We start from the raw sequence: 72,089 nt of genomic DNA, 5'->3' as shown, positions 1-72,089 counted from the left end.
ATATATATATTATATATAGAAACTTACATAATTATATATATATATATATATATATATATATTATATATAGAAACTTACATAATTATATATATATATATATATATATATATATATATATATATATATATATATATATATATATATATATAACTTAATATTCTAATATAGTTCATTTATCAATAGTACAGTAATATCAAGATATTGTACTAGCAATAGCTAACAGTTACATATATCTTTCATATTTCCTTACCATACAATTTTCATACCTCAGTATTTCCACTAGTCAGTGATAGACTTTATATATATCATTACATCAACATGTAATTCATATGAAAATAGTAAGACCGGAGAATTTACATAAGTGAGTACACAGATCAGGACACACATATCCTTCATAATACAATTGCAAAGGAAATCCAGCGAAAAAATGGCCAAGACAAATGAAGCCACCAATAGAGCACTACCTACTACACATAATCACTGCACTCATTTGGTACTAATTTGCCATAAGGACAAAAACATCACAAAATTTTCAGGTACTGACAGAGATGGAGTCAATATCCAACAGTGCAAACACCATCAATGTCTACCTTACCTGCTTATAACCACTATGCTATACACAGCCACACACATCAGCACTTCCAACCATTACCTATGATAATTATGAGTACACACATTAAGTTGGCTTCACCATCTGAAACCATGCAAACAATACAACCTTGGGATGAACATGATATGTGTGGTACAAACGAAACCAACTGAGTAAATACTGCAGGCATTGTAAATACTGTATATATATCTTATACAAAATAACAAAATATGGGGTTACATTTAATTTAGTACTACTTTGATCATACATGTATTCATTTTCTAGTATGTAATTATGCCTCATATAATTAGATAGCAAGTACATCACATAAGGAAATTTTTTGATATGAGCGCCTACTGTTGGCTTCCCAATTTACTGCTGTTATATTATTCTTGTATATAGATATATATCCATTATATTACTACATGTTACAATTATATTACTACAGTGTTACTACAATCATTTTACAATTATATTACTACAATGTTACCACAATTATTTTACAATTATATTACCACAATTAAATTACCACAATGTTACTACAATTATGTCACAATTATATTATTACAATTATATTACAACGATGGTATTACAATTATGTTACAGTTATATTACTACAACGTTACAGCAATTATGTTTCTTTAATTAGTATCACATACAAGTAGTTAAGTAGCAATGCAACATCTTTATATGTACTGTAGATTGTAATAGCAATTAGGTCGTAGGTATGAAAGTTTGGCATGGCTGAGCGATATACTGTATAGGCATTAATATGTCATATGTAATATTTATAGATATGTAACAATTATAGGCACTATTATATATCTAATATTACAATATGCAGTATGTAGGGTCTGCTGGAGACATATAACTTCTCACTAGGAATTCAATCCTCATGATGTATATCAACAATCCTGTTGCCCCAGACCATCAAGAATGTCATGACACAATGTATCTCAAACAATCTCATTTTAGTTCAGACGACACAAGAATTTCATGACAAGAGAAGTTCAACCAACTTGAGCCAGTTATCTGACGTCATGGAAACTACCCTTGGAAACCTACCAGACACTACATCTCCTCCGAGCCATATATATTCTCTGATTTCAGAGGGCATAGTCAGAGAGCCCAAGAGAATGATCGAAGACAGATGCTACGAGATAGAGTGGCTAGGAGGTTTGCCATCACTCTACGTTACGCTGTCTGTCAGATCTCGATATAACTGTACAATGAACACCGTAAACCAGGATTGCCCATAACGCTCCTCACCAACGTTACGAGATAGAGCGGCCAGTGAGACAGAGCAGCACCTGCCCAGCGACGAGCTTTCCAAGGCCTCACGTTTGTATCAATAGCTGTCCAGGGTAATCTTCGATGAGCCATAGCAGAGAACCTTAATGGGACTGCAAGACATGATTGCTGATGACATCATGCTTTTCCTAGCAAAGAATGGCATTAACTTGTCTGGTTGTTTTTTTGCCAGCCATGCCTGAACCTGCTCCCTTGCTTATGAATCATCGACTTCATGTGGCCAAGTGGTCTGTCAATCAGCAAATCGCCCCAGTTCATTCCACTGCTGTGTTTGCCTTAGATGACGTTCTTCCCACGGCTGCCACGGTTCCTGTTGTGCCAGATTCCCCTCATTATGCCCCCATTGGTGCCTGTCAGTGATTTCCTGCATCAAGCACAGTCACTTCTAACCAGACCCCTCTTGCTACTCAGTTTGTCACTTGTGCAATGTGTTCATGTGCTACTGAGCGCTAGACTCACACACTAACTAAACCATCATGACAATCTCGCAAGCACAGACATTCCACCTGCCGAGCACATCTCCTGGTTCGCGTCATTGCTCACATATGTAGTTCAACTGTAGATGCTGCAGACGGCTCTCCATCTGACATTTTCCAACAACTGCAGGCACCCTCATCCACACTCATTTCGGAAGGCACCTTGCAATTGCACACTGTCCTGACCAGTTACATTACACTCCCTCCACATTCATTTGCAAATATGCACATATGCTTTGTCAGTGTCTAGGACACCAACTCTGGGTGCCTTCCTCAAACCATGTGTGTAAAAGGTATATCATCACTCTCTGCATGGTGTTCTGCAGGCATGAAGGGCTACAGCTCCCTGCTTGTCGTGAATGAGACTAATGCCCCACTTCCATTCTCAGCTAGCACTAACTTGTGTGACTTCCTTGTCTACCCCAACCATGTCAAAGTTTTTGATCAGGATTGTCTGCCACAAGTACCCGTGCATGCTACGCCAGTGTAACCGTCTACCACCAAGGCCCTGTTTCCTCTCATTCAACCTATTGTTTTCACAGAGGCTCAGAAGCATTTCACTGCACTTTGCTCTGAGTACAGGGACGTCTTGGCTCTTCCTGGCGAGCCATTAAGAATGACCAACACTGCGGAACACTCCCTCCCACTCAGGGCAGATGCTCGCCTGTGTTACATCCCTGCCTACAGGATGACCCACAGCAAGCATGAAATTGTAGAGTATCTCTTTGCTGACTTGCTCGACCAGGACATTATTACCCCCTCCTCTTCTCCTTTGAACGTCCCTCTTTTCATGATTCCCAATTCAGATGGCAAATTCCATCCTGTCGTAAACTTCCACGAACTCAAAAAGCTCAATATGCAGGACTGCCACCCAACACAGTCCTTCAGGATCTCCTCCACTCAGTCAGAAAGAATAATGTAATCTTCTCTACCTTTGACCGCATGTCAGGCTTCTTTCAGATTCCCCTTGGTGAAACCTCTAAGCCCCTAACTGCCTTCAGGACACCCATTGGAGATTTCCATTTCCAACGTCTCTCGATGGGTCTTGCTGCCAGTAGCGCAGTCTTCACACGCTTAATGAACAAGGTTTTCACTGGTCTTACTGCCAAAGATGTTTTTCTCTAGCTGGATGACGTGATCATTGCATCTAAGTCAGTTTCAGACCACTTACAGACTCTCCAATAGATCTTTTCATGACTGGAGCAAGCAGGACTTGAAGTCAAGTTCTCAAAATGTTGCCTCCTTCAGTAAGAGATTATATTCTTGGGCTATGTTTTAAGCTCAGGGTATTCTCACTTCTGATGACAGTGTTAGTGCTATTGCTTTTGCTTACTTCCCACACCCGCAGGCACTTTAAAATGTGTGAAGTTTCTTAAGTTTCTTGGGATTCTACAGAAGGCACATCAAGGGTTATATTTCCATTGCTCACTCCCTTTCCCAGTTACTTAAGAAAGACACCCCATGGTGTTGGGAAGATGAGCAAGAGCCAAGTTTCAGTTCCCTCAAGTCAGCTCTGATATCTTGCCCTGTCCTTGCGTACAATAATTACAGTAATCCTTCCATCATGTGTATAGATGTCTCTTTCATTGGTTTGGGAGCCATTCTCTCACAAGATGATGACAGTCACTTGCCCCCAATAGGTTATGCTAGTTGCCTTCTCAACAAAGCCGAAAAGAATTACTCCTTCACGGAAATCGAGGCCCTTGCGATTGTGTGGGCCCTCACCCACTCCAAGGATATAATTTTAGTTTATGAGATTCATATTCAAACTGACCATCAACCTGTCCTGTACCTCTTTAACCCCCTAGGGTACGCAATTCTCCAGCCTCAACTTCCCCCTAGGATGCAAAAACAGGCCTATTTTTCGATTATGTCAAAGGTTAAAAGCTTTATGCCCGATTTATAGAGCTTGAATTTACACACCTGAAAATGCAAACTCCACCCTCTTAGACCCAATAGGTACCGAGCTATGGCCCGTCAAAGTTTTATAATAGTTACCTGTCATGGCCCCCGTGAGAAAGAAAATACGCCGCTCGCACCTGTTTTCGTCGCAAAAATATGTACAAAAATCACCAAAATCATTTTTTTTTTTTTTTGGTGTGTACAGATGTTATAAACCATTGTAATGTGCTTAGAAAGAAATAAAATGGTGGCAAACCCCCCCCAAATAAATATGATAAATAGTAAAAATTATCCTTCCCTCCTCTTCTCTCCCCATACCTCCAATCCCCTTCCTCCCCTTCCCTTCCCTTCTCTCCCCTCCTCTCCCCTCACCTAACCTCCCCTCCCCTTTCCCCTCCCCCCTCCACTCCCCGCCGAGCTGTCAAATTTAGCTAGAGAAAATGGTCATGAACCCCCCAACAGAAATATGATAAACAGTGAAAATTATCCTCCCCTCCTCTCCCCTCCCCATACGTCCAGTCCCCTCCCTCCCCTTCCCTTCTCTCCCCTCCTCTCTCCTCCCCTTCCCTCCCCTCCCCTTACCCAACCTTCCCTCCCCTCCGAGCCGTCAAATCCAGCTAGTTTTCGTTTCGTTTCGTTTCGTTTCGTTTTTGAAGGCTCCAACATGCTTGCATGCATCGGCATAAAATAAATTTTTTTTCGAGTGGGTTTCGAATAAAGGCAGCTAAAATAATTGTGGTGTGTATGTCTGTATGCAAAGACACGAATAAATTACAGGTAATGACTCAAAAACACGCGCCGTAAAGCGTAAAAAAATAGGCAAAATATTCGAGGCCAGGGGGGTGAAGATACAGCTAGGGGGTGAAAGTGGAGCTGCGGGGAGGTCGTGGGAGGTGGTAAGGCCAGGAGGGGGTGAATGGGGATAGAGGGATGGGAGGAGATCACCATAAGACGAAAAGGAAGGGTCCCAGTGGGAAATACTCTCCCCCAAGATGACTGGGAGGGGACATGGGGGGATCCTCATGGGAGGGGGGGATGCATGAGGAGGGGGTGGGAGGGGTGGTGGTGGTGGTGGTAAGAACGGTGGAAGGTAGGGTAGTAACAAGGTAGTGGGGTAGAGGGACGTGGAGAGAGAGAGATGCCACTGCCTTGTTACGGGCCTGGGTCCCCCCTCCGGTTTATTCTGCTTGGTTAGAAGCCATCTACGTCACAGCTGGGGTGGAGCCAGCTACCGCCATTTTTTTGTGGATGTTGCATGATCGGTGTTGCTCGTCCTTTTAAGAAATTGCGCAAAAAGCTCGATCGATGAGCTTAGTACTTTAGGGGTTAAGGGCAAAAACCTCTTACAGAGACGAGCTTGTTGGTTCCTCACCATTCAGGACTACATGACTACTCTCTTGTACATCCAGTGTCATTGGAATATAGTTGCTGATGCCCTGAGCAGGAATGTCAATGCCATCAGTGCCACCACGTCCCCCCTTCTGAATCTTGAAAGCAATAATGTTAAGCAAAAGGATCCTCTCTCGAAATGAGTCATTATCTAGAGTCCGGTCTGCCTGTCCTCCATTTCAACATTGACAGCTATGTTCTTGATCAAGGCATTTTCTTCCTCAACACCAAGCTGGAATGCAAACACGAGCCCAGGCGAGAAGTCATTCATGTGATCGTCCCCACTGTAATGATCCTTGATCTCTTAATTCTTCTTCGTGACTCCCCCATTGCTGCACACCCTGATAACAACAGATGTTTGAGCCAAGCTCATCTCCAGTACATCTTGTTAACCAAACACTAGAACATTCAGGACCATACCAGTACTTGTCAAACGTGTGCCTCTCGCAAAGGAAATGCCAGGGGTACTGTTACCATGTTGTCCTACCCTGTACCCTCCCAACCATTTGACACGAATGCAAATGATCCTTTAAAGTTGCCTCTGAACTTCAATAGGAATCATTACCTCTTTGTCTGCAGGAGCCAGTTTTCTCTATTCTCCATCTTTGTCCCCTTGCAATTTCCCATGTTGTTGCCCAAGTTTCTGTCAATTACATAACTTGTCCCTTAACCACCCCATGGGCCCTTATTTCAGACACTGGCAGAGAATCTAACAACGAGCTTCTCTCGGGGATATGCAGTGCCTTTAACCCTTCGTACACCATGTGGGGTCAGATACCCCAACACACTTCTAAAATGCCATTCAGCCACTTACTGTTTTAGGGACCTGGCAAACCGTATCTTTGTTTGTCTTTGGCCAGTGTATAAACACACAACATTTGAGTGGAAAAATTCTTATAGTTCAGGAGTTGGGAGTGCACAAACTTCACTGGGGGGTGGTGTGGTACCCAATATAGCATTCATTGAAACTTTTTGTTTTCTTATTCTAGAAATTATTGACCATGTCACTGAATGTTGAGATGTTGTACAGTCAGCAAGGGAGAATCGTAGAGGATCCTTCCATTTCTGATGCTGATAATGATACCTGCAGTGATTTATTTGATGTTAACCCCAATCCATTGCACTGCCCTGGCCAACCTAATCCATCCCAGGAAGGGCAAATTTGTCCTTATCTGCAATTCTGTGGTTTCAGTTGAATGAACACATGTAAAGTACTTCTATAATCCCAATTTTTTTCTTAATCTAATAGCAGTGGTCCCTGACACCGCCCAGAAGTACATGGTGGTCGAGGTGGTCAGGTTCAACAACATCCCCAGGCAGGAAGTCATATATGAGATGCACAGTAGACATCATCGCCATCGAAAAATTCCAGATTTTCCTTGGGTTGGTGAACTATTTTAGCAAAATTTAAGATTTTTCCTGTATTTTATGGGTTCCTTAAGTTTAGTTCAGTCCCAGCTATATAAATACAAAGTGCAGAAATAATTATGTTTCTCTACATACATTTGGAGCTCGGTGTATGCAGGGCCCCAACCCATCATCATTGATCATAGGGCACAACCAGTTCACAGCATCCCCACGCTGATACACCCGAGCGAGGCGCAATTTTGCCCGATCCCTCCTTTAATTCTCTGGTTTCAATTGAAAGAATGCATGGAAAGTAATTCTATAATCCTAATTTTCTTTTGGATTCAATCATTTCTCTAGAAGACCATACCTTTACTCTTCCTTACATTCACCTTAAGATTCCGTTTCTTAAAGTCTCTGCCAGACTCATTCATCAAGCCTTGCAGCTCCCCTTCATCTTCACCTAACAATACATTATCATCTGCAAACAACAGTATGGGGAGTTTCTACACACTGCCTCCTCTCATTAGGGCCGCTCCAACATCCACTGTCCTACCTTTTATCTCCTTTATAACCCCATCCATATACAGATTGAACAACCATGGAGACATGACACATCTCTTTTTCAATCCCGGAACCTCAAAATAGAAAAATTCACTCAGTTCACTGTCCACAAGCACTGCAACCTTAGCACCCTCATACATACTCTTCACGGCGTTCAGCAACTTCCCATTTACTCCATATATTCCTAATATTTTCCACAATCCTTGTCTATCCACCTTGTCATATGATTTCTCCAAATTCACGAAGGCCACATACATCTTCTTTCCTTTCTCTAGAAACTTTTCTACTAAAGACCTAAGAATGAATATGTATCTATACGGGGGTCCCGTGGTCCGCACTGTTTAACCCCTTAACCGCGGGGCGTCACTTTCGTGACGCTTGGGAGCAAGGGATCATACCGCGGGGCGTCGCTTTTGTGATTCTGTGTTATTTTGAATTCACCCGGACTTCCAAGTGGGGGCTTGTATCATCTATCAGTACTGCCAATGTCCAACACTAGTCAGCACTCCTAATCTCATCTGTACTCCCATCCATTGTTGACAATTTAGCCATTTCTCCCCGTTCTTGACTCCCCTCCCAACCCCCCCTCCATTACACTATCCTCTCACCTGCCCGGCCGTGCTACGCTAAGTAAATCTTCCCTGGAATTTCTCACTGATTTCATCCATTGAAATAAGCCCTATGCCCTATTCTTATACCAAATAATATATACAAGAAAGAAATAAGGTAAGTGAGAGTGCCATATACCTGGAATTGGCTAATTATCACCTGACAACACCTCACGTGCACTCGTTCGCTAATTTTCGCTGTTTTTTTCCCCTTGAAATATGCCATATAATCTATTTTCGTAATAAATATACATATAAGGAGGGAAGGGAGAGGCCTAAGTGATATTTACATTCACCTGGAACTACCTAATTTATAATGTATTGTCTAGATTTCCTGCCAATCATTTCAGTGAAATACATAGCTGTTTCAAGAGCTACGTTGGTAGTACTGAATAACCCCTAAGTAGGCCTCAACCCGGGCCGGCCCTCCTTTATCAGTTCTCTCTCATCTTCCGAAGAGGAGGTACGGCTCATCCTCTTGCTGACTTCAGGGCCTTTTTTCACCCCCATGCAAAGGGCCCTGTGACCTTTACCCCCTACTAAACCTCGTGTGGAAAGAGGTAAAGGGCTGACAATTGATAAAAGAGTGACTACGATCTTTCTATTGAGTAAAACAGTGCAAGTGGAATTGTAAATAATGTGTAAATAATGTGTAAACAGCAAGTGAAAGTAATGAATGTAAATATACGTGAACAATGGAAAATAGTTTTATAAGTTACTTCAAGTGACAGTGCATAACACAGTGTAAATAAAATAGAAATGTAAATAACGTAAATAAAATAGAGAACGTAAATAGAAATGTAAATGAGTAGTATTATAAAAATACGAGTATATACCCTAGGAGTAATGAAAGTGAAAGTTTCACTATAGCATGTCTGAATACTATGAGTTATGAGAGTGAAGATGAAAGTGACATGCACTCTCAATGCTAGTATACAGGACGAGAAAGTGAATGCTACGTATTTTACTGAAAGAAATTGAATCCCTATAGTGACAATAAACTACTGAAGGAAACTTATGAATAAAGACTGTAGATATATATAAGTGTTATATAGTAATAGAAATATAAAGTGTGAGGGGTTTTATGAATAATAAATGACAGAGTACCAAGAGCGAACTAGCGCAAGTGCGGCGGTCAGACGCGCTCATAATTTTCATTGCTTTCACAGTGGGTTTTTTTTTGGAGTATGGATCCCAAACTACTTGAAAATCATAGAGTAGTGTTTATAGTGTTAATATCTGGCTGTGGTAATCATATTACGGGTTGTCGGGAAGTGTAAAGTGGAGACTTCGTTACCCAACTTCAGAGGTCTCCAGAAGTCCTACGGTAACTGGTGAAGGCTCAACAAACATTCCAGGAGAAAGCTGAAGGTATGTGCCATAAGCATATATAATTTTAATATTCTAGGACTAATAACTGATTTTTGGCAAATATTTTTTGAGAGTCTGTCGGAGCCCGAATAACCCCGCGGCACACGCAAAACATGGGTAAACATGCCCGCGGTGTAGGGGTTAAGGCAGTACCTCATATATCTGCAAGGCCTTCCCCTATTCGCTGCCTGTGGATGCGGCAGGTAGCAGTGGGATCCTGCCCTTGGTGTGTGTATATATATATATTTATACTGTTATGTTAGGTGTTTAAGGATCAGCTTCCTGTCCCTTGAACGCTTAGTATGCAGCTGGGTTCTCTTTCTAGACCGGAGCTTAGACAAATTAGAGAGAGGCAGGACACAAAAACTCAAGGCAACAACCTTTCACGTCTATTGACTAATTCTATTTGTGGAATAGGTAGATGTCACAACAACAGGAATCTGGGTAATAATAAGTCATATACTGGTATTGTAGTATTGTACAGGATATTATTTGGAAAATAGTTCAGGATAGCAGGTGAATGGCACAATAAATAGTGTTTGTAGTATTTCGGGCAGGAGGAATAGCTCACTGTCACTTGGAGGGAAATAGAAGCTGTTCTTAGGCTGGGCAAGTATTACACTGGTCATGTAGTGCAGAGGAATTACACTATAAAGGCCGAGTCTGATGTTTACTGAAATCACTGCACTCTTATTAAATCTCTCTTGTTACTCTCACTGTGCCACTGTTTGCCTGGATCTTGATTAGCACATATTAATAGGCCTTGGACTTATATTCGATTGGATATCACCTGCCCGATATTCTAGTCGCTGTTACACTGTCACTGCACTATTCACTGTCACTCACTGTCGGTGGGACGGAGGTGTGGTTAGTGGGGCAGTGGGAGGACTCACAGCCCGATTTCTGAAGGGGGCTGAGTCCTACCTGTGGCCTCTGTATCCAGTGGCCACGGAATCACTTGTAGGGGCGTCCTCTCTCGTCCGAGGCTAGAGGCAGCATAGGGCCCTGCACTGTAAGGGCTGGGGGTTGGGGTGCGGCCCTCAGGGCTGGGGTCGAACAGCTCCCTGAAACGCGCACTCATGGGTCTGATGGATGACGAGGGTCGTCGGTGTCAGGGTGGGGAGAGACCTTGTCCGAGAGTCCTGGAGGCAGCTGCAGGGGCCCAGTGACTGCAGCCTCCTGCCATCGGGGATGCCGTCAGGACTGAGCTGCGGCATCTGTTGTCGTCGGAGTTCGTCAGGGTCCCTCTGGAGCCAGCTCCCTGAAACACGCAGCTACTGGCCATCTCAAGCTCCCTGAAACACGCACTCAGGCACCTAACGGAGGATGAGGGTTGTCGGTGTCGGGGTGGGGAAAGGCCTCATCCGGGGGTCCTGGGGGCGGCCATGGGGGCCTGGTGACTGAGGTCTCCTGCCGTTGGGGACGCCGTCAGTAGTGAGCTGTGGCATCTGTCGTCATCGGAGTCCGTCAGGTAGGGTCCCTCTGGAGCACAGGGCCTCTCCACAGGTCCTCGGGACTGGGACCCTCCTCCTGGAGGATATCACCTTGTGGGGGTGTGGCAGCACCTGACGGAGGAGTGGCTGCTGGCTGCCTCCTGCCGTAGGCCATTTAGGGGCCCAGCTACTGACTGTGGCCTGTGTGGGGGAGTGGCTACCAGCCGTCTCCTGAAGGAGGGGTGAGCGGCCACTGGCTGTCTCAAGGGCACCTTAAGAGTGGCTACCGGCCATCTCAAGATGAAGGCGGGAGTGGCTACCGGCCATCTCCTGAAGGAGGGGTGGGTGGCTACTTGCTGTCTCAGCACCTTCGGAGCGACTACCGGCCGTCTCCTGACAAAGGTGGGAGCAGCTACCAGCCGTCTCCTGAAGGAAGGGTGAGCGACTATTGGTCATCTCAAAAGCACCTTCGGAGCAGCTACTGGCTGTTTCCTGAAGGACGGGTGAGCGGCTACTGGCCGTCTCAAGGGCACCTTCAGAGTGGCTACTGGCCGTCTCAAGATGAAGATTGGAGCAGCTACTGGCCTTCTCCTGAAGGAGGGGTGACTGGCTACTGGTCGTCTCAAGAGCACCTTCGGGGCGGCTACTGGCCATCTCAAGGCAAAGGTGGGAGCGGCTGCTGGCTGTCTCCTGAAGGAGGGGTGAGCGGCTACTGGCCGTCTCAAGAGCACCTTCAGAGCGGCTACCGGCCGTCTCAATACGAAGGCGGGAGCAGCTACTGGCTGTCTCAGGGGCACCTTCAGAATGGCTACCGGCCATCTCCTGAAAAACGGGTGAGCGGCTACTAGCTGTCTCAAGGGCACCTTTGGAGCAGCTACCAGCCGTCTCAATACAGAGGCAGGAATGGCTACTGGCCATCTCCTGAAGAAGGGGTGAACGGCTGCAGGCCATCTCAAGAAGGGTGCAGCTACTGGCCGTCGCTGGGGTGCTGCCTGGAGCTAGAGTAATAGCTCCACCCTGATCCTGTCGATGGTCAGCTCGCCCGCAAGGTAGTCTCCTCTTCCTGCTATGGCGGTGGTGGGCGAATTCTGGGTCATAGGAATGCACGGCCCAGGCAGACTTATGTCCCTGTTGCCTGGGGTCAGGTCGCGCTCTGTCTGCTCTTCCGTAGGCTCCTCCTTGGGGTGTTGTGTTGCCCTCAGTCCCTATTCCCGGCATTTTACCACTGTCGCCAGGGAGAAGGTTATGTCCCTGTGACTGGAGGTGTTAGATTTTGGTGGTGTTGGTGTGGTGCACAGGTTGGAGATGTTGAAAGAGGGCGTTCCATGCTGTGGTGCCTGGGTTTTCGTGCATCTGGGTGTTGCAGGTGACGTAAAGGGTGGACGTGTCAGTGGTGTTGTGGAGGAGTCGCAGGATGTGGAGGGGGCCTCGGACGCGATGGTGATATCTAGAGGGCAGCGCCCATGTAGCTTGTCAGATTCTCATGTCAGTAGGTCTTGTCTCCTGGAAGGAGCCGTGCTGAATGCTGGAGATCGCTGTGGAGCATAGGGTTTTATGATGGCGTAGTGTGGCGTGATGTCTCTGGGGAGTGGTGGTGGCTGGAATTTGGGCCTGGTGTAGCATGAGTGTGTTAGAAGGGGGAGTGTGGTGGGGTGAGGTGGGTGGTGTAGAGGTGGGGCATATCGGGCAGGTGAGCAGGAAAGGCGGCCGAAGCGTGTGATGGTGGTTTTTGGGGTGAGTGTGGGTGGCGAGCTGTGTGCGTGGGGGCAGTGTGGTGGAGTTGAGGGTGGTGAGGAGGTGGGGGTTTTGCGTGGGGGTGGTGGTGTGGTGGCGGAGCTGTGAGTGGTGATGGACGGTGGGCAGGGTGCATTGTAAGCAGGTGGAGGAGAGGTTGGTCTGTGGACAGGACATGTGGTGCTGGGCATGGGGGATGGGGAGTCAGGTGGGGAGCGTGAGGGTGGAGGGGCGGCGACGGGGCTGGAGGTGAGGATGGGTTGTGGATGGAGTGAAGGCTGGGTAGGCAGAGGAGAGGTTGGAGCGTGGGTGGGACAGGTGGTAGCGGGTGTGGGGGATGGGGAGAATGGCGTGGAAGGGGTGGGGGAGAGGTTGGGAATTTGCGGCATCGGTGAGTCTCCAGGTGAAGTGTGATGCGGCATGATGGGGGGAATGGTGGTAGAGGACGGGGAGGGGGAGGCTGAGAGGGAAGGCGAGGGGGATATGTAGCAGTCGTATGAGGTAAGGGGAGGTGGGCCAGGCTTGGAGGGTGGCATGGGGCATGGGGTGGGATCTGGGAGAGCAGGGGCATGGAATGGGTGCACATGGCTATTTCTAAGTGTGCGGGGTGTTATGATAATTGACCGTCACTTGGTAGGGGTTGGGGACATTGGTGATGGTGTAGGGTCTTGTGAAGCAAGGTGCAAGCTTGTGGGGTGTATGGAGCTGTGCCATCATGACGGTATCACCTGGCTTGTACGGTTTGGAGGCAGTGTCAGGTTGGAGGTCCAGGGTACTAAGCAGGTGAGAAAGCCACCTTTTGAGGTGGTGAAAGGGGTCAGATGTGGGGGAGGTTGTGGGGGGTTGTAGGTGTTGCCGCATTGGTAGGAGGAGAGGCGCTTCCCCAAACACACGTTCGTAGGGCGATATGCCGTCTTCTCGTGGGCAAGAGTTTATGCCCCATTGTACGATCTTGACATGTGCGGGCCAGTCATCGTTCTTTGTTTCTTCTATCCGGGTGCAGAGCTGGTTCATTAAGGTGCGATGGCTTTGTTCACAAATGGCGTTGCCCTGTGGCCAGTAGGGGGACGAGTGGGAGATGTGATAACCAAAGATTTGAGCTAACTCCTGCCAGATTTTACCAGTGAACTCTGGGGCGTTGTCTGAGTGGATAGCTTGTGGGATGCCAAAATATTTGAAAACATGATGGATCATTGTGTCGGCAACTGCAACAGCGTGATGTTCCTTTGCTGGGCAGACCAAAAATCACCCGTGAAACTTGAAAAATGTGCAAATGACAGACCTTGCAACTTCAAAACGTATGGATATGGTGTCGGGTGTCACTGTGACACAACGTGGCAATGTATCTGTACGTTATCGGGACGCCTCGGGTTAAGGAGCATTGTGGTGTGAATATAGGTGTGTTGGAAAGTGTTAGAAGTGCCCTGAGATGGTTTGGCTGTGTGGAGAAAATGGAGAATGAGAGAGTGACTTCAAGCACTTCTGTTACTGAGATGGAGAGATGGGAGAGAGAGGTGGGTTGGAGAGATGGCAGCCTGATGATCATGGGACTGTCATTCAGCTTCATCTGGGACTGTCATTCAGCTTCATCTTAAATATTGTGGTGGATGGAAATGTAATGTATAAATAACTGAGGGCTGGAGGTATAACTAGTGGTTGAAGTGTGCCAGGTGGAATGATGGCCATGTGTATTTTTTTTTTTTATGTATCATCTATCGTCAACGTTGGGTCTGGTTAGTACTTGGATGGGTGACTGCCTGGGAACACCAGATGCTGTTGGCATAACGTTCCCTACGTGTCAAGTGGGGTTGGTGGAGGATTAGTGCCCCTCCCTGTAAAACAATTAACTCTAAGCCCTTGGCCACCCCGTTTGGGATACATGGCGTCTGGCAATGAATGAATGAATGAATCAACAAAAGTCATGATATACCGATAACCTGATTTCGGTGGCAGGGGTCCCATTATGTCGATGCATAGTAACTGCCAGAGTTTGTGGGCAGTGATGTGGCCTGACGGGCCGGCAGTGCGGGTGATGTCTTTTCCAAAGGTGCACGCCCGGCAGGATTGGACAATATCCTTGGCTAGGGTGGATGGGTTGGGAGTCCAATATGCATCAGTGAAAGCCTGCAGGAGCTTCTTTGTGCCCAAGTGGATCCCGTTGTGGGTGTGTAGGTGTCAGAGGGTGTCAAGAGTGGTGTCGGGGGTGAGGATGATGTGCCCCGATGGCGTAAATAGGTGGTTGCCCTGGCCGTGTAATTTTTGGAAGAGGTGCTGGGGGACCCAAGGGGGTCTTTCCTTATATTGCCACTGTCGGAGGAGGTTGAGCTTGGGCTGTACGGCATTGAGGTGTTGGACTGCCGCAGCTATTGTAGGGATTGGTGGTCGGTAATGATGGTAACTTGGGTCCCCGACAGGTACTGTATGCCCAGAAGTGGTCCAAAGCCCAGACGATGCCCAGGCATTCCCTCTTCACGGCGGCGTAGTTCTTCTCCACCTGATTGAGGGTGCGGCTGGCACAGGTGATGATGTGTTCGCAGCTCTCTTGGACTTGGGCCAGCACAGCACCTATTGCTATCAAGGAGATGTCAGTGTAGAGAAAGAATGGATGGGAGTAGTTGGGGAAGGCCACAATCAGGGTGGAGACAAGTTTGTCCTTTAGTTGTTGGAAGGCAGCTTGTCTCTCATCCGTCCAGAGGAAAGCTTCTCCCTTCCGGGTAAGGTCGTGGAGTGGCTTGGCAATGTGGGCAAATCCCTTCACGAATCATTGGTAGAAGGAGGTGAGGCCGAGGAAGGCTTGGACTCCATGGACGTCTTGTGGAGGAGGAATGTATGCGATGGTGCAATGGCATCCTGGAAGATGATGTGCCCCAGGAAGGAGACTGTTCTGGTGGCTAGGATGAGGGCCGTAGTTTGAGGCCAGCCTGTCGGATGTGGGAGAAGACTTTTCGGAGGGGTTGGAGGTGGTCAGCCCAGGTCCTGCCGAACACAATAAAATCATCTAGATATGCTAAACAGATCTCCCAGGTGAGGCCACTAAGGATGGACTCTATCAATCGCAAGAAGGTGGCAGGGGCATTACAGTGGCCGAATTGCAGGACGTTGAACTCATAGTGCTTTCCGATGCTGGTAGAGAAAGCGGTTTTGCCTCTGTCTTCTGGCACTGGTACCTGCCAGTACCCTAATTGGAGATCAAGGGTGGAGAACCAGGAGACGCCGTATAATAAGTCAAGGGGGTCATCTATCCTAGGGAGTGGGGTGGCATCCTTGATGATGGTGTCATTGAGCCAGCGATAATCGATGCAGAACCGCATGGTGCCATCCTTCCTCTTCACGAGCACAACAGGGGAGGACCAGGGGCTGGTGGAAGGGGAAACAACTCTGGTCTCGATCATTTCCTGGACCTGGCGGTTTTCTTCCTCCCATTGCTTGGGATTCTTTCGCAGGGATGGCTGACTGATCGGTGGACCTGTCTTGTGAATCTCGTGAGTGAGGTAGGTGGTACGTCCAATATCGGTGGGTCCCTCCGTGAACAGGTCTTAGAAGTCCAGGAGAAGGCAGCAGAGGGTGTAGGATTGGTGTGGGGAGAGATGGTTGGGGATGAGGGTCAGGGGGGAGGAGGAGCTGGGGGGGGAGGGGCAAGGCTTGGCTTCATTCATCTCTCCTATTACAAGCCCTTTGGGTAGTGTTAGGGGGGAGGGAGAGAGGTTAGCAATCCGGACTGCTGCAACATGAGAGGGGAGAAAAGTGGAGGGCAAAAGGCAGGCCAAGAGGGTCCCGGTTGGCAGGTGGGGGGAGAACAGGACGGATATGCCTGTGGGCCTGTTGAGGGGCAACCAGGTCTCGTGGTGGGGGGGAATCGTTACTGTGGAGGAGGTGATGGTGGGGAATGTTGGAGGGGAGAGGGAGAGGGAGAGAAGGGGGGGGTAATCGGCTGGGGTCGGAGCGTGCAAGTGCACACTGCTGGGGGGGGGGGAGGGACAGGGGACTTCTGGAGCTGGAGCTGTCTGTTGCGGCAATTGATGGTAGTTCTTAATTTCTGTAACAGGTCCAGCCCCAGGTATCCATCATAGTTGCGACAGGTGGAGCCGAATATGATGAATTTGTGTTGTGTCGATGCCAGTTGGTGTGTGTCGACATGAAGGCCCGAGTTTTTCCAAGGATAGGAAGGGGGCCATCCCCTGCGTCTACAAGATGGGTTGACATTGGGAAAAGCAAGCCAAAGGTCATCTTGTGATGGGAGTAAAACTGACTGTACAAGCAGGATCTGGCAGCTCCCATGTTGACCAGAAGTCTGGCTTTCACCCCGTTCAACCTCATCTTGTTGTAGACTGGGGGACGGTATTTGGGGGAAGTGGCCCCCGCCACCGTGGGGAGGTGCGGGGGTGGTCCTAAAAATCCAACTACCAAGGACCGCCTTCTTCCTCTTCTGGTTCCATCTCCCCGGGTTCGGTTCTTCCGTGGGTGTGGGTTCGTCAGCTGGCTCCTCGTTTTCTATGTAGGAGACTTTACTTCGCCCTGGGGTAATTGGCTTGAATCTAGCAGCCTTAAGTTGGTCCCTGGTGTCGTGGAGTGGGCACCTGGAGCTGCATGCCAAGAACTCCCAGGGATTAATCAGGATGAGGTTAGGGTTCTCCTTGTGGCTGGGGCGTCTGTGGGTGGGGTGTGCCCTGGGAGTTGGGGTGGGGCTGGTGTGTGGCATAGGCAGATGAGGCTTGACTGGAGGTGCAGGTTTGTTGGTGGGGAACTTATTCACCACATCGATTTGTTGGGGGGTTGGGCGGGATGTCAGAAGGTGTTGTATAAGTTGGATGTCCCTGCCCAGGTCTCCTGTTGGGTTGTGGATTGTGAAGTGCTCCTTGACCATGCTGGGGAGGACTCTGAGGAGGGTGTTGAAGGTGTGTAGCTCCCGAGTTTCGTCATCCACCTTTGGGTAGGCGGCAGTAACCAGGCGTCTAGCCTGGATTAAAGTATCATCAAGATTGCCATCGTATTTCAAGGTATCCAACTGGGATAGTGCCACTACTTTTCCTAGTGAGGGTGTGATGGCTTAGATCATGAGCTTCATGAAGTTTTTCCAGGTGAGCCCCGGGACAATTTTTGGCCCGATATTAACCACCACTCTGCCCAGTAGTGGGAGTGTTACTGCAATTTTTTGTTTGTCATCCTCAATCCCGATATCTAGCAATGCCTTAATAATTGCCAGATACGTGTGGATATCGTATTGTTCTGGGTCAAATTTAGGCAATTGCACATGCGGTTTGGTTGCCATTTTGCCGGTATTTCCTGAATGCCTCTCTCGTATGCCCGGGTCAAGAACCACTGCTGTCCACCAGCGTTATGCTAGGTGTTAAGGATCAACTTCCCGTCCCTTGAACGCCTAGTATGCAGCTGGGTTCTCTTTCTAGACCAGGAGCTTAGACAAATAAGAGAGAGGCAGGACACAAAAACTCAAGGCAACAACCTTACACGTGTATTGACTAATACTATTTGTGGAACAGGTAGATGTCACAACAACAGGAATCTGGGTAATTATAAGTCATATACTGGTATCATAGTATTGCACAGGATACTATTTGGTCAATAGTTCAGGATAGCAGGTGAAAGGCACAATAAATAGTGTTCATAGTATTTCGGGCGGGGGGAATAGCTCGCTGTCACTTGGAGGGAAATAGAAGCTGTTCTTAGGCTGGGCAAGTATTACACTGGTCCTGTAGTGCAGAGGAATTACACTATAAAGGCCGAGTCTGACGTTTACTGAAATCACTGCACTCTTATTAAATCTCTCTTCTTATTCTCACTGTGTCACTGTTTGGCCAGATCTTGATTAGCACATATTACTAGGCCTTGGACTTATACTTTATTGGATATCACCTGCCCGATATTCTAGTCACTGTCACACTGTCACTGCACTGTTCATTGTCACTCACTGTCGGTGGAGCAGGAGGACTCACAGCCCGACTTCTAATGGGGGCTGAGTCCTGCCTGTGTCCTCTGTATCCAGCGGCCACGGAATCTCTCATAGGGGTGTCCTCTCTCGTCTGGGACTAGAGGCGGCGAAGGGCCCTGCACTGTCAGGACTGGGGGTTGGAGTGCAGCCCTCAGGGCTGGGGCCGAACAGCTCCCTGAAACACGCACTCAGGCACCTGATGGAGGATGAGGGTCTTCGGCGTCGGGGTAGGGAGAGGCCTCACCCAGGGGTCCTGGGGGCGGCCGCGGGGGCCTGGTGACTGCGGCCCCCTGCTGTTGGGGACGCCGTCAGTAGTGAGCTGTGGCGTCTGTCATCATCGGAGTCCGTCAGGTAGGGTCCCTCTGGAGCCGGCTAGGCAGATTACAACCCTGGGGATAGGACAGGGCCTTTCCACAGGTCCTCAGGACTGGGACCCTCCTCCTGGAGGATATCACATCATGGGGGTGTGGCAGCACCTGACGGAGGAGCGGCTGCTGGCTGCCTCCTGCCGTAGGGCCCGGCTACTGGCCATGGCCTGTGTGGGGGAGCGGCTACCGGCCGTCTCCTGAAGGAGGGGTGAGCGGCTACAGGCCATCTCAAGAAGGGCGCAGCTACTGGCCGTTGCTGAGGTGCTGCCTGGAGCTAGAGTAATAGCTCCACCCTGATCCTGTCGAGGGTCAGCCAGCCCACAAAGTGGTCTCCTTTTCCTGCTATGGCGGCGAGGGGCGAGTTCCGGGTCATAGGGGCGCGTGGCCCGGGCAGATTTATGTCCCTGTCACCCGGGGTTGGGTTGCACTCTGCCTGCCCCTCCATAGGCTCCTCCTGGGGGTGTTGTGTTGCCCTTAGTCGGTATTCCCGGCATTTTACATATATATATATATATATATATATATATATATATATATATATAGACAGACAGATAGATAGATAGATAGAGATAGATAGATAGATAATCATCATCCGGACATCCTTTCCCACCCTAGGACTGGGTGAGGAGTAGCAACTTCCAGACAGCCCAAGTTTGCCCAATCCAATGGACAATTCTTCCATTCACTCATCATTCAAGCCCCCAGAATCCTGGCTCTCTCTGATATGCCAAAAATCTTTCACCATATTCTGTAACTTCACATAAATGTATCCAACAGAGTCAGTCTGATTGTTGTCACATTAACCTGTACCCTCCTGTTTTTTTTTTCAGGCCCCCCCATCTCCTGAAAATCCGATTAATTTTCATTTTTTTTTTTTTTTTGCTCAAACATTCCCTTTTGGTGAGAAACTAATGAAAATCACCAAGAAAGTTACTACCGTCACCCCTAAGTGCTGCAAAGGTGGATCCCCCCTCACTTCAGCCAGGTGTTCTGTGGCCAGGCCGGTGAGGCCACTCCATTTTCTACAGTGGGAAGGAGGAGGGTATCTAATCAAAACCAACCTAAATACATATATTTACATTTATTTGCTAAAAAAGTACATATACAGCAACAATATTGTGGTATATATATAAAAAAATGGGTTAAAATAACATAGGTTCATAATGGTACCACCCATAAAGGGCACACCTGACTAGCTGATACTGTTGTTTCCACTAACATACACTAAAGGAAGGTTTCACGCATTCTCCTGCTATGAATTACCTGCAAAATTTGAAAAATGTGCACGCAATGTGTCTTGCAACTGAAAATCGTATGGTGTACGATGGCGGGTTCACACCAGCTATCATGTACTGTCGTACGACGTACTATGTTGGGAGGGTATGGGTTAAAAAGGGGTGCCAAATGGCTGATCATGTGCTTCTTACAACATTCATCCAACCAGCTCAATCTCCTGTCAGTCCTCTAGCCTTACCGACTTCCATACCTCTCTTCGTCACACACCTACCCACCATATCCTTCCATCTTCTCCTTGGCCTACCTTACCTCCTGCCTCCTTCGAATTTGCCCAGATACACCTTTTTCACCACTCTACTGTTTCCACTCTCTCCACAAGACTGTATCATCTCAGTTCATTCTTTTCGATTCTGGTGTCCACAGACTTCCACGCTCTGCATTTTTCACAAATCATATTATTTCGTATCCTATCCACTCTCTGTACTCAACATACCTTCCTCAGCAGTCCCATCTCCAGTGCTCTCTCTCTTGACTTCATTTTCATGCCAAACCATAGTCTCACACCCATATGTTAAACTTGGCACTAACACTCCTTCATGTAAGCCTGACGCAGCTGAAACACTCACCAAGGCCTTCATAGCACCTGCAACTTTCCTTCATTGTGTCACTCTAATTTCCACTTCTTTTGTATATTTTCCTCTCTTTTCTATCACTGTACCCAGGTATATGAACTCTCCCACCAATTAAAGTCTCTCACCATTCACTGTAACATCACACCTTCTCTTTCGATTACCATCATTTTACTTTTTTCTACATTTATTTTCAAGGCACGACGTTCACAGACATCAGCAAAACTCTGCCCTATTCTACCAAGTTCTTGTTCGGTGTTTCCAAGTAACACTGCATCATAAGCATACAACAAATTTGAGATATACTATCCATCACCACTCGTTACCCAAGCCATCCCTCTCTCCATTATTCGGGTTTTTACTCCTCTCATCACCACATCCATATATGTATTGAACAAACATGGGGCATCACAAAACCTTGCCGCACGCCCACACTGATCGTGAACCATTCGCTTAGATGCACATTTACCCATATTCGTGCCTCACTACCATCATAAAAACTTTTGACAGCACCTAGCACCTTACCATCTAAACTGCACATGCGCAAAACCTTCCACTGTCCTTCTCTGTCTACTGTGTCGTATGCTTTTTCCAGATACATAAATACCATAAACGCCTTATAATCCTTCTCACAAGACTTCTCCACTATCTGACTCACTGCACATATTTGATCAACATATCCTCTGCCACTCCTAAAGCCACACTGTTCATCACTCACTAGGACTTCTGCTATCCCTCTTACTTTCTTTATAATTTTTTCCATATACCTTCCCTACAACACTCAATAAAGTTATACATTATATCTACCTACCTACCTATCTATCTATCTATCCGTCTGTCTGTCTGTCTATTTATCTATATACATATTTATAACAAAACAGAAGGAAAACAAAAATCTAACACCACATTACTGGCGTCCTTCATTCATAAAATATCTGGAACAGTTGGACTTGCACAGCTGTAGGTTGAAGTCTGGGGGAAAGCAACTCCTGGGAAGCGCATTCGAGAGAGATGCAGTTCGGGGAATAAAAGAATTCTGATAGGCAGAAGTTTTGCAATATGGATGTATGACATTGCAGTCATGAGTGCTACCACATGCCCTTGTAGTACGAGGGAGGATATGGAGAGGTGGCACAATGGACGCAACTTCGTCTGAGCAATTGCCATAAAAGTATCTGTAAGATAATGCAAAGGAGGCAACATTCCTTCTCACTTGTAGGGGAGGTTGTTCATTCATAATAGATGGGTTTTTAATAATTCCAACAGTTTTGTTCTGATTTTTTTTCTGCTTGTTTTAGTGGAACCTCTCCACATCCATTCCACATGGGTGAGCAATATTCAAGCCGAGAGAGCACATAACTCTTATAAATTATAGCTAACTGCTCATCAGTGAAGAAGTTACAGACTCTACAATAATGCAAGTTTCTTTGAGGCGGTTTTAGCAAGTGATCTGACCCAAGAGGTCCAGCTGGGGGGTTTAAGTGAAACAGCAGAATATCAATGCTTTTGGAAATGGGAATATTAGTAGCATTGAAGATAATATACAAATCTGTTAAAATGTCTATTCATAAATTGTATATTGTCATGAATTAATTCGCGACGTTGTATTAGTATTGTATAAGGGAACGTCTGAATTTCATTGAAATGCGTAAACTTTCGCTCAGACCGTCAACTGTCTCCCTTTTGTACTCAGATCGTAATGACTTTCATAACCCTTGTCATTGTTTCAGAAGTGCGTTTCACTGAGCGAAAATTTTTGTGTAGTTGTCATTCTCACAGTGCCCAGCCTGCTTACGTGAGTCAGTGTCGAGCAACCTTGGGAGTAGGGTCGTTGTCCCAGTGCTGAGAGAGGAGGCTCCCCTAGCACCTACAGTCTCCAGAGTTCAACGATTCACCGTATTTCCCCACCGAGTTTGGTGAGCGGTTGCAGTGAGCTGACCAATGAGCAGCAGCCTGCCCTAGCAGATACGCCCAGTCTTGTGTAGCTTCAGCTCTGTTCCCTTCACTGACCAGTATTTTGGTTTGTTTTCTTAGCCTTAAGTATGATTAGCATTATGAATGAGTAAGTGTATTTCCTTTGATATTTGAATTCACTAGTCCCCCTGTGACAGTGAATTCCCCTTTTGAATTCATTTTTGAGATTCATGTAATGTAAATTTATTTTATTGTAATCAATAAATTTAACAGTTCTTTTCTTTGGGATTGCTTAAATGTATTAATGGTGTTTGATTTCTCCATATTGGGCTTAATTTAGTTTGCTACTCCCAGTTAGCTCAAACTTCTTATATTAATTACATCTGGTATTTAGGCCAGTTCTTCCATATTAGAACTTAAATCCATTGTGCCAGCTAAGGGTTAAGCACCAGCAAGGACCTGTCCATTATAAGTATTAGTTACTGATTGTCAGGGGGTAAAGATCACACTTTCTCAGAGGCTAACAGTACTAATGATACAGCATTCATGAGTAAATAGTCTCTGCTGTGTACTGTTGAGAAAGTTTATAAAATTCTCGTCCTTAGAGAATCGGCCAACTAAGCCAGCATAAAGTAGAACTTACTACTTGATTTCACAAGTGAATTCCTTGTGTTTACCTTCGATTAAAATCGGCATATTTATTCTTAATTTTTCATCCCCCTGTGACATCAGGTGACCTCATTCCAGGATATTAACTCCTAGCTCTAAAGTTATTAACGAAATAATACTCACCCACTCACACCTAGGTATCTGTTATCATTAAAGGCTATAGGCACTAGTCACAGATTCATTAGTCCCACTGCAACGGTGAATCCTACCAGTTTAGTCAGATAAGACTAGTCACGATTCACTAGTCCCCCTGCGACAGTGAATCTTACCAGTTTAACTAGATAAGATTAGTCCCGATTCACTAGTCCCCCTACGACAGTGAATCACCAGTTTAACAAGATAAAATGAGTCCCGATTTACTAGTCCCCCTGCGACAGTGAATCCTACCAGTTTAACGAGATAAAACGAGTCACGATTCACTAGTCCCCCTGCGACAGTAAATCTTATCAGTTTAACAAGATAAAACGAGTAACAATTCACTAGTCCCCCTGCAACAGTGAATCCTCCTCCACAGGAGATAAAACTGGTCATAATTCACTAGTCCCCCTGTGACAGTGAATCCTCTTCCACAGGAGATAAGACTGGTCACCACCAGCCTGTGTCTATATTTTTTACTTTTGATTATTAGCATTTCTCTGCAAAACAGCAGTCAGTACTCAGTTTTTACTTCACTCAGTCTTAGTTGAGTGGCTTCTAGTTCATTTATACAGGAAGCCAAGGATATAGGGCTTACCGATCCCAAGGAAATTAAAGATTATGCACTCTCACGTGTGAATGATGCCCGTGAAGAGCGGAAAAGTCAACGTGAACATGAGCGAGAACAATGTGAACACGAGCGAGAACAGCACGAGGAATGTGAGAGAACGTGAACACGAGTGAGAACAATGTGAGAGAGAACATCAACACGAGCGTGCCAAGCGTGAGGCACTTGAGAAACATGAACTTGAGATGCTGAAGTTCAAGCGAAACTCCTTGAGTTCAGGCACGTCTGGTGCAGCCGACCTGAGCTCCACGAGTGCTCCCCCTGCACATGTTCTTGCAAGCCCACGCCTCAAGCTTCCTTTATACAAGGAAGTTGAGCAAATCGAGCCGTTTATAGCTCGTTTCGAGGACGTGGTGCAGCTGTACCAGCTGGATGAGGCAGCAAAGCGGCTCCAGTTTCTTAGCTTGTTTGAGGGCCCTGCCCTCGATATTCTCCACAGAATTCATGGTGACAATCTCACATATGAGATGATAAGGGCTGCACTCATCAAAGCATATGGTCTCACAGTTGATGACACCAGTAGTCAGTTCATGACAGCGTGTCTCCAAGAAAAGGAGACTGCTGTTCAGTTCCTCGATCGGCTTACTGCTTACTTAAATGAGTAGATGGAGAAACATGAGACCCCTTACACGCAAGAGGGGATAACTGACCTTATGCTGTGCACAGAGCTCTAAAAGTTGTGGCCTGTTGAGGTAATGGCTCAGCTTAAGATCTGCCAGGTAAGGGATGCCAGCCAAATGGTGGAAAAGGCTGATGCATTCTTCATTGTGTACGGGTACCAAACTCATAAACAACAGACCTGGCACAGGAAGGACACTGCTAAGTCTGGGAAGCCATCTAAGACTGAACCCTAGCATCAAGGCCGTTCTCAGAATAATGGCCACGGTCCAAACAAACTTCAGAAGAAAGACCAGGGGTAAAATACACAGAAATCCAATTGGAAGAAGTATAAGCAGTACCCTAATCAGCAGCAGTATCCCAAGCAGCAGCAGAACATGGACAAACCATGTAACCCTCAGTCAGGACAATCAACTATAGTGTATCGGAGGCAGGAGGCTAACACAGCCTTCATTCCACAACAAGCGCACGGTGGTGCCATTCCCACCAGTACAGGTACATCCTCACAGTTCACTACTCCCCCTGCGACAGTGAACCCTCGTCCACAGGTGGTCAATGCTACAACTCCCCAGATGGTGGGCACGACCCTGCAGGCATCTAGTTCTCAGGGCGCCACATTTGCTGCATCTTTCGTTCTGCAGTCTCATCAATGACTGGCTGCTACCTCCTCAGACCCTTCCTCCAGCAACACTGCCTCTATTGTTCATCCAGGGTTTGTGGGAGGTGTTTCAGTAAATGTTCTGAGAGACAGTGGTTCCTCAGGTTGCTCCATCAAGCAGAGTTTAGTTTTGCCTGATGAGTACACAGGTAGGCAGATCCAAGTTAGACTTATTGATGGATCAGTGAGATTGTTCCATGAGGCACATATCCAGGTGGCACCTACTTTCTACACTGGCTTGATAGCTCCTGTTGTCATCCCAGAACCTTTGTTTGACCTCATTATAGGTAACATACCAGGCGCCAAAAATTGTTGCGCTGTAGATGTTGATACTCAGACTTCAGCTGTTGCAGTAACATGAGCCATGGCCAAGGCTCCAAACCGCGTCACCCCATTGACCATCGCAATACCGCAAGATCTGATTCACGGTCAAGATGTTGTCCAAGAACAACAGTCTGACCCAACACTTGCCTCAGTGCGTAAGAAGCTGGAGGGTAATGTGATTAAGTATTCACAGGTAGGTCAAGCCAGGTTCCTTTGTAAACAAAGACGGCTGTACCGTGAGTCATAAACACCCCAGGGCAATGTTCGACTGCAGTTTGTCGTTCCCGTGAAGTATCGCCGAGTGCTGTTTGAATTAGGTCATTGTTCAGTGATGGGAGGTCACATGGATCAAAAGAAAACCTCTGACAGCATCCATGCTGACTTTTTCTGGCCAGGAATGGGACAGGAAATAACTAGGCTTGTGCATTCCTTCAATGTGTGTCAGCGTACTACTGACCGGGGACGTGTCCGCCCTGCGCCATTGAAACCAGTGCCTATAATCTCTGAACCGTTTGAGAAAGTAGCAGTTGACATTGTTGGACCAATCTTTCCTAGGGCTAGTGATGGATCAAATATATCCTCACTATAGTTGATTTCAGCATATGGTGGCCTGAAGCCGTGGCCCTTAAGAATATAGAGACTGTCACTGTCACAGAGGCATTGATTGAAGTGTTCTGTTGCATAGGTAACCCCAAGGAGGTCTTAAGCAACCGGGGCTCGCAGTTTACCTCTGCGATGATGAACAAAGCATTCAGGCTGTTGTCCATCCGAGGCTTGCGAACTAGGCCCTATCATCTCACGTGTAACAGATTGTGTGAGAGGTTCAATGGGACTCTCAAAAAGATGCTAAAGCATATGGCCACCGAACAGCCAAAGGAATGGCCACGGTTCATTGCCCCTCGTCTATTTGCTTATCGAGAAGCCCCACAGCATTCTTTGAAGTTCTCACCTTTTGATCTGGTGTATGGAAGGTCGGTCCGTGAGCCACTTCAAGTCTTTTGTGAGTTATGGGACAATGAAGAACCCGACCCTGAAGTCAAGACAACTACACCTATGTCCTTGATTTAGCTGACCGCCTCCAGTTGACATGCGAGTTAGCCAAAGAGGAATTGATCAAGGCGCACGAAGTTCAGAAAGCTTATTAAGATGAGAAAGCAAAGCTTCGGAAGTTTAGTCCAGGTGACAAATGCTTGGTGTTACTCCCCACTGCCCAGAACAAGTTGCTGGCACAGTGGAAGGGTTCATATGATGTAGTAGAGTGCATTTCAGACATCAACTACATAATTCAGACGGGGAATCTTCATAAAAGGTTCCACATTAACATGTTGAAGGCTTATCATGAGTCAAACCCCGAGGAGAGTGCCCCACGAGTAGCCAATGACAGTGACCAACCACTGGAAGAAACTGGGGCAGCTGCGGTGATCCCAGCTGATGACGATGATGATGAGCCCTTAACCGTTCAGTCCCGTCAGGAGGAGACTGTTGGAGATGTCTTACTTAACAGTGACTTAGCATTAGGTGACCAAAATGCCATAAGGTCACTACTCTGTCGGGATGCTGATGTCTTCACTGACCAACCTAGACTCGCAAGGGTTGAGTATCACATGGAGACTGCAGGTATTATTGAAAAGTCCTCTTCTCCTTATTGTAGTCCAATGGTTGTAGCCGCAAGAAGGATGATGGAGTCAGGATTTGTGGCGATTATAGGAGGCTAAATGCAATCACCAAAGTGGATGCTGAGCCAATGGGTGACCATATTGCCATCTTCCCCAAACTGGCAGGGTCCCGATATTTCATGAAGCTCGATTTGACAAAGGGATTCTTTCAGATTCCCCTTCACCCTGACAGCCGTCAGTTCACTGCCTTTGCTACTCCTAGAGGGTTGTATCAGTATAAAGTCCTTCCATTTGGACTTACCAATTCCCCAGCAGTATTCAATCGTGCCATGAAACAAGTGCTCCATGGTATTGTAGGGGTAGAAAAGTTCATTGACGATGTCCTTGTTCATTCTGCCACGTTGGAGGAGCACCTCAGACTCTTGGAAATTGTCTTCAGTAGATTCCAGAGTTTCAACATGACTGTGAAGCCTAGCAAGTGTAAAATTGCATACAGTGAGGTGGAGTTCCTCGGACATGTTGTTGGCAACAATCTCTGCAGGTGTCAGGGCAATAAGATCAGAGGGGTTAGGGAAGCCCCAAGACCCCTGACCAAGAAACAGGTTAGGTCATTCCTCGGCCTTGTGGGGTATTATAGAAGTTTTATCCCCAACTTTGCTCTCATTGCCCAACCATTGTACGAGGTGCTTCGGAAACATACTCCAAACACCATTGAATGGGGAGAAGCGCAAGAGAGATCTTTTGCCTCCCTCAAGAATATGCTGTGTAAGGAGCCTATCTTGTAGTTGCCTGATTCCAGTAAACCTTTCGTACTGCGCACCAATGCTTCACAAGATGGAGTAGGTGTTGTACTAATGCAAGAATCGGAAATTGGAATTTTCCCAGTGTCATACCACAGCCGTAAGCTAAAACCCACCACGAGGAAGTACAGTACTGTTGAGAAGGAATTCTTGGCCATGGTTGATGGTGTTATGAAATATTACTATTATTAATATGGAGCACCATTCAATCTGAAAACCAATCATATGCCACTCATGAGTCTCAGCACGACTAAGACAGCTAATGCAAGACTGACACGCTGGACACTGTATTTGCAGCAGTTTAACTTAGTTGTGAGATACATCAAAGGAAGTGACAATGTAGGAGCAGACCTGATGTCTCGCCTGCTGACTGATGACTAACGAGCAACTGTTGTACACTGGGGTCTATACAGTAAAACAGGGGTCCTGAGAGATATGAGTAATCCAAGGACTAGCTTGGTTCCCAGTATCTTGCTCATAGGTCACATAGGACACATTATGTCCAGAGTTTGTACATACATAGGTACAATTCCAGACAGAAATTTGTGGTACAGGGTAATCTGCCACTAGACGTCAGGTTAATTGCACACACCTACTTCCCTAACTCCCCCTCCTTACCCCCACCAAAACACTGATTCGTTAGGCTGATGGATCGGAGACATGAAGCTTTGCTCACTCTCACGTCTTGCTGCATTTAATGATACTTTCATTTATCTTACTATTAAGTGTATTATCAAGTGCATAGATCCATCTTCAGTTCCATGAGAAGTGATTATATCGAAGTTTTAGCAGATTACAGTACAATGACCCTAATTTTTAGAGTTTGGCTTCCAAATATTTATCCAATGTTTTTTAAGCGATAGACTAATATCCAAGAAACAGTTAGAAGTTATATGGCCAGATAAGTACCCCTCCTGCCTTGTCATCTGGACAGCCACATATACACCCACCCACTTATCCACCTACCAACTCTACCCATCCAACACAACCCACCAATCTCATCCTGGTCACCCACCCAGCCCACCGATCCCTGCTATTCACCCTGCTAACCCACGAACGCCACACACGAAGCTCACCCAACAATGCCACACAAGTCATTCACTCATTCACTTCTCCACCCTGAACCCATCCAGCCACCCAACCCAACTACCCACCCAGTGCATTCTGACCATGCAATCGCCTCACCCACCCTGGCGACCAAAGGTGCCCACTCACCCTGGCGACTCACTTTGCCCACACATCCTGACAATCTTTCTTGCCCACTGACCTCTACCACCCACCCTCTCCACTCACGAATTCACCCACCCTTCCAACTCACAAATTTCACCCACCATGGTCACCCAACAATGCCATCCATCGCATCCACCCACACAACCCACCCACCTTTCCCTGAATACTCACCACCCACCTCACCCTGCCCATTCACTCATCCTGCCCACCCATTCCTCCCACCGACCCACCCGCCCATCCACATGCTCAACCACCCTTCTTACCCAACCCCATTCACTCCGCCACCTCATTCACCCATTTGAACCCGACTTTTCCATCAAACTCATCTTATCCAAACCTAACTTCCCGACCCCTCCCTGGCCACCCACATATCCAGCCACTCACCCAATCAGCCTACCAAACGCACCCTCTCACTAACTCATATACCCCTACAACCCACCCAAAGCCACTCCACACACCACACCCAGCAACCGCCCCCCCCCCTCTCCACCATTACTACTGTCCACCCACCCTGGCGATGCATCGAACTACCACACCCACCAGCTCAACCTCATCAACTCCACCCACCCAACCAACTACCTCACACACACACACACACACACACACACACACACACACACACACACACACACACACACACACACACACACACACACACACACACACACACACACACACACACAGACTGACACAGTAAGACAAGCAAAACACTGAAACACACACACACACACACACACACACACACACACACACACACACACACACACACACACACAGGGTGAGATTAGCTCACTACAACTTCACTCATTAATCATCCTCACTGGTTGTTTATCACCGAGGAAGATTGGCCCTACGTCTTACGAATTACTGTTTGATGGTTGACTATAATCATTGAACAGCATGAACAGCATGTAATATTGAAACTAGCATAGTTATGATATTTAATATTTTACCAAAGTATTCGCTCATTAACACTTGCCAATTGGATGGCACATCATGGAATCCTAATGGAAATACATCCATAATATGGTTGAATTAAAGGGGGTATGTCGGAGATACGAGTCAATGTACTGTGCAAGGTGCTACTAGAACAATACTAGCCACTTCCACATCTCATCCGTCCCCTGCACCGTCCGCAAATCCTCCCTCCCTCCTTTCCCTCCCTTCCGCATCTGTGTGTGTGTGTGTGTGTGTGTGTGTGTGTGTGTGTGTGTGTGTGCATATATCTGTTCTTACCTAATTGTTCTTACTTAATGGTACCTTTATGGGAATGAGTCAAGCTCGTACTGTCCCGCGTATTAAACCATTTTATACATACATATCCTTAATTTTATGAATAGTTTTGGCACGCACTGTTTCATACGTAGCGCATTCCACTGATCAATTGCCCTATTTGGGAAACTGAATTTCCTTACTTCTTTCTCACCTCTCTATTTATGCTTTTTTTTTTATAGTGTCCTCTTGCTGATGCTTCCCCATAAGGTATACTCATTAATGCCAATTCTTTCTTTCCCTGTGATGTATTTTTATTGCGTCATCATGTTTCCTCTTTTCCTTCTCTCTCGTAGTATTGGTAGGTTCAATTTTTCTAGTGTTTCTACCCATCTTGTAGCAGCCTATTGTACTTTTTCAATCTTATCTATGTGTTTTTTTGTGATGAGGATTCCAGACCACTGAAGTAAATTCGAGGGTTGGTCTGATGAATGAGGTAATTATCTTTCTCGGGATGCCTTCATTTGTATATATGAATGCTATTCTCATATTAGCGAGCAGTGTGTGCATGTTTCTTACCTTCTCATTTATATGGTCTGCCTGAGAAAGTCTGTTATTGATAATCACTCCTAGGTCCATCTCCTTTTCTGATATGTGTAGGGTTGAACTTCCTAGCTTATAATCGCCATCAGGTCCTTTTCCACTTTTACCAAACTTAATTACATAGCATTTGTCCACACTGACTTCCTTTTCCCATCTATTGCTCCATTCATGAAGCTTGTTTAATTCTTCTTGTAGCTCTCTGCAAGAGTCTGTTTGTAATTCTCATTTGTATTTTTGCTTCATCAGCAAACATATTTAGATAGCATGCCATTCAAATGTTCCTGTCTAAATCATTAATATATACTAAAAACCAAACTGGTGCCATTACTGGGCCCTGTGGAACTCTGCTAGTCACTTCTCCCCATGATGAGTAATTACTCCTTAGTACTCTTCTCATTTCCTTTTTCTGAGAAAATCCTGCATCCAACAGAACAGATTACCTTCGATTCCTCCTTGATGGTACAGCTTCCATAGAAGTTTTAGGTGTGGTATTCTGTCAGATGCTTCCATACTATCAAAATAGATACCGTCCACCCATCCTTCTCCTTTCCGTAGTGTTTCTGCAAATGTATCATAGTAGCTCAGTAGATTTCTAACACATGATTTTCCTTTTCTATAACCGAACTGTCTTTTATCATATTGTGTTATTGCAGATGGTTTACCTATACTTTTCCCATTAGTTTTTCTAGTGTGTTGCATACAACACTTGTCAGAGATACTGGTCTATAGTTAAATGGACTCTGTTTACTGTATTTCCTTTCTTGAACAGGGGAACAATGTTTGTGCGTGTGTGTGTGTGTGTTTATGCATGTTTTGTTTGTGTCTTGCTGAGACAGTCTCTCTCTCTCTCTCTGTATGCGCCAGTGTGTGTGTGTGTGTGTGTGTGTGTGTGTGTGTGTGTGTAAGTTTCTGCGTGTTTCTGTGTGTGTGTGTGTGTGTGTGTGTGTGTGTGTGTGTGTGTGTGTGCCTATGCCTGCGCAAGTCTGTGTGAACTCGTGTGTGTGTGTGTGTGTGTGTGTGTGTGTGTGTGTGTGTGTGTGTGTGTGTGTCAGTTGGTTGGGTGGATGGAGTTGATGAGGTTGAGTTGGTGGGTGTGGTAGTTCGATGCATCGCCAGGGTGGGTGGACAGTGGTAATGGTGGAGAGGAGGGGGGGGGGGCGGTTGTTGGGCGTGGTGTGTGGAGTGGCTTTGGGTGGGTTGTAGGGGTATATGGGTTAGTGAGTGGATGCGTTTGGTGGACTGAGTGGGTGAGTGGCTGGATATGTGGGTGGTCAGGGAGGGGTCGGGAAGTTAGGTTTGGATAAGATGAGTTTGATGGATAAGACGGGTTCAAATGGGTGAATGGAGTGGCGGAGTGAATGGGGATGAGTAAGAAGGGTGGTTGGGCATGTGGATGGGGGGGTGGGTCGGTTGGAGGAGTGGGTGGGCAGGATGGGTGGATGGGCAAGGTGGGGTGGGTGGTGAGTGTTCATGGAAAGGTGAGTGGGTTGAGTGGGTGGATGCGATGGATGGCATTGTTGGGTGACCATGGTGGGTGGAATTCATGAGTTGTAAGGGTGGGTGGAATTCGTGAGTGGAGAGGGTGGGTGGAAGGGGGGCAGTGGGCAATATAGGTTGTCGGGATGTGTGATGTGTGGGCAAGTGGGTCGCCACTGGTTGCCAAGGTGGCTGAGGCGATTGCGTGGTCGAGATGATCTAAGTGGGTAGTTTGGTTGGGTGGCTGGATGGGTTCAGGGTGGAGAAGTGAATGAGTGAATGACTTGTGTGGCATTGTTGGGTGAGCTTCGTGTGTGGCATTCGTGGGTTATCAGGGTGAATAGCAGGGATCGGTGGGCTGGGTGGGTGACCAGGATGAGATTGGTGGGTTGTGTTGGATGGGTTGAGTGGGTAGGTGGATGAGTATTCTGGTGCATATGTGGCTGTCCTGAAGACAGGGCAGGAGAGGGACTTATGTAGCCAAATAACTTTTAACTGTTACTTGGATTTTAGTCTATCACTTAGAATACGTTGGATAACTATTTGGAAACCAAACTCTATACATTAAGGTCATTGTATTGAAATCTGCTGAAACTTCGATATAATTATTTCTCATGGAACTGAAGATGGATCTATGCACTTGAAACACCTAAGAGTAGAATAAATAAAAGTAACATTACATGCAGCAAGATGTGAGAGTGAGCGAAGCTTCATACCTCCGATGCATCAGCCTAACAAATCAGTGTTTTGATGGGGGTAAGGAGGGTGAGTTAGGGGGGAGACGTGTGCGATCAAACTGTACCACTTTGAGGATTTGTTGAATGTAGAGAGTGAGAGCAGTGTGAGTATAAGTGGTTGGGGAATGGCTGGGAGAAGAAGAGATGAGAGGAGGGAGGAAGAGATCAGTAGGTCGGAAGTAGTGGAAGCGATGAAGAAGATTAAGCTGGGAAAGGCCCCAGGAATTGATGGAGTATGTGGTGAAATGCTTAGGTATGGGGGTGAGATTGTTGTGGAGTGGATATGGAAGTTGTGTAGATTGGCTTGGGAAGAGGGAAGGGTTCCAGAGGACTGGAAATCAGGTATAATTGTTCCTCTGTACAAAGGAAAAGGGGAGAGAGAAGTATGTGGTAACCATAGGGGTATTTGCCTTCTTAGTGTGACTGGTAAAATATATGGTAGAATACTCATTGATAGGGTTAGGCATATGACAGAGGAGCTAGTTGGAGAAGAACAAGGGGGATTTAGGAAGGGAAAAGGGTGTGTAGATCAGATATTTGTTCTAAGATGTTTAGTGGAGAAGTATCTAGAGAAGGGAAGGAAAGTGTACGCTGCCTTCATGGACTTGGAGAAAGCTTATGACAGAATAGATAGGAAAGGTATGTGGAAGGTATTAAGAATATATGGAGTGGAGGGGAAATTGTTGAGTGCTGTGAAGAGTATGTACGAGGGAGCTAGGGCTACGGTGCGAGTGGATGGTGAGCTGAGTGAGTTCTTTGATCTCAATGTGGGACTGAAACAGGGGTGTGTAATGTCTCCATGGCTGTTTAATATATATATGGATGGGGTCGTAAAGGAGGTACAAGGTAGGGCAGTGGATGTGGGGTGGCCCTAATGAATGAGGGTGAGATTTGGAAGCTTCCGGTGTTGCTGTTTGCCGATGATACAGTATTGTTGAGTGAAGATGAATGGGAGTTGCAAGGTTTGGTGAATGAATTTGGGACAGTGTGTAGGAGGAGGAAGCTGAAAGTTAATGTAAACAAAAGTAAAGTTATGGTGTTTGAGAGGAATGAAGTCACAGAGTGTGCAGTGAGGTTGGATGGTGAGGATATGGAGAATGTGAGTGCATTCAAGTACTTGGGTAGTGTGATGAGTAAGGATGGAACTTTGGGGGATGAAGTGCGTGAAAGGGTACAGCAGGGAAGGAAGGTTGTAGGCATGCTGAAAGCAGTGATGAGAAATAGGGAAGTGAGTATGGAAGTTAAGAAGTCTCTGCATGATGGTATTGTGATCCCTACCCTGACGTATGGAAGCGAGGCGTGGACCTTGCAAGAGGGGAACAAGTCAAGAGTGAGAGCAGTGGAAATGAGTTACTTGAGAGGAGCATGTGGAGGACATGGAGGGACAGGTTGACGAATGAAGAAGTGAAGGAACGTTGTGGGGTAGATGTGGATGTGGTTGAAAAGATTAGGAGAAATACACTGAGGTGGTTTGGACATGTGGAGAGGATGGAGAGTGAAAGACTGACTAAGAGGGTGTATGTGGGTGAGGTGGAGGGAGGGAGAGGGAGGGGTAGACCGAGGATGAGGTGGAGGGATGGAGTTGAGAGGTATATGAGGGAGGGGGGGGTGAGTTGGGGGGAGGGGAGTCAAATGGTGGGTGACAGAGTGACTTGGAGGCGTTTTGTCGGCGGCCACCCTTTGCGGGATTAGGGCGTCGGGCTATAGATAGATAGATAGACGAATTTCTGTCCGAAGTTGTACCGTAGGTTAAGAGGAAAGTTCGAGACCCCCGCAGAGGCAATCCGAAGCTGTGTCTGAATTACCTTGTGGTGTCTCGAGCTGTGGGCCACTCCGAGGATTCCCAGAGAATGCACATTATCCACGTAAGTGTTCACACCACGTTGGATGTAAGTGTTCACACCACGTTGGGTGTTAAAATGTGACCTGCCCGAGACTGCGTAGGGATTCTCAGCTTGCCAATATCAATTGTAAGTGTAGAGTTAGGTTTAACCAGTAAACTACAAGGGTCCTTTGAGATTCTGTCCTGGGACTACGTTTCCTGGTTAATAATGTATCCAATAAGAAAATAATGGTGTACCATTTGAAGCATATGTATTGACCACTAGGCAGAGAGAGAAATTGTAATTTAATAAAAATTGTTTGTCACTGACACTTTGAATGCTCCACCTTGATTGATTTCGCAGGTACAGTTGCGGACATATCAAACAGAAACACCCGTTCACCAGCGTGGTGGTGTAGTGCTCTCCGCATCTGGTAACACTGATTGGTATGGAACTTCACCAGGTTTCGTTCGGTCGCTCGGACGAACCGAACGCGGCGATCATTTCGCGATCATTTCCAATGTGCTCAGTTATTGGTGGTAATATATGAGCAATGTTCCGTCGGCAAATATGCTGATGACTAAGTTTTTTAATACTGTCACACAATACACCCTCTACATAATGACAGTTATTATGAATGACTCGGATTTCATGAGTGGTTTAGTTTCGAGTCATGAACCATGCAACACTTACTATTTCATCATGTCATAGTTATCAGTTTCCCCACAGCTATCAATGAGCAGAAAATTATCGTGACGCCCATCCTCCCTACCGTGAACCTGAAATTGGTCGACCTCTGAAATCGAAGCAAGTTCACTACATGCAGGAGTTGGTGGAGGTGGTGCCACAGGGGGCGGCAGGGTAGGGGTTGGGGGACCTGGGAGACATGAGGGGGGAGGTGGGTGAGGTGAGGGCAATAATGTATAAACTGGGGGCTAGAGGAGAGGGGTGATGGCTGATGGGGTAGGGAAAGGTGGACTTTGATAAATAAGAGCTACAGTGGGAGGGATAGATTACAAGGTGATAACTGAGCCAAATCAGTGTTTCATGGAGAGTATTTCAGACCATGAAATATTATGTTGACGTTGCCAAGTGTTGTTATTGACCGTCATGGTATGTAACAATTCACGACACACTTTCCACTTGATGACTCAGTACCCCTGTATTATGAGTATGGTGACTGTTTGTTATTGTGCAAATATATTACACGTCCCTACAGTTTGTCAAATGTTACAGATGTTGGCTTAGTGATTAGGAATTATTCTTGTAGCCTATTACGTGGTATCATCATGGATGACGACTGATATCGCAAACAGAGTAGGGATAGGCCTATGTAGATTTTTCCGTTATCACCAGTAAATATGAACATTGACAATAATGATGGTTCTTATGGTTCTCATTAATATCTGTATGACACCAATGTAAAATAAAGGTGGATTTACTTAACCCAGGTATATGTTACCGTTTTCTGTATGCCGTGTTTGGTTGTTGATTTAAGAGATTGCCAATGGTTATTAGTTATATTTGGGTTTATATTGAGCAACTGTCTTATGCCGTAAACATTCCTTCACAAACCCTGGAGCCAACAACGGTGGAGCAAAGTTGTAATGTCTGCAGTTATCCAGTCTGAGAACGAGCATATTACTTCAACTGTGCCATCATTTACAGAAATCGCATCTATTAAATGCACACACACACGTCATCTGCAGTGTGTTTTGTTCTGCTACACAACCAAGTGACGTTCACACTGAATGAAATTGACGGGATAAAGATAAATACAAGGACCATTTCCCTGTTCACGGAGAGCAACTACTGAGCCACACATCTCGGCAGTGTCAGAACATGGAGCTGTTGCCCTGGCTGAGTAACGGTATATATTGCAATCCACCAAAGAAAAAAGGTGAACCACTGTCGTTGATGTATAAACATGTAATCCGCGGTTCATGGTGGAGCAGTCATTATGGCCATCTCCCCTGCCCGTCAGTACGCGCCTGATTGCACGCAGTTGTCGGGAAGAGGGAAGGGGAGACAGTAAACTGGATACTGAGGTTGTGCATCAGATTGTTTAACAGTTACACGTCCTTCATACCACAGATTACTCTATCACTATAGGGTTAACAGTATCATATAATACAACTGATAATGCATCTCTCTATCCACCTATTAGCCCATTCCAGTATCGCCACCTATGCTCTGGGACCCAGTCCATCCCCCCCCCCCCTTTAGCAGATCACGTGTTGGTTTACACCGGTGCCATACAGATATTAACGAGAACCATAGGGACGAATCACTATTGTTACCTATTATTTATTGTAGCAAGAGAAAATTCCTCCCTCACCCTACTCTGCTTTCGATATCAGTCGTCATCCACGATGTTAATACGTAAACGCAACAAGAATAGTTCTCAGTCCCTGTGACAACAGGTGTGACATCAAACATTTTAGGAGCGTTTCATGTATCACATTTGATGACATAGTTGTCACCATACACTAATACTGCAGGGTTTGTGTAATGTGCCACCCCATGGTGAATAGGTCGTCCTTTAGACGATAAATTACAACAAAAAATACTGGTAGACTGCGTAACGTGCCAAAGTGTGCAAAACGTTTAACAACCTGACTCTCAAATTCCATAATCAGCGTTAAACTATTGCTGATTTGGCACCACGTCACCAGTGTATCATTTATCCATCCCATCCTAGCTGCCTGCCATAGTCCACTCTCCCCTACCACATCACTCGTCTCCTGTACAGCCCCCCCTCCCACTAGCCAGACCAGTAGTGCCCCCTTCTCTCTCCTTCTGTCTCCAGGGAACACACCCTGCCTCCTCCTGTGGCGCCACATAAAGAGGTCTACCAGTTTCAGGTTCACGGTCAGGGAGGAGAGGGATCACGGTAATTTTTCGATTATTGTGACAGGTACGGGAATGCAGACTATGTTATAATGGCTTATATGAGGGCCGTCAGTAAATGTTATATGGTTCGTGGTGTTTGTCGAAAGTCATACTTACGAAACCTGTGTGTTTCATGTGAATAAGTTACGAATATGTATGGTGTGAAATTATTTTATTACTACATTCACATAACGTAATTTTCAGTATACTGTCAGGCGGGGCTTTCTTTACTCTATATACCACCAATAAATGAGCACAACGGCAGTGATCACCGCGTTCGGTTCGTCCTAGCTACCAAACGAAATTTGGTGAAGTTCCATGCCAATCAGTGTTACCAGGTGCGGAGAGCATCACACCACCTCGCTGGTGGACGGGATGTTTCTGTTTGATATGTCCGCAACTGTACGGTAGGCAGGTTTAGCAGTTATGTCGTGCAGATCAGCTGATCGTCTCTGCTCCCTGCTGCCGCCTCTTCCGTTCTGCCTCGTCATTTCCATTTACTATTAATTTGTATTACATCATTTTACACATAGGTACAGTTACATTACAACTTTCACACATACACCGTGTAATACATACACCATGCTACATAACAATTATACTCAGTTTTTTTTTATCGATCGAAGATGTGCTTGACAGATTGGTGATGATTGGCTGAATCCAACATTACTTCATAAAATCTTTATTATTAATTGATAACATATATCCGATAGAGAAATCTGGGTTAGTAAATGTTATTCGGACATGTTGCATTCAGCCAATCATCATCAATTTATCAAGTGCATCTTCGCCTCAATAAAAAAAAACTGAGTATAGTTATTAATATAAATGTAGCGAACTTTCGCTCAGTTTGACCTGAGTACAGGATTTTTCACCGTCGTCATGGAGTTTTTCCCTCAAGCTTGCTTCTATTTACGTAAATACAAGGTTTTTACGCTCATTGGCGACAGTCATTTTCTCCTGTAGCAGGATAGTACACACACCACAGTGTGAATCTTGTGTGACTGAGTTAGGATGTAAATATCACCTACTGTTAAATTTTCTATGAAAAATTTTATTTTGATGGGGCATAATGTCACGAATTAATTCACGACAATGTATTAGTATCATATATGGGAACGTCTGAATTTCATTGAAATGCGTAAACTTTCGCTCAGACCGTTAACTGCCTTGCTTTTGTACTCAGATCATAATGAGTTTCATAACCCTTGTCATTGTTTCATAAGTGACTGTCTTTCTGTATAGACAGTGCGTTTCACTGAGCGAAAAATTTTGTGTAGTTGTCGTTCTCAAATTGCCTCTCAACCGTTGATTTTGGGCCTTGCCCAGCCTGCTTACATGAGTCAGTCGGTGTCGAGCAACCTCGGGAGTAGGGTCGTTGTCCCAGTGCTGAGAGAGGAGCCCCCCCCTAGCGCCTACAGTCTCCAGAGTTCAATGATTCCCCGTATTTCCCCACAGAGTTTTGTGAGCGGTTGCAGTGAGCTGACCAATGAGCAGCAGCCTGCCCTAGCAGATACGCCATGTCTTGTGTGGCCTCAGCTTCGTTCCCTTCACCGACCAGTATTTTCGTTCGTTTTCTTAGTTTTATGTCTAATTAGCTTTCTGAATAAGTGTATTTCCTTTGATATTTGAATTCAATAGTCCCCCCGTGAAAGTGAATTCCCCTTTTGAATTCATTTTTGAGATTCATGTAATGTAAATTTATTTTATTGTAATCAACAGATTTACAGTTCTTTTATTTTTGCTCATTTAAATGTATTAATGGTTGTTTGATTTCTCCATATTGAGCTTTATTTAGTTTGCTACTCCCAGTTAGCTCAAACTTCTTATATTAATCGCAACTGGTATTTTGGCCAGTTCTTCCATATTAAAACTTAAATTCGTTGTGCCAGCTAAGAGTTAAGCACCAGCAAGGACCTGTCCATTGTTAGTGTTAGTTATTGATTGTCAGGGGGTAAAGATCACACTTTCTCAGAAGCTAACACTACTACTGATACAGCATTCCTGAGTAGATAGTTTATGCTGTGTAGGCCTACTGTTGAGAAAGTTTATTAAATTCTCATCATTAGAGAATCGGCGAAGTAAGTCAAATAAAGTAAAACTACTGGATTTCACAAGAGAATTCCTTGTGGTTACCTTCGATTAATATCAGCATTTATTCTTAATTTTACATCCCCCCGTGACATATATCTTTGGTTTTACTAGCATTAAATGAGACAAAGTTAGTTTGACCCATTCATTGATCTTAGATAAGTCTTGATTTTTGGAGATGGCTGTACTGAGTTGTGAGATAGAGATATTAAACTTTGTAAATTGGTGTTTGAGTGTGAATGAACTGTGAAGTGTTGAGTCATCTGCATATGAATGACTGCAATTGTGGGTGACGGATAAGAGATCATTAATATGAACTAGGAATAGGATTAGAACCAGAACTGATCCTTGTGGCACACCGGCGATAATTGAATGGAAATTGGAATATACATCATCTACTTTTACTGTTATTGTACTCTCGCTGAGATATAAGAAATGCAGAGGAACAAAAGACGTTAGTCCATAGCAAGGGAATTTGGACAGCAAGGAATATTGCCACACTTTGTTGAAAGCTTTAGAAATATCAAGGGCTACTGCATTAGTTTCTCTATGTTGGTCAGTTGAATAATGGATGGTGTGAGTCAGGAGATTAAGTATGTCAATGGTGGATCTTTCGTGGCGAAGACCACACTGTGTGTATATATATATATATATATATATATATATATATATATATATATATATATATATATATATATATATATCCATCCTTCCATAACCCAATCCTACGTTGCCCCATGAGGAGCGTAGGAGCCCGGGGCTAGGCACTTGGTCCTGACATTTAAGATGAGAGTGACCAATCTCACTCATCCCTGAGTGGCATTATGTAAGCAATAAACCCCAACCATCACTTGGATGTAAACCTTTACTGGCTCAATCCAATTGGAGTACAATAATTACCCACTAAACCACCAGGCGCTAAAATTTGATTATATGGTTACCACCCAGCGTAGTAAATGGTTTCCTGGTGTACAGAACACCATTTGGCTTGTCACTCAGTTTAGAGTCACCCACAGGCAGAAGGAAGAGGAAAGAATGAAGGAATGAAAGACAGAAGAGGGAGTGTAAAGTCACCTGTAGGCAAAAAGAGGAGGAAAGAATGAAGGAAAGAAAGACAGAAGATGATGGAAGGAAAGAAGGATGGAGGAGAGGAGAGGGCAGACACCTCAGAGCAGCACTACATTGAGTGAGTGGATGGTGAGCACCTCCACCTACCACAATCTATCTATCTATCTATCTATATGTATATATATATATATATATATATATTGTTACATAGCCTATGATTTCATCATCCTTTGTATAATTCTAATGTACAGTATGCTGCATGTTTGATCACGATTCGCCACGTGGCTTCCATAGTGACCAGGCTTGCGTGTTCTACCTCACTCCCCCCTTCTCCCCCTTATAGTAGAATAAGTCGTTCTTTCTGTTGTTCAGAGCAGGACTATCAACTCTTCCTCCCCTGTGCCTTCATTTCCACGTCCTTCTTGCAAGTTGAATCAAGCTCTGCCAGCCCCCTATATAATGAGCTCAGTCTCTGCATTAGGCCACTTAGATCTACTCCTCATTTTGTTCATATCTCTGTCCTCCCCTGTATAGTGTATTATTATTTTTGTGAGTGCTCAGGAAGTCTCCAGCCATCTAGCTGCTGTATAATTTGAGTATAAGTGTTGTTACCATTTTTCTTGTACTATATGGCCTAAAGCGTTGATTCGTGGGCCTGGTAGGGTTTTTGTGATTCATGTAGAGTTTTTAATGTCAGCCAGTATTAGTAATATTTTGTATCTGTAATAATATTATATTTTACTTTAACTGAGCATTATTCGGTTCTCTCAATTAGCAGGGCTGACTTAGATAAATTTGTTCTTGCAAAATTCGTGTTAATAGATGCTAATGCAGTTAACCATATATGTAACCTGTTTTGCCATTACATTATCCTTATGAGTCCTGAATGTTTAGTTCTTAGTTTGAGCATAAAATTTAACTTGTAATTTTACCTAACTCTTTTGTTTTGAACCTGGAACTTTGCGGGACAGTAGTGATTTTAGTATTCTCACTTGAAGTGTTCATTATCTCTCTCTGTTCCGTAACATAAATTTGGCGACCTCCTATCAGGATAATCAGGATATTATCATAAGGATATTGCTTGATATTTTGTGACTGTGATTTATTCATGATGTCTACTATTACTACTCTTGATGAAGCCAAAGATTTTTTGTCAAATGTGCGGTGTGTGATGTAGAAAACAGAACAAAAAATGAACTTAAGCTTGTTGCTCAACAATTGGGAATTGCTGTTCGCTCTCATCATTCTAAAGATCAAATTGTTGACATGATTAATAAAACTTTGTTTAATGTAGCTCCTCCAGATGAGCAAACGCAGATTGAAATAGCTAAGTTACAGCTAGCCCTGCAGGAGGCTCGTGCTAAGGAGGCTGAGTTTCAGGCACGTGCTAAGGAGGCTGAGTCTCAGGCTCGTATTCAGGAGGCACAGGCACAGGCACAGGCTCAGGCACAAAATGAACTTGCTAGGATTCAGGCAGACCATGAGTATCGCATGAAACAAGGTGGAACTGGATCATCTAGCTCTGATGATTTTGATGTGGCTAAAAATGTTAAACTTGTCCCTCCTTTTAATGAATCTGATTTAACAAAGTATTTTCAGTTGTTTGAGAGGGTAGCTACAGGTTTTAATTGGCCTAAAAAGTATTGGCCAGTACTCCTTCAGAGTGTTCTCACCGGTAAAGCTCAAGTAACTTATGCATCTTTGCCTCAGGATCAATCTGATCATTATGATGTAGTTAAGAGCTTGATTCATAAGGCCTATGAGCTTGTTCCTGAAGCCTATACAGTAAAATTTATTACAACTTATAAGCAAGATAAGGAACCCCATGTTGAGTATGCAAAAATCAAAGAAGTTCTGTTAGAGCAGTGGTTAAATTCTAAGAATGTAAATTCTGATTTTGATAAATTTAAGCAGATGATTTTGCTGGTGGACTTCAAAAGGTGTATTAATATAGATGTAAGCCTATATCTTGATGAGAAAAGAATATTTGTCTGATGCTGCAGTTTTAGCTGATGAATATGTTCTCACTCACAAGAGATATTCTAAAGAAAAAAGGAAAGCTGAGAGTAAGTACGTTGCCTCTACTCAGAGTACAGGTAACAGGAAAGAGAATAAAGATGATGTTTCTCAGGAAGTAAATACCAGCTCCACCTCTAGATTTCAGAAAAGTAAATGTACTTATTGTAGTAAGCTTGGTCATACTACGGAGAAATGTTTCAGGAGACAGCATGATATGAACAAAAAGGAGTCTTTAAATATTCATTCAATTGGTCTAGTGTCCACCCTTGAGAGTCCCCAGAATTCTTTAACCGAGTTAACTGAACCTGCTTTGAGGGGTAAATTAAATTCTCATGATGAAGCTCCTCTTTTGAGCAGTAACGTGGGTGACACTGTCAAGAGTTCATGTCCTAATTTCCTGTCTGATGGTTGTGTCAGTCCTCTGGACAGTAATGACAGGAAATCAGTTAAAATATATCGTGATACAGGTGTTTGCCAATCCCTTATGCTGACCAGTGTTCTAGGCTCTAATGTTAATTCCTCTGATGAAACTGTAATCTTACAAGGTGTAGGGAATAATTACTTCTCTGTCCCTCTGTGCAGAGTGAATTTAGAGTTTGGTTTTGTTAATGGTTCCGTTATGGTTGGGTTGTTCGAGACACTCCCAATGTCAAGGGTAACTTTCTTACTTGAAAATGATATTGGTGGAAGTCAAGTGTGTCCAGCTACTCAGCTGTCTAGTGGACCAGTGACTGCGACCCAGGATCGTCATGTCCCTGATGTGTTCTCTGCATGTGCTGTCACAAGGGCTAAGTCTAAAGTTACTGGTGACTTAGAGGATAATGATGATGATGATGTTATCCTAGCTGACACTTTTCTTGCTAATTTCGACCACTCACCAGATGAGGCAGCACCCCGTAGTGTTGATAATTTGTCTCGTCAAGAGTTGGTTGAGTTGTAGGTTGCTGCCCCTGAGTTGAAAGGTCTAGCTAACTCTGCTTGCAGTGAAGAAGAGTCAGCTGGTGCTTCTACTTGTTATTATATAAAGTCAGGAGTACTTATGAGGAAGTGGAGACCCCCAACAGCATCAGCTGACTGTGAATGGGAGGTTGTACATCAAGTTGTCATCCCTCGTGTTTGTAGGCAGGATATCATTAGAGTGGCTCATGATTCCAGTTTGGCAGGACACCTTGGAGTGAGGAAGACTGTGGCACGCATTTTGAAACACTTCTACTGGCCAGGTATCTTCAGAGATGTTTCCTGGTATTGTAAGTCTTGTCACACCTGTCAAGTTGTGGGGAAGTGTAATCAGACCAAAAAGGTTGCACCTCTAGTTCCCATTCCTCCTTTTGAGGCACCATTTACCTGTGTGTTGTTGGATATTGTGGGGCCTCTTCCTAAGACTTGTTCAGGATATTCTTATGTGTTGACCCTGATTGATATGGCTACTCGTTATCCTGAAGCCATTCCACTTAGAAATATCTCAGCAAAGAATGTGGTTAAGGAAATGCTAGGGTTCTTCACAAAGTTTGGTCTGCCCAAGGAGGTACAGTCAGACCGGGGAAGTAAATTCATGTCAAATGTTTTCAAGCAGTCTCTGAAAGAGTTGGGCATCACCCAGATCACGTCTTCAGCCTACCATCCCCAGACCCAAGGAGCGTTGGAGAGATATCATCAAACACTCAAATCGATGCTCAGGAAATACTGTTTGGAACATCAGAAAGACTGGGATAAAGGTCTTCCATTCGTTGTATTTCCCGCAAGAGAATCTCCATATGAATCACTGGGCTTCTCACCCTTTGAACTACTGTTTGGCCATGAAGTAAGAGGACCCCTTAAGCTACTCGAGGAATGCTGGCTGTCATAGGAAGATGACGTCAACCTACTGGAGTATGTGATGAAGTTCAAAGAACGGCTGTCCACTGCTTTACAGTTGGCGAGAGAGAATTTAGGAGCTGCTCAGGAGAAGATGAAGACTTGGTATGATAAGAAGTCCAGGTTACGCCACTTTCAGCCAGGAGATCAGGTTTTGATTCTGCTACCGGTGCATGGGCAACCTCTTCAAGCCAAGTTTAGTGGTCCTTATTTCTTGGAGAAGAAACTCAGTGATGTCAACTATGTCATCGCCACACCAGATCGTAGAAAGAACAAGCAACTTTGTCACATCAACATGCTAAAGTTATATCACAGGCGGGACGAAAATAACCCAGTCTGCACTGTAGCTGTTTCACCCGAGTCTGCAAGTGAAGTTCTCCCATGGAGTATGAGCCCGAGTGATAGTTTAGGGAAGAATCCTGATATCTTGAATGATCCCCAGACTAAGCTTTCTCATCTAGCTCCCGAGGAAAGGCAGGAGTTTTCGGCATTACTGCAGGAGTACCCGCAAGTGTTCCGTGCCACTCCAGGAAGAACCACTGTGTTGATGCATGATGTCGATGTTGGAGACGCAAAGCCAATTAAACTGCCTCCTTACCGTGTGAACCCAGTGAAAGTTCCTCTCATCCAGAAGGAGCTTGGCTACCTGTTGGACAACAAGATGATTGAGCCCTGTCAGAGCAAGTGGAGTTCTCCTGTCACTCTAGTCCCTAAGCCAGGTGGGTCACAGCGGCTTTGCATCGACTACAGACGTGTTAATTAGATAACCAAAACAGACATTTACCCTCTCCCTCGCGTGGAAGATTGCATAGACAAGATCGGAAAGGCTAGGTACATAAGTTAGTTTGATTTGTTAAAGGGATACTGGCAAGTACCTATGACTGAACGTGCTAAGGAGATCTCATGTTTTGTAACACTAGGAAAGACTTTTGCATGTTCTATAATGCCATATGGTATGAAGAATGCACCAGCCACTTTTCAGAAGCTCATGAATGTTGTAACAGAGGGTTTGGCAGGGTGTTGTCTATATTGATGATGTATTAATCTTCAGTGACGACTGGAAAGATCACCTATGCCATGTCAGTAAATTTCTTGAGCGTTTGGTTCAGGCTAATCTTGTAGCTAATTTATCAAAATGTGAGTTTGGTCAAGCTAAAGTTAGTACCTTGCGTACGTAATTGGTGATGGACATGTTGCACCACCAGGAGCTAAGGTTTAGGTTATAAGTGATCTTCCCAGACCTAAAAGTAGGAAAGAGCTACAAAGATTTTTGGGAATGGTAGGTTATTACAGGAGATTTGTTCTTAACTTTTCAATTCTTGTATCACCACTTACAGACCTACTGAAAAAGGGAGTTAAATTTGTCTGGACCGATAATTGTGAATCCTCTTTCAGTAACTTAAATCTATCCTATTAATTAAGTCAGCCAGTGCTCGCTACTCCAAATTTTGCTAAGCCTTTTAAGATGGCTGTTGATGCAAGTGATATAGGAGCTGGGGCTGCTTTGCTGCAAGAGGATGATCAGGGTATTGAATATCTTGTATCTTATTACAGTAAGAAGTTCACTCCACCTCAAAAGAACTACTCAACTATTGAGAAAGAGCTTTTGGCCTTGATTTTGGGTTTACAGCATTTTTTATTTTATTTGTGTTCTGGTTTTAACCCCATAGTCATTTATACCGATCATAACCCACTGAAATTCCTTAGTAAGTTTAAAGATAAAAATCAGAGATTGACAAGATGGAGTCTACTTCTTCAGGAGTATTCATTAGACATACAACATGTCAAGGGGAAAGAAAATGTTATTGCAGATCGCTTATCTAGACTTTAGACAGATTGTTTTAGAGTAATAAGAAATTTCCTTTGTAAATTTCTCTTTCATTGTGGGGAGGTGTTACATAGCCTATGATTTCATCATCCTTTGTATAGTTCTAATGTACAGTATGCTGCATGTTGGATCAAGATTCGCCACATGGCTTCCATAGTGACCAGGGTTGCGTGTTTTACCTCACTCCCCCCTTCTCCCCCTTATAGTAGAGCGAGTCGTTCTTTCTGTTGTTCAGAGCAGGAGTGTCAGCTCTTCGTCCTCTGTGCCTTCATTTGCGCGTCGTTATTACAAGTTGAATCAAGCTCTGCTGGCCCTTATATAATGAGCTCAGTCTCTGCATTAGTTGCCACTTAGACCTACTTCTCATTTTGTTCACATCTCTGTCCTCCCCTGTATAGTGTATTATTATTGCGAGTGCTCAGGAAGTCTCCAGCCATCTAGCTGCTTAAAAATTTGAGTATAAGTGTTATTACAATTTTTCTTGTACTGTGCAGCATAAGGCATTAATTCGTGATCCTTGTAAGGTTTTTGCTGTCAGCCAGTGTTAGTAATATTTTGTATCTGTAATAATATTATATCTTGCATTAACTGAGCATTATTCGGTTCTCTCATTTATCAGGGCTGACTTAGACAAATTTGTTCTTGCTAAATTCGTGTTAATAGAGGGTATTTCAGTTAACCATATATGTAACCTGTTTTGCCATTACATTATCCTTATGAGTCCTGAATGTTTAGTTGTTAGTTTGAGCATTAAACTTTAACTTGTAATTTTACCTAAGTCTTTTGTTTTGAACCTGAAACTTTGTGGGACAGTAGTGATTTTAGTATTCTCAATTGAAGTGTTGATTATTTCTCTCTGTTCCGTAACAATATATATATATATATATATATATATATATATATATATATATATATATATATATATATATATATATATATATATATATATATATATATGTGTGTGTGTGTGTGTGTGTGTGTGTGTGTGTGTGTATTTTTAATTGCTTGGTTTGTTAAACTGTTAGTAGTTTATGGATAGTTATGTAAGTGATGAAGTGTTAACTAATTCAACCTTGGTTAGAATAAATCAGCTCACTAGAACTGCAAAGGAGTTACAGTCGTGGTGTGAGGTGAGGTGAGGGAGGTGTTGTTGTAGAAGATCAACCCTCAGCATAGTTTGGTTATCACATCAGCGTCAAGACACTCGCTTGCCTCCTCCTGGTGGTGATGATGATGATAGTGGGGAATAGTGGTGGGGGTGGTGGTCGGGTGGTGGAGTAGGTGGGAGAAATTCAGCTGTGTTGTGCTTTACTCAGGTGTCACTTCACTCACCTTCTTTGTTTTTTTTTTCTTGTACTTTTTTCTTTACTTCTTGAGATTAACTTGTAGGCTTGTAGAGTTGTTGATAGATGTAATTTATCGTTTCTATCCTTTCTCGTAATCGTGGAGTTGTGGTTGAGGTGGTTGGGCGCGATTAGGGACGAAGTTAAGGTGCATAGATGCTCCCCTAGCTCCTGCCCTCTGCTTTGTTTGTTTGTTTTTTGTTTGCATGAAGTCGCCAAATTAAGCTAAGTCGTAGATTATTTTGATCGTTGTTTGCTCGTTGATTGTTGATTGAGGCGTTTATCGGCTTCGTTTACCGCTCTCCATCAGTCTCAGTGAACGTAGTTTATCGTAGTTTACCGTTATAGCGGTTCAGGAGAGTAGTCTCCTGCGTATATCGATGAACGTATAAACTAATATCAATGAGCGTTGTATAAACTCGTAAGGCGTAGTTTGTCGTAGTTTACCGCTGCTGCCAACGTAACTGAACCACTTCTACCAATATAAGTGAACGTAGTTGCTTCGTTGTTAACACTGGCCACCAATGTAAGTAGACGTAGCCGAAGGGTGTAATTCTACAGAGAAGGTAATCTGGTTGAATCATCAATGGGAAAGGCACTACGAGAGAGTAAGGGTGAGGCATTGTAAGAGATGTAGGCATTCTCTGTTCCATTATTCTCTTCGTATTTTAAGTGGGATGATGAAATAGGTAGATTTGAATCGATGGGGTTTATTGTGAGACAATTATACGAATTAAAGTTAAGAACTTGGCGTGAATCGTGTAGCCTATGGTTAGTAGAAGTTTATGCTAGCTGCAGTCCTCCGACTTTACTCTCACTCTTCTATTCCCTATCACTCTCTCCTTTTTAACTCTTGTTGTCTCCTGTCCTACTAACTCTCCTGCATGTGATATCGGACTTATATCTCCCTCCAACTTCTTGCTAAAGTGTGTGGGCGTACTTGTGCGTACGTTTGTCCGTGTGTGTGTGTCGGTCATATTTCCGGCACATGAACAGGGCTATTTGACATTCTTGATTCATCTAGGCAAGGGGATGTATAGTTGTCTCTTCCTGGAGAACTCAGACATAACTACCTGTTTTACATATTGTTACCTATGTCCATATAGCAGTTACATCTAGTAGTGTATTATGCCTACATTTCTCATTCTTGTTTAGTGTAAGGTAAGGGGATCTTTAGTTGTCTCTTCATGGAGAACTCAGACATAACTACCTGTTTTACATATTGTTACCTATAGCTACATAGTTACATGCAGTACTGTATTATAACATTATGCCTACAGGATTAAGGGTAATGCTAAAATGAAGTGACTAAATTTTGAAGACAATACTGTAGGTCAGTGGCTGAAGTCACAGAGCAAAGTCAATGTTTGACCCATGTGTGTGTGTGTGTGTGTGTGTGTGTGTGTGTGTGTGTGTGTGTGTGTGTGTGTGTGTGAACAAACGAGGCAAAATAATTTTGATTTGATTTTAACCATACTTAGTGAAAATGTTGGTTGTCAGCCAAAAAGTATAGCTGTTTTCTGTAGAACAAGAGGTTATAAAAAAAAAAAAAAAAAAATTACAGTAGGTCATAAGGCATCCTCAAAAGCCATGGTCACAGGACAAGTTCAGTTTAACAATAGTTACTGGAATTTTGTCTATCATGTTATTGCCAGGCACCTTAATCTCGAAAGGGGCGGCCATAAACAAGTTGCCTCCACGTTGCCCTGTCCCCTGCCATTTCACTGCCATGCTCCCTGACGATTTGACTTAGTGCAAAATGGCACTTAGAAGACTGTCTTTGTTGACAATCCCAACAGTGCCGAGACAGAAGGAAGCCATCTTGTGGTAAACCAAAGATGGAAGGAGGCCGCCTTGGGGCGTGCCAAAGATGGAAGGACGCCAGAAGGACGTCACCTTGGGGTGTACCAAAGACAAAAGGCTGCCATCTTGGGATGCACTGAAGACAAAAGGCCACCATCTTTGGGTGCACCGAAGACATAAAGACACCATCTTGTAGTGAGTCTAAGACAAAAGAACGTCATCTTGGGATGTGCTGAACACAGGATACCATCTAGGGGTACGCCAAAGGCAGAAGGACCCCATCTTGGGATGTACCAATGCCAGAAGGATGCCATGATGTGGTACACAGAAGATATAAGGACGCCATCGTAGAATATGATTTTTTGCGCAAATATGCCTTATCAATGCTACTTTATGCAAACCTAACAAAAAAATTTGCAACTTAACTCAACCTACTTTATCCAAACCTAACCTAATTTTGTCTTACCTAACCAAACCTATATTATGCTAACCTAACCCTAACCTGTATTATGCTAACCTAACCAACTTATCCAGACCTAGCCTCACCAATTCTTTATGTAGCCATGTACTCATTATTATTGCCCGCCTTTAGTAGGCAGAGCAATAATGTTGAAGATTTATGTAAAGCTCTTGTCCCGAGTGTGCAGTTAGCGGTTCACCCCAGTTTGTCACTAGTAGATTAAATCATCAAAAATTTCACTATCATCTTAACACATTTCCTCAAGCTGATCATAAAGTATTTCAAGTGTGACAGTTGTCTGTGCTGGAGGACGACAGAAGAGACATATATTTATTTTATGCTATTTAATGCTCAGGAGGAGGAATGGGAGAAAGGAGAGAAAGGGAAAAGGAAGAGGAAGAGAAGGAGGAATGGGAGGGAGGAGAGAAAAGGAAGTGGAAGAGGGAGAGAAGGAGGAGGAATAGGAGGGAAGAGAGAAATGAAAGAGGAAGAGAAGGAGGAGAAATGGGAAGGATGAGAGAAAGGGAATAGGAAGAGGAATAGGGGAGAGGAGAGAAGGGGAAGAGAAGGAAGAATGGAAGGAAGAAGAGAAAAATGACATAGAAAAGGTAGCTATTGTGTATTCTTTATATATCCTGAAGAAGCCTGGCTATAAGAAGTTAGGGGAGGTGATGGGGAAGGAGGAAGAGGAGGAAGTGGGGGGAGAGGAAAGAGGAATGGAAGAGAGAAGGAAAACGGGAAACGGAATGGGAATTCGTAGTTCTCTTATTTACTCTTGGAGGCTTAGATATGTATGAGGAAAGATGTGAGGGAGAGAGAGTTTGAAGAGGAAGAGGAGGAGAACTAGGAGGGATTTGAAGGAGGATATTGGTGTTGAGAGAGGGGAGGGGCTATGGGAAGAGAGACAGAGGGTGAGTAGGCACTGAAGGAGAAGTGAATGGAGAGGAGAAAGGCAGGAACTGGACAGGTAAGAGAAGGAGAGAGAGAGAGAGAGAGAGAGAGAGAGAGAGAGAGAGAGAGAGAGAGAGAGAGAGAGAGAGAGAGAGAGGTGTTCTGTTAATATTTTTGCCTAATCCAGGTAATTACACCAATCCTAAGAAACATCTTAGTAGTGGTCAAAAAGCTCTCTTATAGACTGAATTTAATCTTCTGGAGGTTGCAAGAATACAACAATATCAGCAGATTCCCAGGCCTACATTCCGGTAAATATGGGAAGCTCTCCAACACATTTTCCTTAGCGATTTATATTGTACATATCTTACTCTTCTATTCCGTGTTATATATCATTCTAACATAGCCTTATTCTACATACACACACAACGTGCAAAGGTGTGTTAATCAACTAAATCTGAGAGAAAATTGCTTAGGAAGAGGTGTTATTTAGGGGGCTTCTTCAACCTACGAGAATACGGGTCAAAGATAAATCATCGTTGGTGGTGGTATCAAGAGGCTGCGTCAAGTCATGATGGGTACGTTGTTGTGAAGGCAGCCATTGAGCTTTTGTTATTACCTGGCCAAGATCAGCACGAATGCTCTTAACTCCAAATGGAATTCTTCCCTCTCCCTCGGCCGCTTTGCCACTATCAAGTGAGTGAATGAAGAATTTACTCATCGTACAAATATGTTAAAAGAGATATGTTAAGTGTGGAGGTATGGCCCTAACTTAAAAGTCCTGTGTGAAAACCAACTTAACCTAACCTACTGTAACCTATTTGTGAAACCTTACACTATATGCTTCGCTCAACTGTAGCATTATTGCATTCAGTGGAGGACGTCTTATTTCATCTAATAATTACTACTTTCAGATAGACTGTTTCTGCTTGGGCGAGACGTCTGGTACGTAGAGTTAATGTAGGCTATTGTCAGCCTTTTCCTAAACAAAAGGAATCCCCTAAACGGGGAAAATATTGACTTGTGAGAATAGGAATGGAATAAGAAAGATGATATTGAACTGAAGAGATCTGATAATGAAATTTATAAATATATATATATATATATTTATGTGAGGAAGAAGGAACCAAAGGCAATTAGCCCGCAATACTGTTCCCTCCAAGAGAAAAACAAAATACAAGAGAGAGCCAAATTCAAGATCCATTCATTTCGAGATGCCTGGACACACTGCGTTTAAAAGACTGATGATCATAGGAAGCAGGAAATACAGACAGAGGGAGACAGTTCCAGAGTTGACCCGTTGCATAAATGAAGGACTGGGAGTAATGGTTGACCCTTGAATTAGAGTTGGACAGAAAAGGGGTGAGAGTTTGCTGCTAGACGGGTGCTACGCACCCGTCGTAGAAGTGGAGGAATGCATGCAGACAGTTCAGAGGAACAGTGACCATTGAAGTAGCGATAGAAAAGAGATAAAGATGCAACACTGCAGCGAAGAGACAGAGGTTGAAGGGAGTCAGTAAGAGGGGGAGAGTTAAAGAGACGAAAAGCCTTAGACTCTACCCTATTGAGAAGAGCTGTATGTGGGGAGCCCCCCCATACATGAGAGTTGTACTCCACACAGGGACGGATAAAACTCCTGTATAGAGTCAACAATTGTGCAGGGGTAAAGAAGGAACGGAGTCGGCTTAGCACACCCAATCGCTTGGAAGCAGATTATACAAGAAATGTAATATGATCTTTCCAAGACAAGTCCCGAGCAAATGAAACCCAAAGCATGTTCAACAATGATGCAGGATTAAGTTGAGTATTATTAAACATAAATGGGTATACTTGTGGAAGATTTTGTCGGGTTGATAGATGCAAAAACTGAGTCTTTGATGCATTAAAAACAACCAGATTATTTTTACCCCAGTCAGAGATACGAGCCAAGTCAGATATTAGGTGTGCCATAGCCTCATCCCTTGCCTATTGAAGTAACTGCTGAGATGGACGTTGTGGGAATCGAATGGAAAGGTGAAGGGCGGAGTCATCAGCGTATGAGTGGATAGGGCTAGATGTACAGCTTAGAAGGTCACTGATGAATAAAAGGAAGAGAGTTGGTGATAGGACAGAGCCCTGAGGAACACCACTGTTAATAGATCTAGGAGAAGAACGATAGCTGTCTACAATAGCAGCTATAGAACGACCAGAAAGAAAGCTGGAGATGAAGGCACAGATAGAAGGATAGAAAACACAAGAGGGCAGTTTGGAAATTAAAGATTTATGCCAGACTCGATCGAAAGCCTTTGAGATGTCAAGTGCAATGGCAAAGCTTTTGCCAAAGTCCCGAAAGGAGGATGACCAGGAGTCAGAAAGGTAGGTGAGATGATCGCCTGTGGAGCGTCCCTGACGGAACCCATACTGACGATCAGAAAGAAGGTTGTGATAGGAAAGATGCTTTAAAATTTTTCTATTAAGAATTGACTCAAAAACCTTTGAGATACAGGATGTTAAAGCAATTGGACGATAGTTAGAGGGTTGGGAATGGTCACCCTTCTTTGGGACTGGCTGAATGAGAGCAAACTTCCAGCAAGAAGGGAAGGTACAAGTTGACAGACAAAGGCGAAAGAGTTTGCCTAGGCAGAGAGTAAGCACAGAAGCACAGTTCTTGAAAACAACAGGAGGGACTCCATCAGGCCCATATGCCTTATTAGTACTGAGGCCAGCAATGGCAGAAAATACATCAGCTGAAGAAATTTTAATGTTAACCATGAGGAAGTCAGAGGGGGGAAGTGAGGGAGGAACAGCACCGGAATCTTCTAAGGTGGAGTTGGAGGAGAAAGTCTGAGCGAAGAGATCTGCTTTATCAGTAGAAGAAATAGCTACAGAGTCATCAGAGTAGAAAAGAGGAGAGAAGGATGATGAGGTAAAGTTGTTAGAAAGGTTTTTGGCAAGGTGCCAGAAGGAGCGAGAAGAGTTCGAGTTAGAGAGTTGAGAGCATTTTGTACGGATGAAATTATATTTAGAAGAGCGAAGAACAGACTTAGCACGATTCCGGGCAGAAATGTATAAAAGATGTGATTCAGGGGTGGGTTGGCTCCGGTACCTTTTATAGGCCCTCTCCTTGGTGCGGACAGCATTAGAACAAGCGTGATTAAACCAAGGCTTTCGTGTATTAGTCAAAGGATATGAGAAAGGAATGTATGCTTCCATGCCCGAGAGAATAACCTCCGTAACGCGCAAGGCACACCCAGATGGCTCCCGGCCATGGAATCAATAATCATTCCAGGGAAAATCAAAGAAGTATTGCCTGAGGGCCTCCCAATCCGCAGCCCCAAACTGCCAGAGACGAAGTTTTTTTTGGAGGGTCTGCAGGACGGTTTTTTGGAGGGTCTGCAGGTCGTACCGGAGTGATAGGACAGGTTAAGGTGATAAGGTTGTGATCGGAGAAGCCCAACGGAGAGAAAAGATTAACAGTGTAAGCAGAAGGATTAGCTGTAAGGAAGAGATCAAGTATGTTGGAGCTCTCTCCAAGGCGGTCAGGGATACGGGTAGGGTGCTGTACTAGCTGCTCTAGGTCATTAAGGATAGAAAAGGTGTAGGCTTGTTCACCAGGTGGATCAGTGAAAGAAGAGGAGAGCCAAAGGTGGTGGTGATCATTGAAATCTCCAAGAATGGAGATTTCAGAGAAAGGAGAAATGGATTGAATGTGTTCCATCGTAGAAGTAAGATAGTCAAAGAATTTTTGATAGTAGAATTAGGAGATAAGTAAACAGCACAGATATATTTAGTCAGAGAATGACAGGAAAGTCGAAGCCAGAGTGTAGAGAATTCAGAAGAATCGAGTTCAGGAACACGAGAGCAAGATAAGTTGTTGCGTTTATATACACAACAGCCACCTTTGGCTTTGAAATGAGTATAGAGAAAGTAGGAGGATACTGAAAAGGGTTTGCTGTCAGTTGCCTCAGCAACTGACATCAAACCCTTATACATTTAACACACTCAGCCTCGGGTTACTCACTCTAAGCTAAGTATAGTCGCCTGGCGTTGGTTGGAACACGATATTGAGTCACCCCAACAATGATAAGGTTAATGATGACAGTAAAAAGACTCTCAGGCTCACATAGTCACAGCTCAATGAAATCGTCTGGCGTTAGCTGGAATACAATTGTGCAGCTGCACCATCCATGAGATGGACGCGTGTTCAATCTCATGGCATAACTGAAGTTGAAAATGATAAATTAAAAATCAAACAAACAAACAATGATCGAGAAGGATGGCAAGCCACAGAGACAAAAGGTAAATTTGCTTAAAGAAAGCAAAACGAATGAGAGCGATATGTTTTCCCTGTACAAATATTGGCTTTGTTTCCCAGACTCTGTGCCACAAACGCTGAAAGACAAAGATTAAACAAGGGCTCGTTTCTTGAACTCGTATTCATAAAGAATCTTATGTCCTTCAGTGTGGTGTCGTATGTTACTGGGTTATTTTTTCCACCTTTAGACCACTTAGTTCAGCTTAGTGCAGACCTCTCGCAGTCTTTCCTGAAGAGAACGGTATTCTCGGCAAAATAAAATTTAAAGAGATCATAGTATTAAGTAGTTAACACTTCGACGACGAAATGCCACTCCGAATTTGTTAAACCGTCTGACAGTAGCAAGAATGTAAGAGCCAGGATGTCTATTTTACATGTTAGTGGAAACTGTTTTTTACCCTTACACCACCAGACGCCATTCCTGAGACGAAAAAACTGTCTGACACTTAGGGACGTACAATAAAAACCATGAGTTCCGGCGGTCGAACGGTAACGTTTAGCTGCCAGACGTTCGTGATCACCAATCATCCTTACTATAAGAATAAAAAAATCTGGACCGAATGTCTTGGCGAAAGCGTTTGTCTACTACGACAGCCTCGAAACCGGGTGAGAATACGCTACAGGAGAATTAAGAGCGCCCCAATTTTGAATGTATCTTCTGTTTCATAAACCAAACACATCGTTAAACCATTCTAAGCTGCTATTTTTTTCTTCTCAAAGACGTATACATATGTTAGAACCGGTAAATGTTGACGGTAAAGCGCATAAAAAAGATGCATTTACGAGCAAGGTGCAATGTACTGTACTGTATACGGTAAGCTTGAAATATGATTTGGCCTCCTTATACCATTATTTGGGTGAAATTATTGTTGAAGATATTTAGATTCCATTTTATACTAGGAAAGTGAATGTACTGTATTACTGCATGATTTATAGACTTTCATGAAACGTTTCGTGCCAGCCTACCAATCAGGAACTACGAGTACACAGCAGTATATCCTTATTATGAGCACCTCTACTCATGCAGCAGTAGATATTACATTCCTAAATTTATATTGCAAGATGTATGTACAGAGTTATTACAGAATTATTTTTAGCAAGGAGTATTATTCTTTGCTTCTTTATAAAGCTGGTGTAATGGTAACATTCAGTTCAGCAATTTCCACATCAATCATCTATCCATCACCAATAGACCATGCGAGAAATTATAGGTTATTAGATGTGTGATGTCACAGTTTTTCGTTCAGTTCCTATATATCTGGCTACAGTTTTCTTTCCTTATATTATTGCCACCTTCCCTCTCTGTTACTAATAGTAAATTTCCGCGTTAGCTCAGTTAGTATTCCCTTCTGGTATTCGCAGTCTTGATTGTTCTCTTTCACTCCAAACAGTATGCAGTGATTTCTTAAGTTACCTGATTTTTTTTTCTTAATCCCAGTCAGCAAGATAAATTTTGCCTCGTCTCCCTGAAATAATTCAACCACCTCTACAGTACAGGTACTTTCATCCACTTGTTTTCTACATATCTGGCTACTTTGACTCGCAACTGAAAGTACAAGAATTGTTAGGAACCTTACAATACCATGCAGGTAACACCCCGGCTTCTTAACAATACTTGCATATTTCAAGCAAACACTCAGATTTGAGCATAAATGTGTTAATTTAATAAAAAAAAAATTACTAAATTTATTCTTAGTAAAACAATGTAGATTATTTCATGAGATTCACGATATGAAAACCGACTATATCCTCAGACATTTTTCTATCCCAAGAGATTGTTCATGTTTATAAATAACTGCAGACCTAACGAAATGGCCTGTACCATGCATATATGATACAAAAATAATTAATTAGATGGAAATGACAGTTATTCTAACTGAGTACATGAAGGAAGGAAAAGCAGCGAGTATAGGATTGGGTCGAAGAGTTATACAAAAGCATAAAAGGAGCAGTTAAGCAATGACTGTGACAAACAAGAAATAATGAGATAAATATTTAGTGAAGGAGACTAGCATGTAGTAAATGAACAGTTTAGGAGAAATATTGGGACAACAAAGCTGTAAACAGATTAAATCATTAACTCTCCTTTTCTTACTCTCCCTTCAACCTCTGTCTCTTCGCCGCAGTGCTGCATCTTTGTCTTTTTTCTATTGCTGCTTCAATGGCCGCTGCTCCTCTGAACTGTCTGCTTGCATCCCTCCACCTCTACAACGGGTGCAACAAAGTCTCATCCCTTTTCTGTTCAACTCTCTAATGCAAGAGTTAACCGTTACTCCCAGTCCTTCATTTATGCAACAGGTCAACTTTGGAACTGTCTCCCTCTGTCTGTATTTCCTGCTGCCTATGATCTCCAGTCTTTCAAACGCATTGTGTCCAGGCATCTCAATATGAACGGATCTTGAATTTGGCTTTCTCTTGTATTTTGTTTTTCTCTTGGAGGGAACTGTTATTGCGGGCTCATAGCCTTTGGTTCCTTCTTCCTCGCATAAAAAAAAAAAAAATGGCCAAACCACCTCAATGTCTTCTCCTAACGCTCCTTCACGCTCATATCTCAGTCTGTCTCTCCATGTGACTCCACATGCTCCTCTCTAATATCTCATTTTCACTGCTCTCACTCTTGACTTCTGTCCTCCAGAAAGGTCCAAGCTTCACTTCCATCTCTTAGAGTTGGTATCACAATACTGTCATGCAGTAACTTTTTCACTTCCATGCTCGCTTCCCTGTTTCTTATCACTGCATTCAAGGAACCAGTAACCTTTCTTCCTTGTTGTACTCTTTCAAGCATTTCACCCCTTCACCCTCTAAACTTCCATCCTTACTCATCATACTACGCAAGTACTTAAACGCACTCACAGGTTCCATTTCCTCTACATCCAGCCTCACTGTACATTCGCTGAATTCATTTCTCTCGAAGACCAAAACGTTGCACTTCTCTTGATTCATCTTTAGATTCCATTTCTCACATACTCTGCCAAACTCATCCACCAAGCCTTGCAGCTCCCCTTCGTCTTCACTTAACAACACAGTATCACCTGCAAACAACAGTAAAGGGAGTTTCCAGACATTGCCCTCTCTCACTATATTATACGTAGATGATGTACAAAACCATGTTAGCCAGCCGTATCCAATAATAAATAAGTAAGGAAGAGGTGTTACAGAGCTTCCTTAATCGTCGAGAATAAGAGCCTATACCTGCATATATGCACTACACGTTATTTTTATACCTCCGCCCACCTATGATGGAGGAGGCATTAAGTGGCTGGTCTGTCCGTTTATGTGTGCATTCGTGAGTTTTGTTTCCGGGATGCTATTGTGGGCTCGATATCTCCTGAACCCATCGACGGATTTCCACCAAACTTTTTTCAGTGATACAGCATGAAGGGACGCTGAATTGATTGATTAGGTCAGCAAGGTCAAAGGGTTATAGGTCAAGGCCATATGGGGTCGGATCAGTTTATCCTTGTTGGTGCGATTTCTCCTGAACCCCTCAACGGGTTTGACCTATCTTTTGTCAATGATACTGTATGAATGGATAATGAACTGATTATGTCAGCAAGCTCTTGGAGGTTGTATGGCGATTCCGTGCACAAGCCTTGGTGGAAGCATACCAAGCGATACTTTGCGATGCCATTTAAGTTATCGTGGTTTCCCTCATATATTTGTAGTTAATTAAAAATGTGTTGATTTTACATCTTTTTACTCTAATTTGGTCTAACACTGCCATCTCCCCATCTTGAATATTAAGTTGTGATAATAGATAACACTAGAATGTGATCCAAGTCACGATAAGTCCTATTACGAGAATGTAGAGTCATAGTACTGTTTTTTTTTTTTTTTTTTTTTAATGCAGGGAAGGTGGAAGCAAAGGCCATTACCCCGAAAATTGTTCCCTCCAAGAAAAAACAAAAGCAAGATAACTGACAGCCAAATTCAAGATCCTTTCATTTCGAGATGCCCAGGCATATTGCACTGGAAAGACTGGAGATCATAGGCAGTTGGACTTACAGACAGAGGGAGACAGTTCCAGAGTTGATCTGGTGCATTCGTGAAGGACTGGGAGTAATGGGTAACTCTTGCATTAGAGAGTTGGAAAGAAAAGAGATGAGAGATTGATGCTACATGTGTGCTACGTGCCAGCCGTAGTGGTGCAAGGATGCAACCAGACAGTACAGAGGAGCAGCGAAAGAAAAGAGATAAAGATGCAACAGTGAGGGGAAGAGACAAACGTTGAAGGGAGCCAGGAAGAGGAGGATTGTCAAAGAGATGAAAAGCCTTTGACTTCACCTTTGTGAGAAGAATTGTATGTGAGGAGCCTTCCCACATGCGAGAGTTGTACTCTACACGAAGACGAATAAAACCAGTGTAAAAAGTCAACAATTGTGCTGGGTGAAGGAATGCACGGAGTCAGCTTAGCACACCTAATCTCCTGGAAGGAGATTTTATATGAGAGGTAATATGATCTTTCGATGGTAAATACCGAGCTAATGAAACCCCAAATATGTTTAAAGATGTTGCAGAATTTAGTTGGATATTGTTAAAAATTAGAGGATACTCCTGTGGAAGATTTTGTTGCATTGACAGATGTAAGAACTGAGTTTCGGGTGCATTAAAAACAGCAAGATTACTTTTATCCCAGTTAGAGATATGAGCCATGTCAGACATTGGGTATGCCATAGCCTCATCCTTTGTTTGTTAAAGTAACCGCTAAGATGGACGCTGCAGGAAATTAATGGAAAGGTGAAATGTGGTGTAGTCAGCATATGAATGGATAGGATTAGATGCACAGCTTAGGTCACTGATGAATAAAAGGAAGAGATCTGGTGATCGGACAGAGCCCTGAGGAACACCACTATTTATGGCACTATACTCGGTTCCACGGAGTGTGATGCACTGATTTTGCCAACCGAGGACAAGTGGATCTGGTAACACTGCGTGACGTACCTGGGTGGTGATTGGTGGATTTCCGTTGTGTTTGAATGTGCTCCAAAGTGACTTTGTATTTCAACCAATGCCCTCATTGATTTGTAAGATACCGGATTATACAGATACAAATTAAAGCAATGATGTATTTAATTATAAATATGTGCCTTTTGAATTACTAGAGATAAACCTGAACGACAATGATAACAAAAAGTAAGTAAAGTCGCGACCGGACGCAAGCTGACAAGTCAGCAACTGTGGCGGGAATTCAAACGTTCATAGCAAGGTGGTCCCGGGGTCCTGTGAAGGCTCGAATGTTTTTCGCACCACTACTACACAGTGTTACAGTCTACAGTCTACACCATGCCCTTCATTGCCTCATCTGCTAATATACAACGTGACCCTAGATATCCTTAGCTTTGCTTCTAATAATTATGATTTGTGTAAGCACACACACACACACACACACACACACACACACACCTCACCGGGGCCAATACATGCTATTCTATTCTCAGTATATATAGTGTACATATACATTTTCATTACCTTCATAGGTAACAGTAGCTTTAGAGATCTGCATTTGTTTGTATTCATAGTCAGATTCAGTAGAATTATTTCTTACATGAATAAGTTTGGTGTTTGATTTTCCCTAACATTTTCGTATCATAAGAGACAGACATACAGACGGACACCCTATCCCTGGTCAGAGTGCATCCTCAAGCATGTATCTCTGCCCCCTCGACAAAGAGCCGGGTAAGTAATGGATTACATCATTATAGAATGAACTGAATTTTTGTTAATGGTGGAAGAAAGGAAAGTAAGATAAAAGCAAACTCCATGAGAAAATAATAGTTGAAATATGCTGCTATAATAAGACTGCGTGCAGTATAAACGAAATCAAACATAATGAAATGAATTTAAATCAGTCGCTGACTTGTCCACTTGCGTCCAGTCGCGACTTTACTTACTTTTTGTTATCATTGTCGTTCAGGTTTATCTCTAGTAATTTAAAAGGCACATTTATCATCAAATATATCATCGCTTTAATTTGTATCTGTATAATCCGGTATCTTACAAATCAATGAGGACCTTGGCTGAAATACAAAGTCACTGTGGAACACATTCAAACACAATGGAAATCCAACAATCACCGCCCGAGTACGTAGCGCAGTATTACCAGACCCACATGTCCTCGGCTGGCAAAATCAGTGCGTCAGACTCAGTGGAACCGAGTATAGGAGAAGAATGGTGGTCGTCTACAACAGTGGCTATAGAACGACCAGAAAGGAAGCTTGAGATTAAGGCACGGATAACAGGATAGAAACCTCAAGAGAGCGGTTGGCATATTAAAGATCGATCGAAAGCTTTGAGATGTCAAGTGCAGTGGCAAAGCTTTTCTCCAAAGTCCCGAAAGGAGGATGACCAGGAGTCTGAAAAGTAGGTGAGAAGATCGCCAGTGGAGTGTCTCTGGCGGAACCCGTACTGACTATCAGAAAGAAGGTTGTAATAGGAAAGATGCTTTAAAATTATTTTGTTAAGAATAGACTCAAAAAATTTTGAAACACAGGATGTTAAAGTAATTGGAAGATAGTTAGAGGGATAGGAATGGTCACTCTTCTTTGGGGCAGGCTGATTGAGAGCAAACCTCCAATAAGAAAGAGAGGTACAAGTTGATAGATTACGGAGCAATAGTTTACCAAGGCAGGATGTAGGCACAGAAGTACAGTTCTTGAGGACAACAGGAGAGACGTCATCAGGCCCATATGCCTTTTTAGTGATTGTAGAAAATTCATCAATTGATGAAACTTTAATGCCACTCAGCCATGAGGAAGTCAGAGGGGGTAAGTGATGGAGGATCAGCACCAGAATCATCTAAGGGGGAATTAGAGGAGAAAGTATGAGTGAAGAGTTCTACTTTATCAGTAGAAGAAATTGCTACAGAGCCATCAGAGTGAAAAGAATAGAGAAGAATGATGAAGTAAAGTTGTTAGAAAGGTTTTTGGCAAGGTACCAGAAGGAGCAGGAAGAATTTGAGTCGCAGAGTTCAGAGTATTTAGTGGGAATGAAAATATTTTTAGCAGAGCAAAGAAGAGACTTTGCACGGTTCCAGGCAGAAACATAAAAGAGTTTAGATTCAGAAGTGGGTTGACTCCAGTATCTTTTGTAGGCCTTCTTGTTGTGGACACCATTAGGGACAAGCATAATTAGCTTGCAAGTAATTAGATAATTTCTTAAATGAATTGGTAATTTCTTTTGAACAAGCCATGATAAACTGATCCTTATGTAAATATTGGGATATGTATAAGAGTATATAAAGGATAACCCTGTAGGCCATGCATAACCATGGGAGAGTCTACGTAACAGAATGCGCTGAACTATGTGGCGGCATTACCAAGGTTTTCTGATTTGTGTCCATGGGGCTAGATGGGAGAGAAACGCACTAGTTAACTGCCTCAGTTCATACTTACCCTTCAGGAAGGATTCATTTGTATTAATTAGCTCCACAATAAAGTGTCAAAATCCCAGTGGACTTTTGGGCACAACCTTGACTCACAAACTTGTAACAATTAAATATCTTTTTTTTACAGTAGCCACAGGATATGAGAAAGGAATGTATGTCCCCATACCCGAGAAGAAAACCTCCCTAATGCACAAGGCACACTCAGATGACTCGGCCATGGAAGAAACAATCATTCCAGTGAAAATAAAAGTATTGTATGAGGGCCTCCCAATCAGCAGCTCCAAAATGCCACAGCTGCCACTTCTTGGGAGGGTCCAACGACCTTACTGGAGAAATAGAACACATTAAGGTGATAGGGTTGTGATTTGTGGAGCCTAACAGGGAGAAAAGATTAACAGCGTAAGCAGAAGGATTAGTTGTAAGGAAGAGGTCAAGTATGTTGGTGATCTCTCCAAGGCAGCAAAGGTATAGGTAGGATGCTGTACAAGCTGCTCTAGGACAATGTGGATAGAAAAGAAGTAGTCTTGTTCACCAGCTGGATCACTGAAAGGAGAAAAGAGCCAAAGGTGGTGGTGAACACTGAAATCTCTTAGAACAGAGATTTCAGAGGAAGGAGAAATTTATAGGATACGTTCCATTTTAGAAGTCAGATAGTCGAAGAATTTTTCATAGTCACTTGAATCAGGAGATAAGTAAAAAACACACATATATTTAGTCAGAGAATGACAGGAAAGCTGAAGCCAAAGAGTAAAGAATTCAGAAGAATCAAGTTCAGGAACACGAGAGCAAGATATGTTTTTGCATACGTATACACAACAACCAGCTTGGACTTTGAAATGAGTATCGAGAAAGTAGGAGGATACAGGGAAGGGCTGGCTCTCAGTCACCTCGGACAGCTGAGTCTCAATAGGGAAGACAAGGTGAGGCTTAAAGCAGGAGAGGTGGTGTTCACCAGAGAGAAAGTTAAAGAAAAGGCTATGATGTTGCGAAAACGATGAAGTGAGTCAGACAGTGGTTCCAGGCATCTTGTCACTGGGAGAGGGGCAGATGATGGGGGCTTTGATGCCCTCCTCCCCTGTGGGACTCCTGGGCTTTGTGGAGAGATGCCTTATTTTTTATTATTATTATTTTTTTTTGGAATAGGATGAGTAGTGTGTAACGTGCATGTAGTTTGGTGTTGGTAGCTAGAAGAACTTTTACTGGAGGGCATGCTGACGCACTGTAACTCTACAGGGTATTGAAACACCGAAAAAGTTCAGCAAAGGGGGATGTTTAGAAGCTAGTCCCGATGGCTGATGAAACGGGAGTTCCAGCTCTCCCTGTCATCAGTTTTCCATTCATTTTTTTTTTTTAATGCAAGAAAGAAGGAACCAAAGGCCAGGGGCCCACAAACCGTTCCTTCCAAGGAAAAAACAAAAAGAGTACAAAAGACAGCCGAATACAAGATCCGTTCATTTCGAGATGCCTGGACACACTGCGTTTGAAAGACTTGAGATCATAGGAAGTAGGAAATGCAGACAGAGGGAGACAGTTCCAGAGTTGACCTGTTGCATAAATGAAGGACTGGGAGTAACGGTTAACTCTTGCATTAGAGAGTTGAACAGAAAAGGGATGAGAGTTTGTTGCTAGATAGGTGCTACGCACCCGTTGTAGAGGTGGAGGGATGCAAGCAGACAGTTCAGACGAGCAGCGGCCATTGAAGCAGCAATAGAAAAAAGACAAAGATGCAGCACTGCGGCGAAGAGACAGAGGTTGAAGGGAGCTAGTAAGAGAAGGAGCATTGATGAGACGAAAATCCTTTGACTCCACACTATTGAGAAGAGTTGTATGTGGGGAGCCTCCCCACACATGAGAGTTGTACGCTACACAGGGGCGAACAAAACCAGTGTACAAAGTCAACAACTGTGCAGGGGTAAAGAAGGTATGGAGTTAGCTCAGCACACCTAATATCTTGGAAACAGATTTCACAAGAGACGCAATATGATTTTTCCAAGATAAGTCCCAAGTGAATGAAACCCCAAGCATGTTCAAGGATGATGCAGGATTAAGCTGGATATTATTAAACATTGGTGGGTACTCCTGTGGAAGATTGCGTTGGATTGATAGGTGTAAGGATTAAGTCTTTGATGGATTAAAAACAACAAGATTACTTTTACCCCAGTCAGAGATACGAACCAAGTCAGACATTAGGTGTGCCGTAGCCTCATCCCTTGTTTGTTGAAGTAACTGCTGAGATGGACGTTGTGGGAACAGAATGGAAAGGTGAAGGGTGGAATCATCAGCGTACGAGTGGATAGTGTTAGATGTACAGCTTAGAAGGTCATTGATGATTAAAAGAAAAAGAGTCTGTGATAGGACAGAGCCCTGAGGAACACCACTGTAGATAGATCTAGGAGAAGAACGATCGCAGTCTATAACAGCGGCCATTGAACGACCAGAAAGGAAGACACAGATAGAAGGATAGAAACCATAAGAGGGCAGTTTGGAAATTAAAGATTTATGCCAGACTCGATCGAAAGCCTTTGAAATGTCAAGTGCAATGGCAAAGCTTTTGCCAAAGTCCCGAAAGGAGGATGACCAGGAGTCTGAAAGGTAGGTGAGAACGTCAGTGGAGCGTCCCTGACTGAACCCATACTGACGATCAGAAAGATTGTTGTGATAGGAAAGATGCTTTAAAATATTTCTGTTAAGAATTGACTCGAAAACTTTTGAGACACAGTATGTTAAAGCAATTGGATGATAGTTAAAGGGTTGGAAATGGTCACCCTTCTTTGGGACTGGCTGAATGAGAGCAACTTCCAGCAAGAAGGAAAGGTACAAGTTGACAGACAAGGGCGAAAGAGTTTACCTAGGCAGGGTGTAAGCACAGAAGCACAGTTCTTGAGGACAACAGGAGGGACTTCATCAGGCCAATATACCTTGTCAGTATTAAGGCCAGTGATAGCAGAAAATACATCACTTAAGAAATTTTAATGTCAGCCATGAGGAAGTCAGGCGGGAAGTGATGGAGGAACAGCACCGGAATCATCTAAGGTGGAACTGGAGGAGAAAGTCTGAGTGAAGAGATCTGGCTTATCAGTAGAAGAAATAGCTACAGAGCCATCAGAGTAGAAAAGAGGAAGGAAGGTGCCAGAAGGAGCGGGAAGAATTCGAGTTGAAGAGTTGGGAGCATTTAGTATGGATGAAATTATTTTTAGCAGAGTGTGACGATTCAGGTCAGGTAAATGCTAGGATTATATATTAACGATAATTAGCATGTTCGTGACTCCAGTGTTCTTATAGAAAAGACCCTCCGATATCATGCACATCGTTAATTGGGTACTGAAAGAACACATGTGAATAATTGATTTATTACAATTAAGAGCATTACCCATATTAATAACATAACCTAAATATCACTTAAGCCCTATAATCCTTACCCTAAACCTTAATACTAAAAATCAGTAACAAAAGAACAGATCTGCACATGACAAGGTACACAATACCTCTGGACTTCAGGGTGCATGTCCGCAGGAGTTTCAATACACCTGCATTACACTGGGTATGGGTGAGGTGGATAGAGGCACGAGTGAAACGAGTGGCTGGAGCACTGATAGCTAAGGCGAGGTATGGTAATGTGAGTGGCTAGACAGGAGACAACACAACACCACTTCCCACACGTACAGCTCAGGTTAAGTAATGGAAGTGGGCTCCATACTAAGCTCCGCAATGGAGAGGGAACAGCTGCCTACCACTCACTGCCAGTGCTGGTCCCCCACTGTCCGTGTTCTCCACTCCAGTCCAGTCATCGCCACCCCTCAACTCCCGCCTCATCCAGTCCCGAAGCATCGAAACATTGAGTTGAAATAACATGTATTAGAGGCAGCATAGAACATACAAACATTGACTTGACAATACCCCTTTGACAATAGAACTTACATTCATGTTAAGTTCTCACAAAACATTTATATGCAAAGTGCAGATGACAGTCATACTGCATTACAAGTATTCTCCTATAGTACATGCCAATTTATTTTCACATTGTATCTCTCTGCAATAGCATCATAGGCCTCAAAATCCACACAACACATACCTACATGATCTAACATGTCAGAATGCTCAACACGGCTTAAATAATCTGCTCCAATATTCTCGGCTCCCTTGATATACTCTGTGGTATATTCTAATTGCTGCATATAGAGTGCCCACCTCATAATGCGAGGGTTTCGGTTAATTGTAGTTTTCAGGTAATGTAATGGCAAGTGGTCCGTCTGAATAACGAACCTTCGACCATAAAGAAATTGATAAAACTTACGAACCCCTTCAATTACAGCCAACAATTCCCTTTCCACAGTACTATAGTTGAGCTCTGCCTTCTTAAGCTTCCTGCTTGAATATGCCACAGGCCACAGCATCTCATCGTGATACTGCATTAGGACAGCTCCGATTCCCACTCCAGAAGCATCTGTCCTTAAAATAAAGTCCTTACACATATCTGGAAGTTTAAGAATGGGATTACTTGAGAGCTTAAACTTTAAAGTATCAAACGACCTCTGTTCTTGTTCAGTCCATGTAACTTCATTTGGCATATCCTTCTTCGTTAAATTAATTAAGGGTTCTGCTATAACTGAATTATTAGGAATGAAATCTCTGTAATAGCCAGAAAGTCCAAGAAATGAGCGAACTTAATTCTTTGTCTTAGGTGGCAAGGCTTTAGTGATCTTCTGAATCTTGTTACTTTGTGGCTTACAGATTCCTATTCCAACTATATGTCCAAGAAAGTTTATCTCTGACTGACCAATTTCACATTTAAGTGGATTTATCTTTAGCCCAGCTTCTTTTAGGCGTAACAGAGTCTGTTCAATGTGTCTGAGATGTTCCTTAAAAGAACATGAGTGAATCAAAATATCATCTACAAATACTTCAACACCTCCTAAGCTGCCCCAAACTTCCCTCATAACTCTGTTAAAAACAGCAGGAGAATTACACAAACCAAATGGTAGAACATTAAAGTGGAATAATCCCTTACTTGTACCAAAAGCAGTGTATATTCTACTATTTACATGCAGAGGGATCTGCCAGAATCCCTTTGATAAGTCTATCTTTGAAAAGTATCTAGAGTGGGCTAATTTAACCATTATATCCTCTTGTAAACACATGGGTTCAGCATCAAACTGAATCACCTTATTCAGCTTTCTGAAATCACCACATATTCTAACACCGCCATTTTTCTTTTTGACTACAACAACTGGACTACTGTATGGAGAATCAGACTTCTCTATAATCCCGGCTCTCTCCATCTGGTCTAGTTCTTCGGCTACAGCACTCTTCAGATTGTGAGGCACATGGTACGGTTTACACCTGATTGGTCTGTGGTCTGTTAGAATCATTTCATGAGGTTTAACATTGGCAAGTCCTGGAGAGTTTGAAAATACATCATAATAATGATTCAGTAATCCACGTACCTCTTCCTTTTCCGCTAGTGATAAACACTCTGAAAGTGTGACATCAGACCAAACCGTCGAGGATTCTATCTCTGGCAGTAATAACTGCCCAACCTCTTCAGACTCTTGCATTACCACTGCCGCACAATCCTGAAGTTCATTAGCAGCTGAAACATTAACATGGTTAGGAAGACATTCTTCTTCATTATCTTCCTCATACTTCTTTAACATGTTAATATGGAACTTCTTTCTCTTTCCACCAAAGTCTATTACATAATTCAATGGTGACGAACAATCTAGTACAACATAGGGTCCCTTCCACTGCATAAGTAGCTTATTCCTGTCACTTGGAAGCAATAGCAGTACCCTGTCTCCCACTTTTAACTTTCTGTCAGAAGCCTTCCTATTATAATAGCTTTTGTCCAATTCCTGTGCCTTCATTAATTCTTCTCTAGCTAATCTACACGTTTCCTCCAGTCGCTCAGCTAAATCAATGACATCTTTGTAAGTGGTTACACTTTCTGGTGTGGTCACAGTTCCATCCCAGATATCCCGTAGAACATTCAGTGGACCCCTAACTGTCCGACCATAAACTAAATCAAAAGGAGAAAACTTTTGTGCTCGCCTGAGGGGCTTCTCTGTAAGCAAATAAAAGTGAAGCAAGGTACCTTGGCCATTCCTTTGGATCTTCTTTACACATACGTCTAAGCATATTCTTTAAGGTTCTGTTAAACCTTTCAACCAAACCATTCGACATGGGATGATATGGGGTGGTTTTCAAAGATTTGTTAGACAAAAGTCTATTTACTTCAGCCATCATTCGTGACGTGAACTGGCTACCCCTATCTGAAAGTACTTCATTTGGAATGCCTATCCTCGAGTAAACATCAGTCAGGGCATCCGCTACAGTTATGGTCTCGATATTTGGTAAAGCTACTGCCTCTGGATATCGTGTGGAAAAATCAACCAACGTAAGAATATGTCTTGCACCATTGTATGCCCTGGGTGTTATTGGTCCAATTATATCCACTCCTACTCGTGAAAAAGGCACCTCAATCACTGGCATGGGAGTAAGTTTTCCTGGCTTCACACTGCCTTTGTTTACCGTTCTTTGGCATTTGTCGCATGACCTGCACCATCGTGTTACATCAGATACCACTCCTGGCCAGAAGAATGAAGCTTGGATCCTGTCTAATGTTTTCTTTGTCTTCAGGTGTCCGCTCATGATGCTCTCATGTCCTAGTTTAAACACTTGCTTACGATGTCCTCGGGGCACTATTAGCTGTTCTTTTACATCACCTCTGAATTCTGTTACTCTGTATAATCTTAGGTTTCTCTCTATAAATTTAGGAGTCCTCCCCTTTGATTGAAATGTTCTTCTTGTAAAAATATGTTTTCTCTCAGAATTTAAGGATTTGTCACTCTCCAAAGCCTTTAAGAATTCAGAAGTAGACACAAAATCACACTTATTCACCTTTAATGGTTGTGTGGGTTGCTCACCTCATCGAGTTTGTCCCCTGGTTACAGCAGAAACACAGCTTTCATCCTTAGTCGGCAGTGAATCTTCATTCGAGGAAGAAACAAGAGATTTTTCACTAGCCTCCGATGTCTTGCCAGTAGTCACCGCAGATCCCATCGTGCTACCAGTCGCCGAACTTTCTGCCAAACTACTAGTTGCTGTGGGTGAGACCTGTTCTAATGAAGGAGCATAAGTTCCTTTACGAATTCCACCCACAACTAGGTCATACACAGGTGACTGGCATACAGCTGCTTGCACAGTTCCCTTCAACCAGGGAGAGTCAATCCATACCTTTACCTCTGGCAAGATCACTACTGTTCCAGTGGCCAATTTCAGTCTTAAGGTACGACCCGAATAATGTTCTGGGGTTACCAGCTTCTCTGCCACAAGACATAATGTTGCTCCACTATCAAGCATGGCAGTCACTGTGTGCCCCTCCACACTACCAGTAGCCAGTGTTAAGCAGTCATCGTTCTTAAGCTTACGTAATTCACTGGAGACAGTACACATACATTTAAATTACCTTTACCAGATAACTTAGACTTAGCATTATCATTCAAATGACAGTTATTTCTCTTGTGACCTGGTTTTCCACACAACCAACACAAACCTGTTTTCCTTCCCTTTTCGTCCTTTCCAGTAGATGGTCCTGCTTGAGGAGGCTTAACTGTGTCCGTTTTCTCCTCTCCATCTCCTGGTCTCCTGATTGGCTTCACCTTATTCGTGCTGGCAGGGTGTCCGTGGGCATCCATCCATCGATCAGCTTCCACTGCACATTCTTCCAAACTACGGACATGGCGCTCCTTTAAAAAAGTAGTTAGTGGAAGAGGACACAGTTTGATAAATTCCTCCCTCACTATTAAGTCAGTTATTCCATCAAATGACTGTACACATCCGTCTGCTTCAACCCACTTGATGTGTTTTTTCAACCTGCATATTAACTGTTAAGCAGACTCACCTTCTCGAAACTTAGAAGTTCGAAATCTTTTTCTGCATCCTTCCGATGTAACATCGTACCCCTTCAGTAAAGCAGCCTTGAACTTACTAAAATCTGCCACCACATCGTCTGTGAACATATGGTACATAAGTGCACGTCCTGTTAAGAGAGATGCTAAAGCAGTAGGCCAAATAGCACGTGACCATCCAGCACCTTCAGCTACTCGCTCGAAACGAGAAATGAAGATGTCAATATCATCTTTAGACTCTTCAAAAGCTGGCAGTTTTGGTGGGTGCAACACATTGGTAACTGGCTGAACAGCAGTACCAGCCGCAGCAGCACTGGCAGCGGCAGCAGCTTTAGAAGCTTCAATTTCAGCTTCTATTTTTAACCTCTGTAGATCCCTCTCGGCAGCCCTTCTTTCCCTTTCGGCTACCTGCATTCTCTGCCACTCCTCTCTAACCCATTTATGCAGTTCTTCACCAGAGTAACCTAACAGTGAAGCCTCATCATGCAGATCTTTGATGCTCCTTTCCTTATTCATGGTTTTCAGGAACAAAGGTTCAAGCAATACCCGTATAACGTATGCACAATATCAGTCGAGTCCCTGTTCGGGCGCCAATTTGTCACAATTCAGGTCAGGTAAATGCTAGGATTATATATTAACGATAATTAGCATGTTCGTGACTCCAGTGTTCTTATAGAAAAGACCCTCCGATATCATGCACATCGTTAATTGGGTACTGAAAGAACACATGTGAAGAATTGATTTATTACAATTAAGAGCATTACCCATATTAATAACATAACCTAAATATCACTTAAGCCCTATAATCCTTATCCTAAACCTTAATACTAAAAATCAGTAACAAAAGAACAGATCTGCACATGACAAGGTACACAATACCTCTGGACTTCAGGGTGCATGTCCGCAGG

At 43.9% G+C, this 72,089-nt stretch overlaps 1 protein-coding gene across 1 annotated transcript; it reads right to left on the bottom strand.

Annotated features, from left to right (window-relative positions):
* Positions 1 to 18,685: 18,685 nt before the first annotated feature.
* Positions 18,686 to 69,922, bottom strand: LOC145399538 (uncharacterized). The gene is made up of 4 exons (XM_080272142.1): positions 69,538 to 69,922; positions 68,283 to 69,335; positions 67,569 to 67,748; positions 18,686 to 18,846 (listed from the first exon to the last, which is right to left on the bottom strand). Exons 1-4 carry the CDS (start codon positions 69,920 to 69,922, stop codon positions 18,686 to 18,688), a joined length of 1,779 nt encoding a protein of 592 aa, XP_080128268.1.
* Positions 69,923 to 72,089: the final 2,167 nt, after the last annotated feature.

Source organism: Coenobita brevimanus, chromosome 49, assembly GCF_032717465.1.
Source record: "Coenobita brevimanus isolate Jiangsu-jjx chromosome 49, ASM3271746v2, whole genome shotgun sequence".
Classification (NCBI taxonomy): Eukaryota; Metazoa; Arthropoda; class Malacostraca; order Decapoda; family Coenobitidae; genus Coenobita; species Coenobita brevimanus.
This window is presented reverse-complemented; position numbering and strand designations above follow the sequence as displayed.

What these genes read in the sequence shown, in the direction of transcription:
- LOC145399538 (XM_080272142.1), bottom strand. Translation starts at nt 69,922, where the DNA reads ATGAGCGGACACCTGAAGACAAAGAAAACATTAGACAGGATCCAAGCT. An exon ending in TGAAGTACTTTCAGATAGGG is followed by an intron (nt 69,336 to 69,537) that starts GTAGCCAGTTCA and finishes ATTTGCTTACAG; the next exon opens with AGAAGCCCCTCAGGCGAGCA. An exon ending in GGCTGTAATTGAAGGGGTTC is followed by an intron (nt 18,847 to 67,568) that starts GTAAGTTTTATC and finishes TGCGTGTTTCAG; the next exon opens with GGAGCTGTTCGGCCCCAGCC.